Here is a 72,089-nt window from a genome sequence, read left to right as displayed (position 1 = left end):
TTTTGGCAATATTTCTTCATGAAAGTTGGCCTATTTGGTGTCTAGTTTCACCCTCTATTGGCCTCATACCAATTGGGTTCAAAGTTTGGCACTTATGACTTAATTTAGGTACTGCCAACATACACAACCTGCATTTAAACATCACACTTCCAATTTTGACAATCCTCCTCCTTCCAATACTTCAATACTCAATCAATATCACTTCTATAAATATTATATACAATTCTAGCAAACATTTTGGGTAGAACACTCAAGTGCTCAATGCACACAATACACCATTCAAGTTCAACATTCACTTCTACCAAAATTCAACACATCTCAATATCAATATTACACATACACTTCCATATACTCATACCTCAATATCAATTACACATGCTGCCCACAATTTAACACTATCATATTTCATTAATAAACTTCATATTCACACACACAAATTCATGATATTATAGGCTACCAAACATGGCAATTTGCCATAGCATCAAGGTCCCATTTCAAACCCTTAATTCAAGCACTAACATCCACATACTTGGATATTAACTTACTGCATCTTCCATTTGAGTTAATCAACCTTAATTTCCATCCATTAGAGGTAAGAAAAACTCAAAGACAATAAACCTTCATGGCTGCCAAAAATGGACAATTTCATATCTCACTATTTTCTTCATTTCTCTTCACCAAAATAACCTCAACCTAAACACAAGGTTTACTAAAGCAAGGGAGAGGATTTGGACACTTGCACTTTTTGAGCTTCCTTTAAACTTCACCAAATCTTGTTTTTCTTGTTGCCAATATCTTCCCCAAGGTGAGTAGGCAAGCTTTAATGAAAGAACCAAGTGGAAAGGATGGCTTGATCAATGGTGCATGGTGATGGAGGGAGTTCGGCCATGGTGGACTTCCATGGAGATTCAATTCGGCCAAAGCTTTAAAGGTTGAAGATGAAGATGATAATGAGTGCAATCTGCTGTCCCAAAGCTTGTTTTGGTGTCCCAATTTTCAATTAGTGGAGCACTAAGTTCATTTTAATGTTTAATTAGTTAAAGTTTCCTTATTTGCTCATTTATCTCAATTCTTTTACTATTTACATAATGTATCTCATTTTAATTTTTCATGACATTTCAAAAGTGTAATATCATTTATTTTTAATGTACATTGAGGTCAAAAGGTAACTCTTGGTGTCAAATGACCAAAATGCCCCACTTCTGGTTATATTCCTGATTTTTCGGTAATACTGATTTTTGTCTGTTTCTCAATTTTTTGTTTTTCTTTGTACTAATTTATTAATTTTTCTTTGATAATTCTAGTGTCAATTATATTTCAATAGACCTTTACTTACGTGTCGAAATTTAATTCTGAGGGTTCCCCGTGGTCCTGGGGTTGGCAACGGCGTTCGGTCTGATGACCATAATGCCCCACTCGGGTAATATTCACGATTTTTCTGTATCACGATTTTATCTGTTTCTCAATTTTTTGTTTTTCTTTGTACTAATTTATTAATTTTTCTTTGATAATTCTAGTGTCAATTATATTTCAATAGACCTTTACTTACGTTTCGAAATTTAATTCTGAGGGTTCCCCGTGGTCCTGGGGTTGGCAACGGCGTTCCCAGTGCAGTGACCCATCGCTGCGGTGCCGACTCGTTTAACTTAGCTTCATTTTCTCTCTTTCACTTTTCTTTGATTTTTCTTGTATTTTTTTTTATTTATTTCATCATTGTATGTCTGTTCACTATCACCGAAGTGTAGTTCCAGACATCCTGACTTGCCTAGACTGATATTTGGCCATTGGAGCAACAGAACGTACAGGATATGTACAGTGGGGATGTTACAACTCTTCCCCTCTAAATAAAAATTTCGTCCTTGAAATTTACCTGATGTGAAGAGCTGAGGAAACTGTTGTCTCATTGTCTCCTCGCTCTCCCATGTTGCCTCTTTCGTGTTATGGTGCCTCCATAGGATTTTCACTAGTGGAATTGTCTTGTTTCTGAGCTCTTTTACCTCTCGTGCCAAGATTTTAATTGGTTCTTCTTCACATATCAGGTCAGGTTATACCACAATTTCTTCTGCTGAGATGACGTGTGAAGGATCTGATCTGTATCTTCTGAGCATCGAGACATGGAACACATTATGTATCTTGTCCAGCTCAGGTGGTAAGGCTAATCGGTAGGCTACTGGTCCCACACGTTCCATAACTTCATATGGGCCAATGAACCTAGGTCTTAATTTTCCCTTTTTCTTAAATCTCAACACTTTCTTCCACGGTGATACTTTGAGAAATACCTTCTCGTCAACTTCATACTCAATGTCCTTTCTCCTCAAGTCAGCATAAGATTTCTGTCGGTCTGAGGCAACTTTCAAATTGGCCTTTATCAGTTTCACCTTTTCCTCTGTCTGTTTTATCACCCCACTAGCTTATCTTCACCCAATTCAGTCCAACATATAGGTGTTCTGCATTTTCTCCCGTACAATGCTTCATAGGGTGCCATCTATATGCTAGCTTGATAGCTATTATTATATGCAAATTCTGCCAGTGGAAGGTATCTGTCCCAGCTTCCTTCAAACTCAATAACACAACTTCTTAGCATATCTTCGAGGACCTGTCACATATGTTCGGTTATTATTATCATTATCAGTTCAATTATTGTTTACAATAACTCAATGAGTTTCAGAATTTACCTGGATTATTCTTTCTGACTGTCCATCCGTCTGAGGATGAAAAGCAGTACTAAAATGGAGTTGTGTGCCCAAGGACTCTTGTAATTTCTTCCAAAATCTAGATATAAACCTCGGGTCTCTATCAGATATAATGGAAAGTGGAATTCCATGTAGTCTAACTATCTCACTGATATATAATTCTGCTAGCTTTTCTGGTGAGTAGTCAGTTCTGACTGGCAGAAAATGTGCTGATTTGGTCAACCTATCCACAATCACCCATACTACATCATGCTTCTTCTGAGTGAGATGTAGACCACTGACAAAGTCCATAGTGACTCGGTTCCATTTCCATTCAGGTATGTTTATGGCCTGTAACAAACCTGATGGAACTTGATGTTCTGCTTTGACTTGCTGACATGTCAAGCATCTAGTTACATAGTCAACTATGTCCTTCTTCATACCTGGCAACCAGTATCGAAGTTTCAAGTCATGATATATTTTTGTGCTTCCTGAGTGCATAGCATACACACTGTTATGTGCTTCTCTCAGAATACTGGTTTTCAACTCTTTATCATCTAGTACACATACTCTTTCTTTGTAATAGAGGCACCCATTTCCTTTCACTTCATATTCAGTTTCCTTCCCTTCAGTTGTAACACCCCAAAGTTCGGTAGTGCGTTCTACTGCTCCGGTGCCCAGTGCTGTCCGGACAGCTAGGATGCCTAGAACTACACTTCAATATGAGTGAGGAGACATAAAATAATAAAATACAAGAAAAGAAAATACAAGAAAAACAAAGGAAAAATAATAGCAAAGAAATGTGATCAAGTTAAGCGAGCCGGGAAACCTAGCGATGGGTGGCCTTAGGAAGTCACGGCGTGGACCGTTGACTAATACTGATGCGGGGAACCCTGGAAAACATTTTTAGGACTTAAATAGACCCGTGTTGAAGAATAAATATCATTAGAAATATCAAAGAAAAATTAAATAATTAGTACAAAGAAAAGTGAGAAATCGAAAAACAGACAAAACCCGGTAATACCGAAAAATCGGGAGCGTAACCCGAACAGGGGCATTATGGTCATTTGACACCCCGAATTGTCTTTTGACCTAAATTTCCATTAAAAATAAATAGTATTACACTTAGAAAATAAAAGGAAAAATTAATTTAGTGGTACCTAAAGTAAATAGCTAAAATCATGGGTTAAATGTGGAATAAATGAACAATTACCTTATTATATGATTACTTTGAGTGAGTGGGCCACTATAGGATAAATTAAACATAAAATGGGCAGGTGTAGGTTCATTAAACAATCTGCAATTCATCTTCCTCAATTGAAAAGTCCCATTGCCGTGAATGAAACTCTCAAACCTCTCCCATGGCCACCCACCTTCAAACCATTACAACTCCATGATCAAGCCTCCTTTTCCCACACCTATCTTCATGAAAGTTTGTCTACACATCATAAGGAAGAGATTGATACCAAATTTGAGAAGTTTGGTGAAGGTTTAGCAAGTTACAATTAAAGGTAAGTTTGCATTTTTGAGAATTTCTTTGTTAAAGTTTATGTTCATGTTATGGGTGTTGGTTTGGTGAAGGAAAATTTTGAGTTTGAAGGGTTATTCTTGTTTTCATTTTGGACAGCCATGAGTCACGTTTTTGATGAGGTATTTGTGCATATAATTGATGAGAAATAATGTTAATCATGGTGATTTAGTAACTTAGTGAATTATTTCATGTTTATATGGTGAATTATGCACTTTGATGGGAATTGGTATATGGGACGGCAATGTGATGTTGAAGAATGGTTTGTGGCAGCTTGTGGACACTTGAGTAATGGTATATATTGAAGGAAGTGTGGGCAGAATATTGACCTAGAAGGATTGATGATATGTATGTAAATTAACATTGTAAAGTGTATGTAAAGTTTGTAATGTTTAGGTGTGTTTGTAATGGTACTTAGAAATTGTAATTGTGAATGATAATTGGTGTGTTGAGGGTGATTAGAATCTGCCCAAAATAATGCTAATGTAATGTAGAAAATGCTTTTGGTAATGTGCCAAAACAGTTTGGTAGGTAAGTAAACAAATGGCAAAGGTAAGTGTGTGTTTGAAGTTGGGGTGTGAAATGCATATTGAGGGCAGTGTATATTTTAGCCTATAACCTTGAATGTGTAACCTCAATTGGTATGAGACCAATTTGAGGTGAAACTAGGTACAAAATGTGCCAACTTTCATTGAGAAACCATGCCAAAATTCTGCTTGCAAGGTGACCTAAAAAAATGACCAATTCGGATTAGGTACACTTGAGACCTAAAAACTGACCATTTGGGCAGCAGTGAGTATTTAGGCCATAACTCACTCAAACCAGGTCCAATTGACCTGAAATTTTGACCAAAAATAGTTAAGACCCATACCTACAAGTCTTATGAAGACACCAAAGCCCAGAAATGACCATAAGCAAGTCAAACAACTTGCACAAGTTCGGGTCCAAAAACTGGCCGAACCAGAATTGACCAATTTGACCTAAAATTGACCTAAAATGGTACCATTTGACCAGCAAGAGTGTAATGACCATAACTCGGTCTACTTAACTCGGATTGACCTGAAATTTTGCGCCGCGGTCCATAAGACCTAAATCTACATGTTTGTAGTTTCGACTGAGACCCGAAAACCGAGGGAACTAGATCGTCCGGTTAGGTCAAACCAGTGTTCCGGAATCCAGCAATTTGCATTAAAATGCACTAAACAAGGAAATGACTTTGGTAAAACGTACCAAACCTAAAACCCTATCGAATGTGACATATTAACGACACTAAAATCTAATTTACCTAAAATGCAATGAGGGTCGGTATATTAGGTGATTAAGTGAATAATTGAGTTCAGTGCATTATTTACCAAACACCATCGATAGAGACAGTTTAATTTAGTACTGAAACACTTCAAATTGTGTTTCTCAGTTAACAAGGACTCAGCAAAAGGGAAGGAAACACTGAGTCCAGATCAGGGAGACAGTCATCAGAGGTTTGTGCACAACTAGTTTTCAACTGATTTTGCTCTGAATAATATTTCATATGATTAATTGTATGTTATTGTTTTAAGTTGTGTTTGTGCACAACTAGTTTTTAATTGATTTTGTTTTGAATATTTCATATGATTAAATGACATATTTTTCTTATGTATTATGTTTAACAAGCATTGGATTTAATTCAATGATTATTGAAATTGTTATAGTATGTATGAATTTAGCTTTGTGAAATGGTATTTCCACAAATATTAAGCATTGTTATGGATTGAATAAAGTATGTTTTGGAAAAATTGTGATAGAACATGTTTTGAATTGTGATGGTAATTTTCATGGAAAAATGCAATTGTATGATTTGAATTGTGATGAGCATAAAACTTTATTGGATATTGAAATTGACTTTGAATCGAATTGTATTGTGATTTATGCTCACTAAATGGATTGTGATATTGTTTTATATCTCACTATAGATGCTTGACTAGGTTATTACCCGTCTCTCTCATTTGTTGAGAAGACAATGGAGTGAGTTGTGTTTTGATTACCATGGTACGTGCACAGGCTTAGATTTTCCTCTGATTTGAGGTTAGATCTAAGTTTATTTTATCGTTATGGCCCTTACGGAAGATTCATTATTATGATGGTACTGTGCACGATGATTCGACCTCCCCGACCATAGGGAGTTAGAATCAGATTCGACCTCCCCGACCATAGGGAGTTAGAATCACATCGAATATGGCCCTTTCGGATTAGTCTTGCATAGTTAGTGAGATAAAGATTGATTTTTGAGATACAACATGGTTTTGAGATGCATAATGACTTTTGAGATCTGATATGATTTTTGAGATACAAAATGATTTTGAGATACAAAATGGCTTTTGAATGGTAAGGAATGGTGATTTCAATTATGGTTTGTGTGTAATTGATTTTGTTGGAATTACTTAAATGGATAGTCAAGATTTGATAAATTGAATTTTGTGCTCCAAGTTATTTATACAAATGATTTACATTATTGGCAATGAATATTTTGAGTTGTGAAATTTGATCAGTATTCAGATTCTCAAATTATTTACTGTAAAATTTGTCAATGTATATTGTACTATGTTTTAAATCATAGTTGTGCACCACTGAGTTCACCACTCAGCGATAGCTTTGTATGCTGTCGCAGGTAAGCAGAGCATAGAGCAGTGATTAAGTTGCTTTGAGGATACATTCAGATCGACTCGGGTATATCATAGATATACCCATGTACATAGGTTTTGATGTAAGCATGTAATAATATGTATGTAAATTATTGAGCAGTTGTATAGAAACTCTTGTAAAATATTTTGGTATGTAATTAAATGTAAATTATCGTGAATGTAAATCTGAGATTTCATTTACTTAAATAGTTTTGTATTATATTTCTTGTATCTCAGTCTTTGAAAAATCACTATGGATTTGAATTGAGAAAAATGTTGTGTTGAGAAATATATTGGAGTTGAGATTTGCAAATACATATTGAAGTGCTTTTTACAGGTTTTCTGAAGAACTGTTTTATCCAAAATATAGATGGCACTCTGCCAAAATTTTTACAGAAATTCCAAATAAACCAAATGAGTTAGTTGTTTCACTTCAGTTCATCAAAGTCTTTAACACCTGTAAATAGTGCTCACCACTGTAAAAGAAGTAAGAAAAGTTTTTAAAATCCCTTGTAGTGTACTTAATGGGTTATCAGTAGACGGAGTTGGTAATTCATTAGGTATACTACGGGATCATGTTATGCCTTACAGAGGGGTAGGGTGTGACATGTTTTAGTGGTATCAGAGCAATGGTTTTAAAGTGAATTTCGAACTGTGAATTTGAAATCTTTTTGTCGGTAACAACAACTGCTCAAATGTTTGATACATATAGTACATTTACATCATAAATGTGAACTAATGGAGAGGAATCTCCTTGTGTTGATTGTACAGGAATAGAAAATTCTGTGAGAAAAATGGAAGAGAAGAATGAGATAATAGAACAGTCTGTGATGGCAGAAGAACAAGTTGAGGCCCCAGCTCCACAAAATGTCGAAGGCCGGACTGTACCAGTTTTACCAGTACAAATTACTGCACAAATGGCCCAGCAAATGGCCACTTTCTTTCAACAAATGGCTGATAATCACACCAAGCCCAATCTGCACTCCAACCCCCACAAGGGCAGTGTGAAATGGAAAAGAGGGAGAAACCTATGGGTCAGAGCTCGAACAGTAATTTGAGAAAGAGAAAAGAATTTGAGGAACCCCGAGCTCAGGGATACGATAGAGGTGGATCATTAAGACAGAGACCACCAAGGTCCAGTCGTCGAACAACTAGAAGTTCCTACCCTTCCCGCCTATGTGAAACTTGTAGAAAATATCATGGTGGGGTATGCTATAAGACCTCTGGAGCCTGCTACAATTGTGGAAAACTTGGACACTTTGCTAAAAATTGTACTAAACCACCTCGATCTGCTCTCCAGATTTCACAGACCGTCAGTCAGAGTCAAGATAGAAATAGAGTTGGTACTCCTCACCACTATAACACAGTGAATCAACCCGAATATAGTAGCGCACCAGTCCGAGCATCCACTATGTGCCAAGGAGAAAGAGCAGAAACTTCAGATGTAGCTGCTGGTAAGTTCTTAATTTTTGAAAGAAACAATTAGTTATTATTTGATCCCAGCACTACTTAGTTGTGTGTTAGTGTCAGAACTATATGTTCTGTTGTTATTCCTTTACATGGGAATGAAATTTTGATATATTAGTGACTAGTCTTTTAGGATCAAAACTACAATAACAAGTATGATTGACATTAATTTTGGAAGAATTGTTAGCTAAAAGTATTTTCTAACATACCATAAATTATAAAGCTAATTGGCAAGCCTACTTAATGTAAGGCATGAGGACCGAAAAGTAAGTTACAGTATCGCTCTAGATGAGGGCAAAGATATTACTGTTAGTAATTATTAATGGATATTGTAATTAGAATCGGTTTAGGATATTTGTGGATTCGAGTAAGATAAGATGTTAGAAAACCTAGTCCATGAGGTTATAACATAGTGACTATATAATGTTCTCAATGTTGTATTGTAAGCTCTGATTCTGATCGATCTGAGATTATTGTGTAGAGCTACGTACTTCCTCGTGATACAGTAAATTAAGAATATTTGTAAGTAATCTATAAATTAATACAGTTGCACCCGAATAGAGTACTAGTACTGGAAATGAATATGAAAATTTTAGTCAGAAATTTAAGACTTCAGAACTAGTCTATCAAACGACTACACTTATAAGGTAGCTAGAGTCAGTGACTCAGTTACATTAATGTGAATTACCTGTACCCCAGTAATTGCTATAAGCTTAGAGATATCAGTACGACTTATTATCCTCAGATGGATGGACAGTCGAAACAAGTGATTCAGGTAAATTTTAAAAAACTCATTGAGTTCCTGTAAATAATGAAATGAAATGATAATAATAACCTGTAATGCGTGATAAGCCCTCGAGAATATACTGAGAACATCTATCCTTGAATCCGAGGGAGATGGGATAGATACATCCCACTAACAGAATTTGTATATAATAATAAGTGTCGAGCTAGCATACAAATAGCAGCCTATGAAACATAGTAAGAGAATGGATAACTATGGATTTTGTGATGAGATTTCCGAGGACACAGAATAGTCATGATGCGGTATAGGTCATAATTGACAGACTAACCAAGTCTGCTCACTTTTTGCCAGTTCGGATGGACTATAGCCTAAAAAGATTGGCCAGATTGTACATATATGAAATTGTAAAATTGCATGGAGTGCCAGTATCGATTGTGTCTGACAGAGATTCTAGGTTCACTTCTAGATTCTGGGGTAGTCTTCAGAGAGCCCTAAGAACTAGATTGAACTTTAGCACGGCATTCCACCAGAGACAGATGGCCAGTCAAAGAGGGTTATTCAGATATTGGAGGATATGCTACGGGCTTGTGATTGAATTTGAAGGTAGTTGGGATACACACTTGCTTTTGATTGAGTTTGCTTATAACAGCAGCTACCAATCAAGCATAGGGATGCCTCCATATGAAGCTTTGTATGGTAAAAAGTGCAGAACTCCCCTATGTTAGGACGAAGTAGGTGAAAGGAAGATGATTGGGCCAGAAATTGTTCAGCAGACAGAGGAAAAGATCAGAGTGATCAGAGATAGGCTCAAAGCTGCATCGGACCGTCAGAAGTCCTATGTTGATCTGAAGAGAAGAGATATTGAGTATGCAATGGGTGATAAGGTAGTCCTCAAAGTTTCTCCTTGGAAGAGGATTATGAGATTTGGCAGAAAGGGGAAACTGAGTCCTCGTTTCATCGGATCATATGAGGTTTTGGAAAGAGTGGGTCCTTTGGTATATCGGTTGGCATTACCTCCAGAGTTAGCAAGGATACACAATGTCTTCCATGTGTCCATATTAAGGAGGTACAGATCAGACCCATCTCATGTACTATCAGTTGAAGAGATTGAAGTAAATCCAGACCTCTCATATGAGGAAGAACCCATAAAAATTCTGCTTATGAGGTGAAGCGGTGAGGAACAAACAGATACCCTCGGTTAAAGTCTTTGTGGAACCATCATTCAGCCAGAAGCTACTTGGGAACGTTAAGAGGATATGAGGAGACAGCACCCACAGCTGTTCAGAGACTAATGCCAGGTAAAATTTCGAGACGAAATTTATTTAAGGGGGGGAGAATTGTAACACCCCAAAGTTCGGTAGTGCGTTCTACTGCTCCGGTGCCCAGTGCTGTCCGGACAGCTAGGATGCCTAGAACTACACTTCAATATGAGTGAGGAGACATAAAATAATAAAATACAAGAAAAGAAAATACAAGAAAAACAAAGGAAAAATAATAGCAAAGAAATGTGATCAAGTTAAGCGAGGAAACCTAGCGATGGTGATCAGACAGGAAGTCACGGCGTGGACCGTTGACTAGCTCTCGATCATGGGAACCACGGAAAACATTTTTAGGACTTAAATAGACCCGTGTTGAAGAATAAATATCATTAGAAATATCAAAGAAAAATTAAATAATTAGTACAAAGAAAAGTGAGAAATCGAAAAAGCATAAAAACCCTAATACCGAAAAATCGGGAGCGTAACCCGAACAGGGGCATTATGGTCATTTGACACCCCGAATTGTCTTTTGACCTAAATTTCCATTAAAAATAAATAGTATTACACTTAGAAAATAAAAGGAAAAATTAATTTAGTGGTACCTAAAGTAAATAGCTAAAATCATGGGTTAAATGTGGAATAAATGAACAATTACCTTATTATATGATTACTTTGAGTGAGTGGGCCACTATAGGATAAATTAAACATAAAATGGGCAGGTGTAGGTTCATTAAACAATCTGCAATTCATCTTCCTCAATTGAAAAGTCCCATTGCCGTGAATGAAACTCTCAAACCTCTCCCATGGCCACCCACCTTCAAACCATTACAACTCCATGATCAAGCCTCCTTTTCCCACACCTATCTTCATGAAAGTTTGTCTACACATCATAAGGAAGAGATTGATACCAAATTTGAGAAGTTTGGTGAAGGTTTAGCAAGTTACAATTAAAGGTAAGTTTGCATTTTTGAGAATTTCTTTGTTAAAGTTTATGTTCATGTTATGGGTGTTGGTTTGGTGAAGGAAAATTTTGAGTTTGAAGGGTTATTCTTGTTTTCATTTTGGACAGCCATGAGTCACGTTTTTGATGAGGTATTTGTGCATATAATTGATAAGAAATAATGTTAATCATGGTGATTTAGTAACTTAGTGAATTATTTCATGTTTATATGGTGAATTATGCACTTTGATGGGAATTGGTATATGGGACAGCAATGTGATGTTGAAGAATGGTTTGTGGCAGCTTGTGGACACTTGAGTAATGGTATATATTGAAGGAAGTGTGGGCAGAATATTGACCTAGAAGGATTGATGATATGTATGTAAATTAACATTGTAAAGTGTATGTAAAGTTTGTAATGTTTAGGTGTGTTTGTAATGGTACTTAGAAATTGTAATTGTGAATGATAATTGGTGTGTTGAGGGTGATTAGAATCTGCCCAAAATAATGCTAATGTAATGTAGAAAATGCTTTTGGTAATGTGCCAAAACAGTTTGGTAGGTAAGTAAACAAATGGCAAAGGTAAGTGTGTGTTTGAAGTTGGGGTGTGAAATGCATATTGAGGGCAGTGTATATTTTAGCCTATAACCTTGAATGTGTAACCTCAATTGGTATGAGACCAATTTGAGGTGAAACTAGGCACAAAATGTGCCAACTTTCATTGAGAAACCATGCCAAAATTCTGCTTGCAAGGTGACCTAAAAAAATGACCAATTCGGATTAGGTACACTTGAGACCTAAAAACTGACCATTTGGGCAGCAGTGAGTATTTAGGCCATAACTCACTCAAACCAGGTCCAATTGACCTGAAATTTTGACCAAAAATAGTTAAGACCCATACCTACAAGTCTTATGAAGACACCAAAGCCCAGAAATGACCATAAGCAAGTCAAACAACTTGCACAAGTTCGGGTCCAAAAACTGGCCGAACCAGAATTGACCAATTTGACCTAAAATTGACCTAAAATGGTACCATTTGACCAGCAAGAGTGTAATGACCATAACTCGGTCTACTTAACTCGGATTGACCTGAAATTTTGCACCGCGGTCCATAAGACCTAAATCTACAAGTTTTTAGTTTCGACTGAGACCCGAAAACCGAGGGAACTAGATCGTCCGGTTAGGTCAAACCAGTGTTCCGAAATCCAGCAATTTGCATTAAAATGCACTAAACAAGGAAATGACTTTGGTAAAACGTACCAAACCTAAAACCCTATCGAATGTAACATATTAACGACACTAAAACCTAATTTACCTAAAATGCAATGAGGGTCGGTATATTAGGTGATTAAGTGAATAATTGAGTTCAGTGCATTATTTACCAAACACCATCGATAGAGACAGTTTAATTTAGTACTGAAACACTTCAAATTGTGTTTCTCAGTTAACAAGGACTCAAAGAAAAGGGAAGGAAACACCGAGTCGGCATCGTGGAGACAGTCATCAGAGGTTTGTGCACAACTAGTTTTCAACTGATTTTGCTCTGAATAATATTTCATATGATTAATTGTATGTTATTGTTTTAAGTTGTGTTTGTGCACAACTAGTTTTTAATTGATTTTGTTTTGAATATTTCATATGATTAAATGACATATTTTTCTTATGTATTATGTTTAACAAGCATTGGATTTAATTCAATGATTATTGAAATTGTTATAGTATGTATGAATTTAGCTTTGTGAAATGGTATTTCCACAAATATTAAGCATTGTTATGGATTGAATAAAGTATGTTTTGGAAAAATTGTGATAGAACATGTTTTGAATTGTGATGGTAATTTTCATGGAAAAATGCAATTGTATGATTTGAATTGTGATGAGCATAAAACTTTATTGGATATTGAAATTGACTTTGAATCGAATTGTATTGTGATTTATGCTCACTAAATGGATTGTGATATTGTTTTATATCTCACTATAGATGCTTGACTAGGTTATTACCCGTCTCTCATTTGTTGAGAAGACAATGGAGTGAGTTGTGTTTTGATTACCATGGTACGTGCACAGGCTTAGATTTTCCTCTGATTTGAGGTTAGATCTAAGTTTATTTTATCGTTATGGCCCTTACGGAAGATTCATTATTATGATGGTATCAGGCACGATGATTCGACCTCCCGACCATAGGGAGTTAGAATCAGATTCGACCTCCCCGACCATAGGGAGTTAGAATCACATCGAATATGGCCCTTTCGGATTAGTCTTGCATAGTTAGTGAGATAAAGATTGATTTTTGAGATACAACATGGTTTTTGAGATGCATAATGACTTTTGAGATACAGTATGATTTTTGAGATACAAAATGATTTTGAGATACAAAATGGCTTTTGAATGGTAAGGAATGGTGATTTCAATTATGGTTTGTGTGTAATTGATTTTGTTGGAATTACTTAAATGGATAGTCAAGATTTGATAAATTGAATTTTGTGCTCCAAGTTATTTATACAAATGATTTACATTATTGGCAATGAATATTTTGAGTTGTGAAATTTGATCGATTCGATTCTCAAATTATTTATCAGAAATTTGTCAATGTATATTGTACTATGTTTTAAATCATAGTTGTGCACCACTGAGTTCACCACTCAGCGATAGCTTTGTATGCTGTCGCAGGTAAGCAGAGCATAGAGCAGTGATTAAGTTGCTTTGAGGATACATTCAGATCAGCTCCAGGTATATCATAGATATACCCATGTACATAGGTTTTGATGTAAGCATGTAATAATATGTATGTAAATTATTGAGCAGTTGTATAGAAACTCTTGTAAAATATTTTGGTATGTAATTAAATGTAAATTATCGTGAATGTAAATCTGAGATTTCATTTACTTAAATAGTTTTGTATTATATTTCTTGTATCTCAGTCTTTGAAAAATCACTATGGATTTGAATTGAGAAAAATGTTGTGTTGAGAAATATATTGGAGTTGAGATTTGCAAATACATATTGAAGTGCTTTTTACAGGTTTTCTGAAGAACTGTTTTATCCAAAATATAGATGGCACTCTGCCAAAATTTTTACAGAAATTCCAAATAAACCAAATGAGTTAGTTGTTTCACTTCAGTTCATCAAAGTCTTTAACACCTGTAAATAGTGCTCACCACTGTAAAAGAAGTAAGAAAAGTTTTTAAAATCCCTTGTAGTGTACTTAATGGGTTATCAGTAGACGGAGTTGGTAATTCATTAGGTATACTACGGGATCATGTTATGCCTTACAGAGGGGTAGGGTGTGACATCAGTGATTATGCCCATAACAGCCATTAATTTCTCATCTGTCTTCTGCCCATCCTGTATCTGTTGTAACAGATTCAGCTTCACTTGCAACTCAGCCAAAATAACTCCATCATGAGTTAAGGACAGTTGGGCATTTAGAGATCTTAATGCTACAATAGATTTTCTGCTTAAAGCATCAGCGACTAAATTTGCCTTCCCTGGGTGGTAGTCAATCACACAATCATAATCTTTCAGGAATTCAATCCATCGCCTCTGTCTCAAATTAAGTTCCTTCTGGATTGGCAGATACTTCAGACTCTTATGGTCTGTGTATATGTAGCATTTTTCTCCATACAAGTAATGCCTCTATATCTTCAATGCGAAGATAATTGCTGCTAACGCTAAATCGGGAGTAGGGTGATTCTTTTCATGTGGCCTTAACTGCCTGGAAGCATATGCGACCACTTTCCCTTTTTGCATGAGTACACACCCTAACCCATTGTGTGAGGCATCACTGTAGACTATAAAGTCTTTTCCTGACACTAGCTATGTTAACACTGGTGCCTCTGTCAACATAGCCTTTAGCCTCTCAAAACTGGCTTGACACTTGTCATTCAAGTCAAATTTCATATTCTTGTGTAGTAATTTGGCCATTGGAGTAGCTATCAGGGAAAATTCCTTTACAAATCTTCTATAATATCCAGCTAACCCCAAGAAACTTCTGATCTCAGTTGTATTTCTGGGAGGCTTCCATTCCATCACTACTTCAATCTTTTTGGGATCCACTCTAATCCCTTCAGCTGATACTACATGTCTAAGGAATGCAATCTCATTCAACCAGAACTCACACTTGGACAATTTGGCGTATAGTTTTTTCTCTTTCAAAGTCTGCAGAACAATTCTTAAATGTTCATCATGTTCTGCTTTATCCTTGGAATACACCAGGATGTCATCAATGAAGACCACTATGAATCGATCTAAGTATGGATGGAAGATATGGTTCATAAGGTCCATGAATGCTATAGGAGCGTTTGTTAACCCAAATGGCATCACCAGGAATTTATAATGCCCATACCGGGATCTAAATGCAGTCTTAGGTACATCTACATCCTTAACCCTTAGCTGATAATACCCTGATCTGAGATCAATCTTAAAAACCACACTAGCTCCCTTCAACTGATCAAACAGGTCGTCAATTCTAGGCAATGGATACTTGTTCTTCACTGTTACTCTGTTTAACTGCCGGTAGTCAACACATAACCTCAGTGTCCCATCTTTCTTCTTTACAAACAGTATCGGAGCTCCCCACGGTGACACACTAGGGCATATGAACCCCTTGTCTAGTAATTCTTGCAGCTAGATTTTTAACTCTTTCAATTCAGCAAGTGCCATCCTATATGGAGCAATTGAAATCGGAGCTGTACCCGGCATAATCTCAATAGCAAATTCAACTTCCCTTTCTGGTGGCAAACTAGGCAATTCCTCAGGAAATACCTCAGAGAAATCCCTTACTGTGGGTATGTTAGATAAGTTAAGTTTACCCTGCCTAGTATCAACCACGTGTGCCAGATAGGCTTCACACCCTTTTCTCAACCATCTCCTTGCAACTGTAGCTGAGATGACATTGGATAAGAAATCTGTCCTTTCACCCACAACTATTATTTCTTCATTCTCAGCAGTTTTCAGAGAGATTCTCTTCAATTTACAATCTACTATTGCCTGATGATGGGATAACCAGTCCATTCCCAAAATCACATCAAGCTCATAGAAAGGCAGTTCGATTAAGTCTGCTGAGAACTCTTTCCCTTGAATCTTCAATGGAAAGCCCTTATACACCTTGTTTACTACCACACAATGGCCTAGCAGATTTGTGACCAGGATGTCTTGGTCACTTTTCTCTATTGGTATTCCCTTTTTTACGAGCAGCATGATACAAATATATGAATGAGTAGATCCAGGATACACTAATGCATGCACAAAAGTATTATAGAGGAGGAACGTACCCTTGATGACATCTGGAGCATCTTATTCCTCCTGTGCCCTTATAGCATAGGCTCTGGCTGGTTTTCTACCTTCTGCTCTCTCCACATATTACGACATGTGTTTACGTGAAGTATCGGGCCGCCTCACTTACTCGGCTTTCTACCCCTTAGAGCTGGAGAGGCAGGCCTAACAGTTGATACCGGAGTGGATGTAGCAGTTCTGCAGGACAATCTTGGACTAGGTGGTCTGTAGATCCACACCGTAAACAAGCACCTATCATCCTCCAACATTCACCCTTGTGCCATTTTTGGCAATGTGGGCAAGCAATAGATACTGTTGGGGCTGGTCCCCTGAATCCTGTCCCTGGAGAGCTAGCCATTGAAGGTGTGGACTGGCCTCTCCTTGGTGCAAACTGAGATTTAGGCCTCTGTGACTGACCCTGACTTGGTGCTCTACTAAAACTCTGAGTAGGCGAACCTCTGAATTTCTTACTAGGGGCAGAAGATGTACCGGTCTGATCCTGACCTCTTTTCTGCTGTTTGTCTCTTCTATTTTGCTCATTCATTCTAACATTTTCAACCTTTAGTGCGGCTTCCACTAATTTGGCAAACTCTATAATCCCCAAGGCTATAATCATTACTTTAATGTTATCATTGAGTCCTTCCTCAAATCTCTTGCATCTCTCTGCCTCATTAGGGACTATTTCCTGCCCATAACGGCTCAGTCTGATAAATTCTCTTTCATATTCAGCCACTATTAATTGTCTCTGGCGTAGGGTAATAAACTCCCTTCTCTTCTCTTCTCTTCTAGTTATACACTGCCCACATACTTCTTTCTGAACTCAGTGAGAAGGAAATCTCAAGTTATTTGTTCTGATGGCACCTCACTAGTCACTGTATCCCACCATTGGTATGCATCATCTTGTAGTAGTGATACAGCAGCTTCCAAATTCTGCTATGGAGTACAATGAAGTTGTTTCAAGACTCTTCCAGCTCAGACAACCGCCACCGTGATGTGAATCATCTTCCCTTTTGCCCAGAAAATCCACTGCTCCGAACTTCCTGAGTCTCTCCATATGAGATTTTTGATGTGGAGGTGGTGGTAGTGGCATAAATCCTGCTATCTATCTAAAGAACTCAGCCATTTGCTGAAATGTGGCTGGTGCACTTGGTACTGGTGGAGCAGGTTCCCTCCTGTCTCCTGGTTCAGTCATAGATGGAGCATGACTTTCCACTTCCTCATCGATCGCTCTCTGTGATGTGGAGTCCATATTCTGATCAAAATAATAAATCAAAAATCTGCATTATAGTCATCTTAACATTTATAATGCAATGCATGATATGCAAACTATCTAGGTCTAGAAACGCCTAAACCGTGCTCTTATACCACTAAATGTAACATCTACCCGTCTGCAGTACAGTCGAGCAAGGTGTGCTACATGGTGTGCCGGAGCACCTAGTCTGTAATCAACTCATTTTCTTAACTTAATTTGATTTTAAGCAGTCTTTTATGTAATATTTATATCATGCTGATACTATTTTCATACTTTAATAAAATCAGTGTTTCAAAAATGATAATAAAAATTTGGCAAGGTGCCATCTGTATTTCGGATAAACTGTCCTTTCAAACCTGTTAAAAACAGTTCAATATGATAATATCAAAATTGAGACTATTTCATAGTCTCGATTTCTCAGTAAAGTTAATAGACTTTCACAGTCATTAAACAGTTCCATAATACAGTCCATAATAATTTAAATATATCCAGAAAATCTCCATGTTATTTAATATGTACAAAATATTATAAACTTTAAAGCTTTCATAACATTACAAAATACAGGGCTGAATTTTAAAAATACAATAAAAGTATAAAATACAAGATCTACTAAGTCCTACCATGTATGCAATGCAGTGCAGATGACTCTGGACTCCTGTGCAGATCTGATGTTTCACCCGGTTGTAGGTCTGCTGGGCTCCCCAGCTGTGTCTCCAATACCTATGCGTTACAAAAGCAACGCGCTAAGCAATTTTGCTTAGTGGTGCCAAATATAAAGAAATATACACTAAATTAAAGTAAATAAATTTATGACATTGATATTCCTTGCAGTTGTTGTTTATATTTTTATTTGCTACCATTTCAATTTTTGCTAATTTTGGTGGTGCTATATGTCAGAAGACTAGATTTAGCTATTTGAATTTAATAGTGCTTAAATTAACTGCCCGTGTAGCCTATACACTGACCAGACTGGATAAACAGATATACTAACACTGGGTACCTAGTACCTAGAGCCGTCACACCATCGGTCACAAAGTATCTCCCGGTGTGCAAACAGTGTGGCTAAAAAGCCATATAGTCAATCTACCGATAAGCCAAGTATAATAACACAATACGTATAGCCGTAGGCTATTACAGTCACAGTGCGGCATAATATGCCGTAGAAACATAGTATAGCATTAAGCCATTTATAGAACAGCTGTCAGAATCCTATTGATAGGCAAACCTATCCAAAACTAGTCAACTAGGCAAACTAGAGCACATTATAAATTAATTATTTAATTCTTCAATTTTTAGAGTTTACTAGCTATTATGTAATTCATAAGTCAATGCATATGTTAACCTTTTTAAGTACTATGGATAAGTTGTTTCTGGCATCAACATGTCACAAATTGTAATTCAATATGCTGCCAATATTGTGTAATTTACCATTTTTATAAGTTGGCATTCATTACCAAATTGCTTCAAGCATCATTGTATGTAAATGTCAAATTCTCAATTTTTGTGTGCTAGATTGGTCTAGCTTAAAGTCCTATTTCTCTTAGTTTTTAGCTTCTAGTCAAAGAAGCAAAATTGTAGCTCTATGTCTTATTGCACTCGGGAAAAAATTTCAGGTCATTCTGAGTTGTATAGACCAAGATATGGCCAATTTACTAAAGCTGGACATATTGCACCTTTAGTGTAAAATTTGATCAATTTTAGGTCACTTTTAGTTCTGGCAGTTTTGGTACCCGAACTTGTGCAAGCTATTTGACTAGGTTTTGGCCATTTCTGGGCTTTGGTGTCTTCATAAGAATTGTAGCTCTATGTCTAAGCTATCTATGGTAAAAATTACAAGTCAATTGGACCTATTTTGAGTGAGTTATGGTCATCCTAATGATTACTATTTATATGGTCAAAAATCTGGGTTGCAAGGTTGCTATTCCGAATTTGGTCATTTTTAAGGTCAGTTTCTAGGTAGAATTTTAGCAACATTTCTACATGAAAGTTGGCCTATTTGGTGTCTAGTTTCACCCTCCATTGGCCTCATACCAATTGGGTTCACAGTTTGACACTTATGACCTAATTTAGGTACTGCCAACATACACAACTTGCATTTAAACATCACACTTCCAATTTTGACAATCCTCCTCCTTCCAATACTTCAATACTCAATCAATGGCACTTCTATATATATTATATACAATTTCAGCAAATATTTTTGGCAAAACACTCAAGTGCTCAATGCACACAATACACCATTCAAGTTCAACATTCACTTCCACCAAAATTCAATATATCTCAATATCAATATTACACATACACTTCCATATACTCAAACCTCAATATCAATTACAGATGCTGCCCACAATTTAACACTATTATATTTCATTAATAAACTTCATATTCACACACACAAATTCATGATATTATAGGCTGCCAAACATTGCAGTTTGCCATAGTATCAAGGTCCCATTTCAAACCCTTAATTCAAGCACTAACATGCACATACTTGGATATTAACTTACTGCATCTTCCATTTGAGTTAATCAACCTTAATTTCCATCCATTAGAGGTAAGAAAAACTTAAAGACAATAAACCTTCATGGCTGCCAAAAATGGACAATTTCATATCTCACTATTTTCTTCATTTCTCTTCACCAAAATAACCTCAACCTAAACACAAGGTTTACTAAAGCAAGGGAGAGGATTTGGACACTTGCACTTTTGGAGCTTCCTTTAAACTTCACCAAATCTTGTTTTTCTTGTTGCCAATATCTTCCCCAAGGTGAGTAGGCAAGCTTTAATGAAAGAACCAAGTGGAAAGGATGGCTTGATCAATGGTGCATGGTGATGGAGGGAGTTCGGCCATGGTGGACTTCCATGGAGATTCAATTCAGCCAAAGCTTTAAAGGTTGAAGATGAAGATGATAATGAGTGCAATCTGCTGTCCCAAAGCTTGTTTTGGTGTCCCAATTTTCAATTAGTGGAGCACTAAGTTCATTTTAATGTTTAATTTGTTAAAGTTTCCTTATTTGCTCATTTATTTCAATTCTTTTACTATTTACATAATGTATCTCATTTTAATTTTTCATGACATTTCAAAAGTGTAATATCATTTATTTTTAATAGACATTGAGGTTAAAAGGAAACTCTTGGTGTCAAATGACCAAAATGCCCCACTGCGGGTTATATTCTCGATTTTTCGGTAATACCGATTTTTGTCTGTTTCTCGATTTATTGTTTTTCTTTGTACTAATTTATTAATTTTTCTTTGATAATTCTAGGTCAATTATATTTCAATAGACATTTACTTCCATCCTATAATTTAATTCCAAGGGTTCCCCGCGGTCCTGGGGTCGGCAACGGCCTTCCCAGTGCGGTCACCCATCGCTGCGGTGCTGGCTCGTTTAACTTAGCTTTATTTTCTCTCTTTCACTTTTCTTTGATTTTTCTTTTATTTTCTTTTTATTTATTTCATCATTGTATGTCTGTTCACTATCACCGAAGTGTAGTTCCAGCCATCCTGACTTGCCTGGACTGATATTTGGCCACTGGAGCAACAGAACGTACAGAATACGTACAGTGGGGATGTTACACATTGGCCACATTGGCTTTTTGGATGATGATTATTCCCTTTGGTATATTTATGATATATTAACTCAGATTTTGGTCTTTTGTTTCTCTTATTGGACTATTTTTTATCTAGTGATGTTCTTTTGCATTATCATTCATTTAGGACTCATGATATCATATCATTACATCCATTGAGTCAAAACCCTTCTTATGTGCTCTCCTAATTTTACTTATTGAGGCATGAATTATTTTTGAAAGGGGGAGTACACTAAGGGGGAGATTTTTGAAAATACACACTTCACTTGTGCTTAATTTTTCTCATCACTAATTGTTTGTCATCATTAAAAGGGGGAGATTGTTGGACCTAGAGGTCCTAATCCATGTTTTGATAATAATAAACAATTAGTGTGCCACTAATCTACTTTGGAAGTGCTTATGTTAAGATTATAGGTCCCAAATTCAAATTTGTGAAATTGCTTCAAAATCTAGAATTAATGAGAGTAAGAAATTGAAGCAAAGATCATGGGAGACTATACAATGTAATTTTTTATTTTCTTTATACTTCGTGAATCTCAATTAGTTGATTATGTTGGCTCAAGTCTAGGTATTTCCAAAATTCTTAGTGTTCCTGTTTTTACCTATTTCTTTACCAAGGGGGAGAGAAATGAAATTTTCACTTTTAAAAATGTTTTTGATGAAAAATTTATTGAATTAGCTTTTTGACGCTTCAAACAAATCAAAAATCCAATTTTGGGATAAAGAGTTATGCATTTTTTAAGCTTTTGTGTTTTTTTGTCCAGTAGAGACTTTGACAGCCAAAGTCAAGTTTTCAAACATAAGTTTTGGCTCCCCAACTTTTGGCAGCCAAAGGAAGAGATTTCGACAATGAATCTCGCCAGTAACTCGATAAAATGGGGTTCAGGTGGTTAAATGGCTATAATTGCATTTAATGCACCCCCTCCCCGTCTCCCCCCCCCCCCCCCCCTCAATAGTCATTTTCTTGCCAAACTATAAATAGACACCATTTATGACTATAGGAAAGTTATAACAACTGATTATTTGAGAATTTATTGAGTTTCAAAGCTTTCCCTACTTTATCTCTCTGGAACTTGAGCCATTTCAATTAATTTCTTAAGAGCTTATTTTTTAGCTGTATTTATTATGTTCTGAGAGTGAGATTAAAGTTGTTGAGAGTATTTATTGTATCTACAATGTGCTAGAGCATTAAATTGCTCTTGTGAGAAAAGGAATTTGTAAAAGAGTTAAGGGTTTACTCTTGTGATTTCATAAGGGGTTTGTTCTTCACCTAAAGAAGAAATATAGTGGAGTTAACTATCAAGGAGGGCATTGATGAGAGGACGTAGGCTTAGGATAGCCGAACTTCTATAAATCTTTGTGTTCACCATCTTTCCTTTCTCTCTTCCTTGTGCTTGTTTTTCATTAAACTCTCTTAACCTTCAAAATTTTTAATTAGTACCCAAGTCACCCCCCCCCCCCTTTTGGGTTGCTACAAGGGACAACAGGTTGCAAATAACAACCAATAATCAAATCGGTTGCTAAATTAATTAAATTTTTAAAAAAATAACACTTTTGGTAAAAAAAATAACTATTGGTTGCTAGTAGCAACCGAAACATAATCAGTTGTAAAAAATTTAGTATCTTTATTTTTCTAATTTTGTAACCATTTCATATATCAGTTGCTATTTGTAACTAATTTAGCAACCGAAAAGTCAATTGCTAATTTTAAAAAACTATAAAAAAAAATTTCAAATAAGAAATAAAAAATTCAAATAAATAAATTTTTCAAAAATTACTAAAATAATAAATCATTAATGAAAATTAGTACTAAAAATTAATATAAAAATATTATAAAAAATTACTAATAATAACTATTATCAAAAAAATTAAATACACAAACATATTTATAAGACAAATTACTAAAAAAAATTACCATATATATTTATATATTATAACAAAAAAATTTGCTAAAAATTAATACTACAACTAATTTACTAACAAAAAATATATCTATACAAAAATTTTTATTTTATGCCAAAGAAAAATAAATTAAATAAAAAAGACAAGAAAGAAAAAGAAGATGATGAAGAAAAAGGATGAGAAAGAAAAAGATGATGAAGAAAAAGGATGAGAAAGAAAAAGATGATGAAGAAGAAAATATATTAAAAAAATAGATGAAGAAGAAAATAGATGAGAAAAAGAATGATGAAGAAAATGTATTAAAAAATAAAAGATGATAAACAAAAAAGATGAGAATGAAAAAGATAATGAAGAAAATGAGAGGAAAAAAAAAAGAGAGAAAAAGAGAGTAGTGGGGAAAGAAAATGAGTAGTAACTTATATAAGTGAATTAGCAACCGATTGTCAGTTGCTAATTTCTTTCAAAAATTAGGTGGAAATTTTTATAGGAAAAATTTTGTAACCGATTCACAATTGGTTACAAAATTGATTACTAATAGCAATCGATTTCAATCAGTTGTAGAAATTGGTTGCTATTAGAAGTCAATTAGCAAATCAATTGCAAATCAAAAAAAATTGAGCAGAAATTTTTAGAGAAAAAAATTGGTTGTTGTTAGCAACTAATTCGCAAACCGATTGTAAATCAAAAAAAGAAAAAAAAAATTAGGCATCAGTTTTTAGGAGAAAAAATTTAGCAATCGATCTATCATTGGTTGCTATTAGCAACCAATAATAAATTGGTTGCAAATAACAACCAATTTTAGCAACTGATTGTAGTCGGTGGCTAATTTTTGTAACTGAGTGCAAATCCGTTATTAACTCTTAAGCCAATTAAATAATTTTTTAATTTCGCAACCAATTTCCTAAATCAGTTGCTATTAATAATCAATTTAAAATCGATTGCGATTAGTAATAGATTTTATCAATCGTTTTGAAAATCGGTTGCTAGTCGTATATTTAAGATTTTTCTAATATCGATTAGCAACTGATTTAGCAATCAATTACTAATCAGTCACTATTAGCAACCGATGTTAACAATCAATTATAAATCAATTACTAATAATAATCGATTTAGCAATCGATTTTGAATCCGTTGCTAAATTTTTTAAAAATAAATTATTTTACTAAAGAAAACCAAAGTCACGAATCATTTACAAAATTGATTGCTAATAACAACCGATTTTTAGTCAGTTACAATAATCGATTGCAAAACTTATTTTTTTTAATGTTCACTATATCTTTTTTTTGTTTTTCACTACTTTTTCGCCCTGAATGCTACTACAACCCTCAGATTATACTAGCTAGACTAGATAACAACTTATTTCCATATAAATATATGTCGATAGAAGTGACAAATGGATTGGAGTTGGGTCATTTTCGGACTACGGATGATCAAATAAATTATTGAGTCACAATATTAAGAGGGTTTCGATTTAGAAGCAAGTCAATTTATTTCATTTCAAAATATTAATTATTTTAAAATAATATTTATTAATTTATTTTAAAATCATATCAAATCATTAGATTGACTCTATGTTGAACCTCAATTTTATGGGTCATTCAGGGTCAAATTATTCTGATTTTGTGCAAGTTAGAATTACACATCACTTTTCAAGTAGGGGTGTGCATGATGCTTCGGCGTCCCACATCGTTTGTAAAGAGTATGTGTTGAGTTCATATGGGAACAAGAATCCTATCAAAATTGCCAAGATTTTGATAGTGATCCATTCCCGTCGTTGAACCCAATATGTGTGCATTCTTTATCTTCTAGATAAAAAAAGACAAAAGTTCTGTGTGGGTCAAGGCGATGTGGTGCAATGTCCGGTTGGCCCAATGGATTGGCGCTTCAGCATCCTACATCATTTTGTAGAGAGTGCGTGTATAGTATTTACACAGGAACAAGGATCCTTTCAAAATTGCCGTGTGTTCTTTATCTTCTCGACAGAAAAAAGTAGAGGCGTGCGTAATTTAGTTTGATTCTTGGCAAGAACCAAAACCAATAAGAATCAAAACTAAACCTTCCATAATCAAATTTTCAATTCTTAATTCTAATTCAATTTTTTCTATATTTCAATTCTTTGATGTTTTAGTTTCAATTTAATTCAATTTTAGTTGCTTTAATTTCAGTTTGACAGAGACACCCTAAATCAATACAAATCCAATCGGTATGAATCACACACAGACAAACATTAAATCAATAGAAATCCAGTTGGCATGAATCACACATTAAATCAATAGAAATCCAATTGGCATGAATCACACACATTAAATCAATACAAATGAATAACACAAACATTAACGGTTGTTTTGAAATAAATATTTTTTAAAAAAAATTAAAGAATTCTCACACAATCTTGCATGAATTTTATTTCTTTTAAAGTGAATTAATTTTTTTTAAATTAAAAAATTATATTTTTTCATTCCAAATATGAAAATTAAAAAAAAAAAAATAATTACATTTAATTATTACAAAATCATAGTTTCCAATGATAAATTTAATTGGAATGAATCCGATACAAGTCCAATTTAAATTCAATTTAATTTGATATAATTTGATTTCTACAATAAATGCTCTTTTCCAATCACTGTTTTCAATTTGATCGAAGAGAACCAAAAACAGTACAGGCAGAGTTAACGGATCAAACCAAAATTTACCAACTCTAATGTTTCCAAAAATGATTAGAAACTCCAATCTTCAATAGATTGTTCTCACGCTATAATAATATTACATTCGGATAAAGCCAGCATAGTTGTAACTATAATTTCAAAATAAGTTAGCTCAGAGAAACAGGGCTCAAACCCTGGCTGAACTAAAAATCATGTTAGTAACATGTTAAACATGCTACAAGTATATAACATCTTTTTGAGTGTAATGTTTTATATTCCTCCGTATTGTAGCCTTCCCCCTTCCCTTGTGAGTTTGCCAAAATGATTCATTGTCCCACATCACTTGTGAATAGTGTGCTAGCCTATATATCCATACTAGATTAGCTAGCAAGCAATCAACTAATAATATTCAATTAAGACATTCTTTTTACTGCTGTGAAGACTTGATTTGCGTTCATGAGTGCTAAAATTTGATATCAAAAACTCAGCTGACATACATGGATGAAGATTAACGAGAATGTGTGCTAATAAGATGGCACATGCCAAAATCAGATAAATATTAGCACAGAGAGGCATCACTAGGTTCTGACAACTTTAGCATATTCCTACATGCTGATCTTTCTGAGAGTGTTCACATAAGTATAGCTGGAAAATGAAACAAAAAGTTTCCGGAACCTGCAAGATTTGATGTCATTAGACAATTCGAAGGGTTTACTCAATTTCCGTTCATCTGAAATAAATCAACAAAAATAAAAGGGAAATGATAACTCACGCAAATCATAACCCAAAATACACAAACTATGGGAGCCGAGTCATTCCCTACTTGGGACCTGACAACTAGTCTCCCCTAATTACTTTCTATTAATTTGGTATAAGCATACATACCAAACCCATTGGCTTGAGTGTTCTGACATTGCATGGAAACTCTTCTGGGGATGCTCATTTAGCAAGCAATGCATCACTGTTTTAGTGTCTTTGGTAGCTAATAACATAGACAACCAAATATCAACTGGCCCACTATACTTGCGGAAAATGTTGGTACTGACCTGAGAACAAGGAAAGAACCAATACAGTAGTTTTAGAAAGGGCAAATGAAATAGTATGGTCATTCATATAAAGTAAAAAGCTTATAAAGCTTGAACAAAATAAATTTTAATCTCACTCCAAATCTAATGTGTTCATGAACTGAAATCTACATTTTTTGGGGTATAACGCGAAATGTGATACAGTATTGGTTGCAGTCCTGTCCAAACCAAACATTTGATTCCCTTGCAAATTTAAATATCTTAAACACATGAAATCCAATCTAAACCTATTGTGTTAATGTCTCAACATAAACCTATGGGATTACTAAGGGGGTGTTTGGTACGAGATTAACAATGAGTAACTGTTATTCTTGTAACTTTTAACTCTCATTAATGTTGTTTAGATACTTAAAAGAGAACAGATTAACTTTGCACCTCATTAATATTTATACTTTCTTGAAGGGTTAAATGTTAACTTTGAAAGTCTAAATTAATAATTAACCTCCTTAAAGATTAAAATTTACAAGGGTAACATTTAACCCTTGAGTTTTTAACTTTCTACCAAACACACCATAAGTCTAAATGATTCCATTATCAGATTCTCCATGTAGTAAATCCTCAAACCCTAATTATTATTTTCATTTTTCTGCAATTTTCTTTTTTTTTTTTCGGTGGGGGGTGTAAAATTTTGTAAAATACCATGTGGTTGACAATTTTTTTTTAAATAAAATGATGCCATGTGGCTGTTAATTAGTCCACTTACACCATTATGGTAGGCCAATGGGGCAGCCATGTTTAATCTTTTTTTCTTTTTTGCATGTTGAAATTATTTAAACAAATTTTAATTAAAAATGACCATGGGTTAAAAATTTTATTAAAAACTTTCTGTTTAATCACAGATGACTTCCACATCTATCCACCATAAATGGCGTTAAGGGCTAAAAAAGGGTGCTAACCTCATAATGAAAAATAAAAAACAAAAAAATCCTTTAAATGTCAGATGTGCAAAACCAAAGTATATTTTTGAAGTTATCCTTATGTTTTCTGCATGATTTTCTAGGTTTATCAAATGGAAAAATTGCTATTATGACAGAGGTAATGGTGGAGATGAGTTAAAATTTCTTTTGCATTATATGTATTCTAAAGGGTTACTTAATGTTGAGAAGGATTCTTGGAGAGAAGAATTTGTACTCCAGTATTTATTCGCCTTGTACACTCTTCCTATTTATATACAATAGTCCTAGATATAAAAGAAATCGAGATATTCTAGGAAACTAATAAAAAGAGGAAGAAGATAACTACAAGGAAAGAAAAATACAATCCCTTTAATTTAGGGATTTATAATATGGTAGGATTCCAACACGCCCCCTCAAATTGCTTCATGCATGTTACACATGTCCAACTTGCAAACTAGAGTGTGAAATATCTTTTTGTTTAAACCTTTAGTAAACACATAAGCCACTTGTTCTTTGGAAGTCACATAAGAGACACTTAAAGACCCATCTACTATTTTCTCTTTTATGAAGTATCGATCAATCTCTATATGTTTGGTCCGATCATGTTGAACTGTGTTATGAACTATATTGATAACATTTTTGTTGTCGCAAAATAAGGACAAATTGTTTATTTCTGATAATCGTATTTCCTCCATCAATTTTCGCAACCACAATAGCTCACATATATCCTATGCCATAGCTCTATATCCTGCCTCTACACTAGATTATGCTGTTACATAATGCTTTTTACTTCTCCAAGTGACTAAATTGCCATCAACAAAAATGCAATAACCTGATTTTGATCTCTTATTATCAAGAGATCTAGCCCCATTTGCATATGTAAACGCTTTTATTTGGAGATGGCCATGCTTTGAAAAAAGAAGTCATTTTCCAAGTGCAGATTTTAAATACCTCAAAATATGAAAAATAGCTTCTAAGTGAGATTTTCGAGGTCAAGCATATATAGAATAGGCCATGTCTGGTATAGTATGAGAGAGAGAAAATATCTCCTAACTAACCTCTGATATCTTCCTATGTCAACTGCCTCCCCAATTCCAACTTGCAGCTTGTGATTAGCTTCAATATGAGATTCCGCAAGTTTACAGCCCAACATACCTGTCTCATCTAAAAGGTCCAATGTATACTTCCTTTGAGAAATAAAAATCCCTCTGTCTGATTTGGCAACTTCTATTCCAAGAAAGTACCTTAATCTATCCAAGTCTTTAATCTCAAATTCCAGAGCCAAGCACTCCTTTAGATGAGCAATCTCTTCCTTGTCATCTCTTGTCACCACTATATCATCAACATAAATAATGAGCACTGTAATCTCACCTCTATGGTGTTTCATGAATAGGGTATGATCAGCACTGCTTTGATAGAACCCAAAGGAAATCATGGTCTTACTAAATCTGTCAAATCATGCTCTTGGTGACTACTTCAAACCACATAGTGCCTTTTTCAATCTACAGGCTTTTCATTTGGTCCTTTCACCCTCAAACCTTGGAGAGATTTCCATGTGTACTTCTTCTTCCAAATCTCCATGCAAACAAGTATTTCTCACATCAAACCTGCTGTAAGTCCCATTCAAGGTTTGCAGCACATGACAGCAAGATCCTGCACATGACAGCAAGATCCTGATTGTATTCACTTAGCAACAGGTACAAAAGTCTCTTGATAATCCACTCCATATGTTTGAGTAAATCCTCTTGCCACTAACCTGGCCTTATATCTTTCAATTGAACAATCTGCTTTATGTTTTATAGTAAATACCCATTTGCATTGATAGAGTTAGGAATTTATTCAGAGCACAAATGAGAAAGAATGGAAATAAGAACTTTTATTCACTTCTTGAATGAGAACAATTGACAATCAATTCACTCAAGAACAATAAAGGAAATAACAAATGAAGCAATCAAGAACAGAATAAGAATTAACCCAATACACTAGACTAATGTTTCTGCTTTCCCAGGCAACATGCCAGATTCCCATCTAGCTGCACTTTTTTAGTTTGCAGCACTTGTTCTAGTTCTAGCAGCTCTGTGTCAGTGTCTAAGTGTTGTGGTAACTGATTAGCAACCTCATGCTCACCTCTAACCTTCTTTAACAAGGACACATGGAAAACAGGATCAATTCGGACACCATCAGGCAATTGAAGAAGAAATGCCACTGACCCTACCCTTTGTATGATTGTATGGCCCATAGCATCGTGCTGAAAGTTTTTGGTTAACTCTGGCATGAAGAGAGTGCTGGCCGTGAGGTCATAATTTAAGAAATACAAAGTCACCCACATTATAAGAGACATCCTGACGATGTTTATTAGCTACTATTGTCATTCGATTTTGGGCCCTTTGTAAATTAAACTTCAACTGACACAGGATTTCATCTCTATCTTGCAATGCTTGCGCAACCACTTAAACTTTGGTTTCTCCTAGAAAATACTGTTGAATAGTTGGAGGTGTTCATCCACATATCGCCAGAAAAGGCATCATCTTAGCAGCTGTATGATAGCTAGTGTTATACCAGAATTCAGCCCAATGTAACCACTTACGCCAATCTTTTGGCTGGTCTGAAGGAAACTACACAAACATGCTTCAACAGCACAATCCAAAATTTCTGTTTAGCCATTTGTTTTAGGATGATAGGCTGTACTAATCTGTAATTTAGTGCCATGTAGACGAAACAATTCAGACCAAAATTTACTGAGGAACAAAGGGTCTCTGTCACTAACGATGGACCTTAGCATGCCATGAATTTCACAATATTACAAATAAATAGGTCAGCAACGCTTTTCGCAGTAAATGGATGCTTTAAACTCAAGAAGTGCCCATATTTTGATAAACTATCAACTACAACAAAAATGCAATCCATCCCTGTGACTTTGGAAGGCCAATTATAAAATCCATTGAAATATCTTCCCACACCATTTCAGGTATTGGCAATGGCTGCAACAATCCCACTTGAGAAAGGGTCTCATATTTATTTTTTTAACAAATTAAACATGAGGCAACAAAATCAGTAACCGACTTCATCATACCCTACCAATATAGATTTGTTGCTAACCACCTATAGGTTCTGTAAACCCCAGAATGGCCCTCAGATGCAGTAAAGTGAAACTTAGCAATTAATTTTGATACCCAAGGAGAGTGTTTTGGAATTACTAACTGTTCCTTGTAGAATAGGTGATTCTGAATTAAGTTGAAATTGCCATGCGAAGATGGATTTTGCTCCAAATTTTGACATACTTGTTGTGGGAGCATCAATTTCTTCTAGGTCCAACCATTGTGGTCGAGATATTGTATAACAATCCACATCCTCATCCCGACAAGATAGTGCATCCGCTGCTTCATTAGTGCTGCCAGATTTGTACTAAATGTGAAAGTAATAACCAATAGCTTTGCTATCCAATGTTGCTCCGCAGATGTTAAGACCTGCTGATGGAGAATACTGTGCAAGCTCCAATGGTTTGTGAGAACAATAAATTTTTGCCCAATCAAGTATGGCCACCAATGATGAATGGAGAGAACTAAAGCCATCAGTTCCTTTTCGTAGGTGGATTTAGCTTGGGTATGAGTTGATAATGCCTTGCTAAAATATGCGATGGGCCTATGATCCTGCATTAGAATTGTCACAATTCCGGTCCCTGAAGCATCACATTCAATGACAAATGTTTTTGTAAAATCTGAAAGTGTCAGAACAGGCGAAGAGGTAAGAGTAGCCTTGAGTAAAGGCATGTTGAGCTTGAGTGTTCCAAACCAACTTCCCCCGTGTTTCCTTCTTCAGCAATTGTGTTAACAGTTAAGCTAAGGACCCATATCCTTTTATGAATCATCGGTAATATTCGGTGAGGCCAAGGAAACCATGTACTGCTTTCAAGGTTCTTGGCTAAGGCCATTTAACAACTACATTGATTTTGGAAGGATCCATTTGAACTCCGCGGATTGATATTACATACGCAAAGTACTCAATTGTTCTACGGCCCAGTGCACTCTTTTTCTTGTTAACCAAAAACTAATTTTTGTGCAACAACTCCAGAACAACTGTCAAGTGCCATAAATGATTTTCCCACGTCTTGCATTATACCAAAATATCGTCAAAAAATACAAGGACAAATCAACGAATATGGGGCCAAAAGAGATCATTCATAGTCAACTGGAATGTTGCAGGGGCGTTGGTTAGGCCAAATGGCATAACCAAGAACTATAGTGTCCGAAATGAGTTCTAAACGCTATTTTTGGCATATCAGTTGGAGAAACCCGGATTTGGTAGCATCCTAACTTCCAATCAAGTTTTGAAAAATAAATAGCACCAAATAATTCATTTAACAATTCAATAATTACTAGTATCGAACACTTATCTGGCACTGTTGCTTTGTTCAGTACCCTATAATCGATGTAAAATCTCCAACTCCTGTCTTTCTTCTGCACTAAGAGCACTGGACTAGAAAAAGAACTGACACTTGGTTGAATGATTCCCGCCACAAGCATTTCGGATACTAATCTTTCAATTTCATCTTTTTGTTAATGGCCATATCTATATGGATGCACACTCATTGGTGATGTACCTGGATGTAAGGGAATGACATGATCTATGGGTCTATATGGTGGTAAAGAAGTTGCTTCGCCAAACACAGCAATATATTGTTGAAGTAAGGTCTGTAAGTCATGTTGCTGGGGTGGTGATAATTCTGACATATCAGATATCTCCTCACCACTGGTAGAATTGATCCACAGTAATGCATAACAATCAACATCTACTAATTTCTGCAAGGCATCTACAGATGTGAGAGCTTTAGTTAAGGATGGGTTGCCTTGTAAAGTAACAACAGTCCCACGATGTTTGAATGACATTGTGAGCTTGCCCCAATTGTGTTGGACATCCCCTAAGGTTTCAAGCCAGTCGATGCCAAGAATTATATCCATTCCACCTAATAGAAAGAAATAGCAATTAGGATTGATGTGAACATCCTGCAATACTAAAGGTCATGTGCGACAAATACCACTGGATTGCGCTCGATGGCCATCACCAAGGCGTACCCAAAATTGCACTGTAGGTATTACCTATAAATTTAATTGATGCACGATATCCACAGAAATAAAATTGTGGCTTGCACCACTATCAATCATGACCACTACAGGTTTATCATTGATTTTACCCATCAGTTTCATGGTTTTAGGGCTCGAAATACCTCCTACCAAGTCGAATGGAAGATCTAGTTGGGTGAAATGAGCCTCATTTGAAGTCTCCAATTGATCCTCCGTTTCCAATAGCCCATATTCTCCTTCCGACAACTACTCATCATCTCCCAAAATTATGGCTCGTAAGGTTTTATTTGGGCACTCATGAAGGGGACAACAAGGTTGTTTACATTGGTAGCAGAGTCCTTTTGCTCTTAAATCAAGGAACTCTTGATAAGAAGTGTCCTGTTCCCCTGGCTTTGAGAGTAGGTTGTGTAGTTTTAGAAGTCACCATTGGAGGTGTAGGAACAGGTAGGCAAGAAACTGATGGTGCTTGGGTATCACCTTTGGTGCTGTATATGGAGGGCGAGGATGGTGAGGAAAGGACTTGGGCTGGGAAGAATAGGATTTTGGGTGTGATATAAGCTGTGGGCCAGGGCTAATTAGAGAAGCCCATTTATTTTCAGTAGTCATCTTCCCCATTCCATGGGTTGCTATGGAAAATTGCAATTCATGTTTAATTTCTCTAGCCAGCATCATTGTATGTGTAGAAAGAGATGAGTAGAAAGAGATGATTCTCATTGATTTCAATTAATCTGTACATGGGTATATATATACAATTGATTCCTATAATTGTATTCTACTAATTAGGAAGAAATCCTAAATAAAAAATCCTAAATAGGAATACAGAATATAGAATATACAGAGAAATAATATAGTGATTGACTTTCCATAACATAGTGATTGACTTTCCATAACACTCCCCCTCAAGTTGGAGCATAGATGTTAATCATGCCCAACTTGTTACAAATGTAGTCAATCCTAGCTCCATTCAGAGCTTTTGTGAAAATATCTCCTAACTACTCTCCAGTTTTGATGTGTCCTGTTGAGATGATCTGTTGTTGAATCTTTTCATGAATAAAGTGACAATCAATCTCAATATGTTTGGTCCGCTCATGAAACACCGGATTAGAAGCAATATGAAGAGCAGCATGATTATCACACCACAATTTCGCAGGCAGGGAGGTCTTAAAACCTGTCTCATCTAGTAATTGAAGTATCCACATTACCTCACATACTGATTGTGCCATGGCTCTGTATTCGGATTCAGCACTAGATCTAGAAACTACACTCTGCTTCTTGCTTCTCCAAGACACCAAATTTCCTCCAATAAAAACGCAATATCCAGTAGTTGACCTCCTGTCAACCTTAGATCCAGCCCAGTCGGCATCTGAAAAACATTCAACATTCAAATGCCCATGATTACCATATAGCAAACCTCTTCTGGGCGCCCTTGGATAACACAAGATTTGTTCCAAGGCTTCCCAATGAGCAATAGTTGGGGAAGACATAAACTGACTTACCATACTAACGGCATAAGCAATGTCAGGATGAGTGACTGTAAGATAGTTCAATTTTCCTACCAATCTCCTGCATCTCTCTGGATCTTCAAACAACTTACTATCCCCTGCTAACAGTTGTAAAGTTGGAGTCATTGGTGTGCTACAAGGCTTAGCATCTAATTTTCCTGTCTCTGTCAATAGATCGAGGACATATTTTCTTTGAGACAAGAAAATACCCTTCTTACTTCTCATAACTTCTATACCCAAGAAATATTTTAACAATCCCAAGTCTTTGGTCTGAAACTGAGTTTGGAGGAAGGTTTTAAGAGATGAAATACCTGCAGAGTCACTCCCAGTGATGACAATGTCATCCACATAGACTACCGAGAGAATTAGACCAGCCTCAGATTGCATATAAAATACTGAGTGATCACACTTACTCTTTTGCATACCAAATTCATGTACTGCTTCACTGAATCCCCCAAACCATGCCCTAGGACTTTGTTTCAAGCCATAAAGAGACTTCTGAAACCTACAAACTTTATCCAACTCCCCCTGAGCAACAAACCCAGGTGGTTGCTCTATATACACCTCCTCCTGAAGATCACCATAAAGGAAAGCATTCTTGATATCCAATTGATGCAGGGGCCAATCATATGTAGCTGCTAAAGAGATAAACAAGCAAATAGAAGTAAGTTTAGCTACAGGAGAAAAAGTATCAGAGTAATCAACCCCATATGTCTGAGCATATCCTTTTGCTACAAGGCGTGCTTTTAACCTAGCCACAGAACCATCAGGATTTACCTTTACTGTAAATACCCATTTGCAACCAATAGCTTTCTTATCAGTGGGCAAAGGCAATAGTTCCCATTTACCATTAGCATCTAAAGCCTCCATTTCCTCTTTCATAGCATCACACCAGCCAGGATGAGACAGTGCCTCATCAACAGTATTAGGGATAGGAACAGAGTCTAAAGAAGTAACAAAACACCGAGAACAAGAAAACAATTTATTATAAGAAACAAAAGAAGAGATAAGGTGAGTACATGAACGTTTACCTTTACGAAGAGCAATGGGCAAGTCTAGATCAGAATCATAATCAGTATGAGGTACAGGATCTCCCAACGAAGTAGCTGGTGGAGGATCTGAGTCAGGAATCTCCAATCTCCTGGAATAAACATGAATAACGGGAAGTCGAGTAGGTCTAGAGATAGAAGGAACAGGCTGTGGGAGAGGACTAGACATTGGTTGGACAGTATATATTAAGAGATCATCCTCCTCCCCTGACTCTCATACACAGATGATGGAGGGAAAAATGGAGTGAACTCAAAAAATGTGACATCTGCAGAAACAAGATAACTATTAAGAGTAAGAGAGAAACAACGATACCCTTTTTGGAGCCGGGAGTACCCAAGGAAGACACATTTGAGAGATTTTGGATCCAATTTAGTAACCTGTGGACGAACATCACGCACAAAACAGGTACAACCAAAAATACGGGGTTCAATAGGGAACAAAGATTTTGTAGGAAACAAAGCAGTATAAGGAATATCCCCATTAAGGACAGAAGACGGCATACGATTGATCAAAAAACATGCCGTAGAAACTGCATCCGCCCAAAAGTGTTTAGGTACTTTCATCTGAAAAAAAAGAGCACGAGTTACCTCAAGAAGATGACGATTTTTTCTTTCAGCCACGACATTTTGAGATGGGTTATCCACACAGGAAGACTGATTAAGAATGCCATATTATGTCATATAAGGCTGAAATTGTGCTGAAAAGTACTCTTTGGCATTGTCACTTCTTAATATGCGCACAGATATATTAAATTGAGTTTTGACTTCATTACAAAAGGCACAAAAGATAGAAAACAACTCAGAACGATTCTTCATTAAATATAACCAGGTAACACGAGAGTAATCATCAACAAAAGTAACAAGATAACGAAATCCAGTTTTAGATGTAGCAGAACAAGGACCCCAAACATCAGAATGAACTAACTCAAAAGGGGATGAAGCTCGTTTATTGACTCTAGACACAGAAGGCAAACGATGATGTTTTGCAAACTGGCACGACTCACATTCTAGTACTGATAAAGACTGAAATTGAGGACGTAGTTTCTTCATGGTAGACAAAGAAAGATGACCCAATCTACAATGAGCTTCAAGAGGTGTTAAGGTACTGGAGCAAACAAGCGACCGCGGTACATGATTTTCCAGAATATAGAGACCACCTGACTCGCGTCCTCTACCAATAATCTGTTTCGTCGTAAGATCCTGAAACAAACACTGGTCAGGAAAAAAGGAAACAGAACAATTTAAGGTACGAGTAAATTTACTAACAGAAAGTAGATTAAAAGAGAATTTTGGTAGACACAAAACAGAAGACAAAGAAATTGACGCAGTTGGGTTCGCAGTTCCAGAACCCATGACACAAGAAGTAGAACCATCAGCTAAAGTAACAGTAGAGGAAGTGAGATTAAACTGAAAAGCAGATAGAAGACTAGAATTACCTGTCATGTGATCTGTCGCACCACAATCAATAACCCATTTGGATGAAGAAGACACAAGGCATGTAGTGGATTTACCTGACTCGTGATCGCGATGTGAGGAGGCTGGTAGGCTTTAGAGATGTCTGATACTGGGAAAATTGTGCAAAATCCTCTGCAGATACCAAAATAGTTTTCTCAGAGGAAGATACTGTAGAATTCTCTGCTACCATATTTGCCATCTGTGATCGCTGATTTTTCCTCTGAAGTTACGAACAATTATATTTTGTATGACCAGGCTCATGGCAATAATAACAAATGACTCCTCTTGAGTCTTGATTAGAACTAGCCTCTCCATTACGCTGATTACTTCTGTTGCCTGTAATTCCTCCTCTACTTCCTCTTCTATTACCCTGTTGTCCATTTGGATTACGGCTAATAAGAGCACTACTGGCAGGCTGTGAAGATTGAGTACTCTCTGTACGAAGGACCCGTGTGAACGTTTCATGCAAAGAGGAAATCTCAGAACTGGAGAGAATCTGAGATTTAGCAGTCTCATACTCTGAAGGAAGGCCTGCAAGAAAACTCATAACAGCCAGTTGCTCCCGTTGGGCCTGCTGAACTTTCACATCAGGACTAAAAGGCAACAATACATTAAGTTCCTCATATACCCGTTTAAAATCCATAAAATAAGCCGTGAGAGACTTATCCTCTTTTTCAGCACGGTAGAATGCCTTACAAATATCATAAATATGGGAGATATTCCCTTTACCAAAATACAGAAAATCTAAGTAATCCATCAATTCCTTAACAAATTCACAGTGATTAATTAAACTAATTACCCCACTATGAATCGAGTTCCGAAGCTACAAAAATAACCGAGCATCCTCCCTTAGCCAAGTTTGTTGTGTATCATCAGTGGGTGGATCTTTAGTAAGGTGATCATCCTTATCAATGCTACGCAAATAGACCCTAACAGTCTTACTCCACTCCAGGTAATTCGAACCATTAAGTTTGTGTTCCGTGATCTTAGTCATCACCGGAATCACATCAGAAATAACATTCTTATTGTCTGCCAATTGTTGAGACAAAGAAAACTAACCGAAATGCTAATCCAAAGTGCTTATAGCAACAAAATAACCCAAAATCACAAATCAAGCAATTACCGAAATAAAATCTAAGAGCCAAACCTTAGAAGTCCTTTAATGGTATACTGGATCAGGCAACAGCACACAGTGGTGGAATGAGGGGTTTGAGGCGATGCCGGCGATGTTGATCCGGGTTGAAACGGCCGGTCAGCGGCCAAGGTCTCTCCTGAGCTGAGTAGTGAGAACAAATAGTCACCCTAGATTGATGAACTGCTCTAATACCATGTAGAAAGAGATGAGTAGAAAGAGATGATTCTCATTTATTTCAATTAATCTGTACATGGGTATATATATACAATCGATTCCTATAATTGTGTTCTGCTAATTAGGAAGAAATCCTAAATAAGAAATCCTAAATAGGAATACAGAATACAGAATATACAGAGAAATAATATAGTGATTGACTTTCCATAACATAGTGATTGACTTTCCATAACAGTATGAAAAATGTGTGTGGAGTCATGGGATTGTATCCGAACTCAAATTTCATCATGCAAGCCACTCAAGAAATAACCCAAGTATTGTTGATCGGATAACCCTGGTACCTATGCAGCCTGAGTAACAAATAAATCAATAAATTCATCAAGAGAGGATACCTGACGCAGAGCAGCCAAGCGCTCACAAGAATTTGCTTTCATGTCGCCTCCATAACGATGCATGAGTTCCAAAGTGAATTGATCCCATGTCATAGAAGGTGACCATTGTCACAACCAATGTAGCATTGTCCCTTCCATACAAACCATGGCTATGGGTATCTTGGTATTGTTGCGGGCTTGATTTATTGTGAAATGTTGTCCTACACGTGCAATCCATCCGATTGGGTCTGTACCAACAAAACTGGGCAACTCCATATTTTTAGCAGCTAAGGAAAGATCATAAGCAGGTTGTTGAAATGGTAATGGCTGATAAGTGGAAGATTCCCTTTGGAGGGTGGAATTCAGCTGACTACTAGAGATATGGGTCCCATCATCCATTGTATTTTTTCCCTTGACTAGAGAGTTTAGTAAACCATCAATACTGTCTAATTTTTATAGTTGTTGTTTTGCTTGTGCCCATTCGTCACATAGACCAATGATGCGACAATCTGTTTGTTCTTTGGCATCTCTTAGTTGAACCAGAGCACCTCCACAACTGCCAAATTCCTCTCTATCTATTCCACTCTAGGAATTTGTTCAGAACACAAATGAGATAAAATGGAAATAAGAACTTTTATTCACTTCAAGAATGAGAACAATTGATAATCAATTCACTCAAGAACAATAAAGGAAATAACAAATGGAGCAATCAAGAACAGAATAAGAATTAACCCAATACACTAGACTAATGTTTCTTCTTTCCCAGGCAACATGCTAGAATTTCATAATACAAAAAAAAAAAAAAAAAAAATCCCCTTTCCCTTATCCTCTGTTACATTTATAACTCAACTAATATTATCCTCAACAAACTGAAGATAATTCTCTTTAATCAGCAGATTGCTCCTCCCTTGAATTTATCCTTATCTGATATTTTTGTTGGAGTTTATCTGTCACATCATTCCCTTTTTTTATAGTAGACTTTGAGTTCTCCTAAACTATGCATCCACCAGTTTCTTCCCCAGAGGAAGAGTAAAAAGATCTCATGTCTCATTTTTTGCCAAAGCCTTTATCTCTTCTACCATAGCTGCCTTCCATTTTGGATAAAAGTATGCTTCTTTCTAATCCTGTGGGATAGAAACAGAAGAAATAGGCAAGACAAAAGATCTATAGGAAGGAGATAAAGAATCATAGGCAATAAATCTAGATATAGGATGTTTAGTGCAAGCCCTAATTCATTTTCTAAGAGCAATGGGTAAATCAACATTATCAACAGAAGTATTAGGAGTATCAGAAGAAGGAAACTCACTACATAATTCTTCTTGCTCAGAATGTTCAGGAGCTAAATCCAAAGGTTCTAACTGATTAGTCATATCATGCTCAATGTTTATATCCGTCATGCTCTGACAAGTGTAGGTTCTTAAATCCAATTTATTCAATCTTGCTGTGGTTTGAGGTTGGGGTTGACGAAATGATAGTGAAGGTTGGTCCTTATCCTCAGTATCCTTATTCTCAATGCTATGATTAGGTTCAAAAAACATCTCCCCCTGGAAAGGTAAATTAGTCGCCTCTTCCTTATGCTCCCCTTGAAGAGGTTGCGAGAAATAAGGTTCATATTCTCCAGAGGTAATATCCATACCTACAAAGTATTTTCTAGAGGGAGTATGATAACACTTGTAAACCTTTTAAGTGCTAGAATAACCCACAAACACACGATTTTTAGCCCTGGTGATGTAGAACAGCTAAGAACAAAGAACAAAACAAAGACCAATCCTTGAAAAAATGAACTAATTCTCAATAATTTTATTAATCTCAATAATAATCATAATCCAAAGCTACTCTACTAACAAGAGAAACCCTGAGTCTTATTTATAGAATTAGGAATCTCAATCACATATTAGGAATACTAAATTAAACCAAAATAAATTAGGAAATAATAAAATTTCTAAATAAGAGACTAATAAGATAAAAATTCCTAAATAATAAAACTCTTAAATTTTCTAATTTTACAATAAGAATGATTCCTAAATTCTATTTTTCCATACTGTATTATTTTCCCTTGGTTGGAGAAAACTCGACCTCAAGTTCTGAAGTGTTGAAAGATCAAGAACTAAGTAAGGAGAACACACAGTATGATCATCTTGGACGGTAGCAATAAGAACAACTTGAAGAAGTTTGTGCTCGCTTTTGTATTCTTAGAAACATCTGGGCAGATAAAATAAATTAGAACAACAGTTGAAATGCCCTTTAACTTAATGGGATCTTCAATTTTTATTGATGTCTTCATAGAATCTTATTCATTCCCAATATATCTTCCTAAAGCTTTGGTTGTGCAGTTTTATCAATTTCTTGCTCTGGAAAAGGCTCTTCAACATGTGAATGCTCAAGACTTGAATCGTTGGATTCTTCAATCTCATACTCTTCAACCTTTGTTTCTCTAGGTTGCTCCTTTTGTTCCTCATTCTCATCTTTAAGTTGCTCTTCGAATTTTTCTTCTTGTTCATCTTCAACATCAAGCTTCTTTCCTTGATTTACAATTTGAATTTCTTCTTTAAGTTTTTGCACAACTACCAATAACTTATTAAGTTTTATTTTTGATAACTCATCAACTTGTACTTCTACTTTTAATAACTTATCAAGTTGTGCTTTTAATTTTTTCACACCTGAAATCACCAGTTCTTGCCTGTATTCTTTAAGCTCTCTTTCCTTAAATTGTAAGAATTGTTGTAAATCTTCATATTCTCTTTCCTTCTCTAGTAAACTTTGTCTAACTTCTCGATATTCACCATGTAAGAAAGAACATCTTTCATGATCACGTCTCTAACTATAATTATCCACTGATATAGAGATAGTAATTGACCCTTATGAAATCCAATATCATAATTAATTTCTTCGAGAAAATTTTTATACTCCTCTTCTAGCCTCTCAATACAAGTTCCTATGGCATTTGAAGTAAGAAATCATACCTTACATGAAGAAAAGAAAAAAAAAAAAAAAAAACTCAAAATTCAGCTTTTAACAGTTTTTTCTGCTAAAAACAAGGGTGAGCTTGTTGGGCTGTGGAAGCTGATCCGAATACTCGATCCGTCAAGTTAAGGCTCTAGGGGCATCGGACTGAAGTTCCGATGATGCGAAGAGATAGATCGGCTGACGACAAGTTGCTGGGTTCTTCTGGTCTTTGACCTTTTTGTTTTTTTTAATTGTAGGCAACAAGGAAAAATTTCGAAGGACAAAAACACCTGTGGGAATCTAAGAAATGGGAAGAATTGAATAGGAAGTCTAGTAATTTTGGAGAAGGCGATGGAAATTTGACTCAATTTTAAGCTCTGATACCAAATTGATGTAGAACAGCTAAGAATAAAAAACAAACAAGGATCAATCCTTGAAAAAGAGAACTAATTCCCAATAATTTTATTAATCTCAATAATAATCATAATTCAAAACTTGTCTAATAATAATAGAAACCCTAGGTCTTATTTATAGAATTAGGAATCCCAATGACATTAGGATTTTAGAATCGTAATTCAATCATAATTAAGAATACTAAATTAAATTAAAATAAATTAGAAAATAATAAAATTTGTAAAAAAGAGACCTAATAAGATAAAAATTCCTAAATAATAAAACTCTTAAATTTTCTAATTTTACAATGAGAATAATTCCTAAATTCTATTTTCCCATACTGCATTACCTAGGTTCTAATTTCCTAACATGTGATCTATGAACAAAGCAAACACACTCCAAACCTTTGGAAGAATAGTATAGGAATTCTTACCCTTAAGAACTTCCAGAGGACTTTTAAAGTAGTGTGAAGAGGCATTCGATTAATGAGATATGCTGCAAAAAAGAAGAGCATCCACCAAATATGATGTGGGAAGGTTCATTGTAAACATAAGTGATTGAGCCATTTCAAGTAAATGCCTATTTTTCCCTTCAGTTACCCCATTTTGTGCACTTGTATTCACACAACTAGTTTGATGTAGGATCCCATGAGACTCTAAATAAGATTGGAAAACTTTGTTCATATACTTTGTCCCATTGTCAATTCTTAGAATTTTGACCTATGCATTAAATTGGATGAAAATCATTTTATGAAACAGCTAAAAACAAGAAAAAACTTCATATTTAGCTCTCATCAAATAAACTTAAGTTGACCTAATGCAACAGTCAATAAAAGTGGCAAACCATCTATAACCAGATAAAGATACTGTTGAAACAGGACCCCATATATCAGAATGGATAGTTATAAAATGAACCAAAGCTTTATTATTTATTGAAAGATAAGAATGCCTTGTCTGTTTGGCAAGTTCACAAGCCTCACAAACTAACCATTCTCATTTGCATTGTCTAAACAAAATCTAAGGTTAAAAAAGAAGAATGTCCTAATCTCCTATGCCATTGAATGATCTCCTTATCAGCTCTTATTGAATTTCCTACCAAAACTTTGGGGTTTAAGAAACCATTACTGTCATCTAGCAAATACAAGCCATCTTACAATCTACTACTGCCAATCATTTTCCCTGTTTTCAGTTCTTAAAACACACAACAGGTAGGAAAAAATTCAATTTTACAATTAAGGGCTTTAGTAATAGAGCTAACAAATAAAAGGTTAATAGGAAAACCAGACACATGCAAAACTGATGTAAGCTTTACAGGAATGCATTCGACAGAACCTATTCCAGAAATATTGGCTAAGGATCCGTCCACTATGCGGACTTTTTCTTTTCCTGAACATGAGGAATAAGTTGTAAATTTATTTAAAGAGCCTATCATGTGCTTGTTTGCTTCAGAATCTATAACCCAAAGAGATTTTTCAAGATTAGCAAGAAAAGCATTACCTGATTTAGCAAAATTAGAAAAGGCAACTGTGGCAGTTTGAGATTCCAGCTATGATAGCAAATGCCTCAAGGACTGTACTTCTTCATTGGAGGAGATCCCAATGGTGGCAGCACGAGCTTTGTTTTCGAAAAAATCCACTGTCTCAGAAACATTTGTTTGTGGTGTTGCTGAGCTCATACATTTACCTCCATACCCTTTGGATAAGCGACCATGTAGCTTCCAGCATTGTTCCTTTGTATGCTTTGATTTTCCACAGTAATTATTGTGTAAATGATCCTTATCCGATAGACCATTAAGAGGGACGTGATTGTTCTCGGGAGGAACCAACTACTAACTTTGCCTTATTAGTAGGTAAAGAATGGATCATGACACTTCTACTTTCCTCCTACTATACATATGAATAAGTTTGCCTTAGGGAAGACATGGGGTCCTTGCCAAGCACTTAGACCCCAATCTAATTATACTCTATGTCTAACCCAACAAGGAAGTCATAGATCCATTCTTTTTCAATCAATTTTTGGAATTTAACAGCATCAACAGTATAGGTGGCTTGAAAGTCTTGGCAATAGTCTAATTCCTGCCACAAACCACTCAATTCAGCAAAGTGCTGAGCAATGGTCATCTCTCCTTGCTTCGTACTATGAACTTCGTTTTGAAGCTCATAGATTTGTGCATCATTGCCCATTTGAGAATAAGTTTGGACCATTTGAGAATAAGTTTGGAAGACTGCATTCCAAAAAGCAGCCGCACTGTTCAATAGCAAATAACCACGGGCTATCTGAGATTGCATTAAATTTATAAGCCAAGACATCACAAGGGAATTCTCTGATTCCCATTGACTATAAGTGGTACTCTTAGCTTTTCGGTTTTGTTTTATCCCCGGTGACATATCCTTGCAGTTCTCTAGCCTGAATAAACAATAAACAAGATCTTGACCATACAAAATAATTAGTACTGTCAAGCTTTACAGAACTGATTTGTAAAAGAGGACTGTTAGTCATAATACCCATCTTAGTTTCTAACATTTCATTTTTTTTTTTCTCGACCATTAAAAAAAAAAAAAAGAATAGTAGAACAACAACACCAGACAAAAAAACACAACAGTACAGGTTCAAACAAATAGGTCCAAGTATCAATGTGCAAATCAGGCAAGAGGAAAAAGTTGGGCAGAGGTGCAACAATTAGGGGAGAACACCAGAAGAAGACTCAGCAGGAAAAAGTCATCGAAAGAACGCTCACGCGCCAGAGTGTAGAAAATTGGTGAGATCTTATGTCGGCATGTAAGTCCACGCCCTTCAATAGATGGTGACAAGTCTTTAGTGATAGACCGATCGGCGAGTGGGCTTCCTCTTAAGGTAGGCAGTGACGCTTCATTCTCCTTCTATAGGTCACTAGAAGCTTACCCACTTAGAAACTCTACTTCCTCTTTAAAAAAAAATTATGCCACTAAAGGTGGTTGTCCTCTGATACCATGTTGAGAAGAATTCTTGGAGAGAAGAATTTGTATTTCAGTATGTATTTGTACACTCTTGCTATTTATATACAATAGTCCTAGATACAAAAGAAATCTAGATATTCTAGGAAACTAATAAAAAGAGGAAGAAGATAACGACAAGGAAAAAAAAATACAATCCCTTTAATTTAGAGATTTACAATACAGTAGGATTCTAACAATTACAATTAAAATTTTGGATAATTAGATGGAAACCACATGTCAAAACTGATATTATGACAAGCAATGTACCAATTTCAGTTTGCAAAGAAAAATACCAATCTAGAAATTTTGGGATTATTGAAAAATGCACATGATGCCAGACCCTAACAATCCATGAACAGCCTTTTACCAATTCATCAACTAACATAAAAGTGTACCCACAAAATAAAGGAATTTTGAGGGAAGAGGAAGAATAGAAGCCATCAGAGTCATATATATATATATATATATATATATATAATCATTAATCACAACAATGGATGTACTGAAACATATAATATAAACAAACAACATAATTGGCTTGAAAATAAAATATTCAAGGAAAATGGCAAGGAAAAGAAAGCTGAAGAGTAAGAACCACTTACAAGTTCCCAGGCTTCAATACTTCGTGGATTTTCATGTAAAAGCTTGCTGTTTATACAACACAAAATTGAAAAGGGGGGAAAATCCAATAAATCCCAGAACAAAATTACATTATAATCAAAGAGACATAATGATAGCTTTAAAAGCCCAATGGTCCCAACAGAAATGGTCCATTCACAAGAACAAAGAGGATTTGAGTAATCCACAAATTTGTTGAACTCCCACTTGGTTACTTATTATTGAATTTGACAAAGATGCCTCATTATGTTGTAAAGATTTATAAATAAGATATCAATTGTTTGCTTATTGCCACAAGGACAAAAATGAAATTCTTACTACCTTTGCCAACAACATTTTGAAAGAATTGAAGAACTCTCTCAAAATTAATAATGACATTCAAAATGCAATAAGAAAAAGTTCAAGGAGATAGTTTTCTTTGTCTTGAAGTACCTAGAAAGGAAAAGTTTTGTCCAGTATTCACGGCTGTTTTTGGGGGGCTAATTCTCCTTAAACATTCTCCATTACATTATAAAATATATATATATATATATATAGAAGAAAACTTGAGTGTTTCTGAATATAGTTACACCAAGGATACAAGGCAGATAAGGCATTCTTAAAATTACTGAAACATAGTAAGGGCATCCTAGTCAACATTAAAAGATAAAAGCATTGGGAGTTCCCAAAAATATTTGTAGAGTACCAAAATTGCCAACCAATAATAAAAAACCATAGATCCGATCTGTCTGCAACAGTTAAATTAATGCAGTCATAATAGTATTGTATTGAAATAATGAAAATATGCATTTCACATACTAACTATTAGCCCACTAAAAATTAAGCAACCAATCTTTCAGTAGGGCCCTTTCCGCTCCAGTTGAATTAAAAAGCAAGCAACAATAAGGCAAGGGTTAGTTTGACAATAATTAGGCCCAATTCAGTCCCAGAATGCCAATTGACCACATTACGACAAGCAAGTAGCAATAATCAAGCAAATTATTAACTCAATATCATTTATTACAGCAAAATAGCAATTTTGATGTACCCCTTAACTTCTTTACTCGTAAGAGCAATATCCGGTAGTCAAACCACTGAAATAAAAATTTCTACTAATCATACAACATGACAGAAAAACACACATAAAATTCAACAACACATACAACAAAGAACAAAAAAAAATAAACAAGTTAACAAACAACATAATAAAAATAAACATTGATAAAAAAAACATAACTTAAAATATAAAAATTAAAGGTCAAAGACATATAAAAGAATAAAAAAATTAATAAGAAATAAAAAAAAATGAAACTGAAAAAATCATAAAAAGAAAAAATAAAAGTAATAAACTTAAAAATATAAATATATAAACAATACAAAAAAATCTATTTATATAAAACATATCAATTAAAATAATTATAAATGAAAAACACACACAAAAACAACAATCATAACTGAAAAAAAAACAAATAAAAAAAAATAAAAAAAATAAAAAAAACAAAATATTAAAAATATAAAAAATATTCAAAAAATATAATAAAAATTTATTATTAAAAAAAAAATTTAAATATAAAAATAATACTAAAAATTATAACTTTAAAAATATACCTAAAAAAAATTAAATAAATATAAATTAAAAACTAAACCTAATAAAAAATAGAAATATCTTATCAATATCAATTCTTGAATACCATCAACTATTAACATCATCTTCTCTTTAAAAAACATCCCAAAAAAATTTAGCCATCATCCAAAAAGAAAATAAAAAAAAAATCTTAAAAAATTTTGAAGAAAGAAAGATTATAAATTTATCATGAAATTTACATTAAGATTCATGATTCAAATTTTAACATTTTACAAACAAAATAAAATAAAAATAATAAAAAAAATAAAATAAAAATAAAACTAATTAAAATTAATAACTAACTAATAAGCTAATGCACTAATAAATATATTTAATTAATTTTACAATTTTAATTAATTGCAATAAATTAACAAATAATAAACTCTTTATTCACTAATTATGCATTCCACACACTATTTAAAGTAACCAAACTGCACTTACTTAAAACTTTTCAACTAGTGACAAAACAACTTAACTAACAAATCAAAACAGACTCACAACAATTACATACAATTTTCAATTTTTTTCTTAATTAAATCTCTTACAATTTCTATGTGCTTAAGATTCTCATCAATTTATCTATATAACTGAACTATCTAAGCTTATCAATCAACAACACAAAAACAAAATTTCACAAACAAAAAACAAATAACAATTCATCAACAATTCACATACTTCTTGAACCATAACTATTGCCATCAAATGAGCCTTTGAACCATTTTAACATCTATCAATACTTCACTTATCTTGCCTAGCTATAAACTATCTACTTTATATCAAGTATCATAATCATGACTATCTTATATCATCAGATCATCAAAGAGACTATCATCAGAATCTATCAGCTATAATCAATGATTCCTAATCAATAAGAAAAGTCGAATCAATAGATTTTAGTGATGAAGTATTTATGAATTTATGTAGAAAAGAGCAGAAAAGATCATCTGGAAATATATTCACTCGCTCATCAGACATATATATCATGAACTCTATGTCCTAGTGACCAATAGCTTTCATATACCTCTAAAAATCCTATAAAAAAATAACCCATTTTGCAACCAATGATTAAAAAACTCTATTTGCCTCATTTCTCAACTTCAGATTTCGCTTGATTTTCCATTCACTCTTTGATTCTTTTTTCAATAGACATTCTTTTTTTGAGAAATTCAGATTCCCTTTTCATTTCTCTTTATCTTGATTCTTCTTTAATCTTCAAGATTTTATTCCCAATTCTTTCTTTTAATTTTTTAAACTCTCATAAAAAAACTTTCTTTTTCCCTATATTTTTTTTTATTTCAAACAATATTTTAAACACCCCTTTAAGTGATATATGATTGCCAGGTAACATCCTCAAGACATGGCCATGATCACAAAATCAAATCGCATTCAGATCTGACATTGATCATCATCAAACTGAAAGCTGACTATTTGCCTCATCAACATGCCCCAAGGTTTCTTTCAAACTCCAAAACAAATTTTCTTTTTCTCAATTCCTTCCTCTCCTTCTAGTTTTCCACTTCTTCCAAGTCATCATTTAAACATCACTTTTCAATCAAAAACATTTCAACAAATTCATCACACTCAAGATCTTCAAGATTCATAAAGATTTTTGCACACATTAATCATTCAAAGGTCTTCAGCATAAGCTTCTCTCATGGATGTTACCTTATTGACAATTATTAATGTTTCTCCTCTTCAAACCTCTCTATCTTCTTTCAATGCTCCCTTCCTCTTCTCTTGCTCTGCTACCTCTCACACTTACACTTCTTACTCAACTTTTCCCTCCAATCTCTCTCAGCATCATCCCATTCTTTTTTCCATCGTTTTCATTCTCTCCGCTCCATTCAGCTCAGCCAGTTTTATTCTCCCTCCAAATAGAGACAGAGGAAACAGATAAAGAGAAAGGCTTAGAGGATGGAGATAGAGAATTATAGGAGATGAAATTAGAAATGGGATGTTTAGTAAGTCCTAACACCTTTCTGAGAGCAATAGGAATATCAAGATCATTATTTAAAAAAGAAGAACATACCGAGAATCAAAATTAGACTCAAGAGCCAAAGGAGACTCATCACATACCTCAAGATGTCCAGAATTGAATCCGCAGATTTAGATTCCTCTTGGATGGCTATATTTGTCTTGTTTCTATTTATTTCTTTCTTCTTTCTGCCTTTCTTCTCGGGCCTTTCTTCTTTTCTCGAGATCTGACTCTGACTCTCCAGTTTCATTATTATAGGCTCTAAACCCATCTCTCCTCCTAAATTGAAGGTTGGGAGAAGATGAGGATGAAGGAAAATACACCTCTTCCTATATGCTCCAAGAGATGGATGGAAATAAGATTCAAATTCCTTGAAGGTAACTACCATACACAAAATATTTTCGTGAAGGAGGATGATAACACCTATATCCCTTTCAATGCTAGAATAAACAAAAACACATTTCTGGCTTAGGTTAGGTCTAATTTTTCACTATTGCTTATGAACAAAGCAAACACAACCAAATACCTTGAGGAGGAACGATATGAATTTACCCCAAAAAACCTCAAAAGGACTAGGACTCTTAAACTCCAATGTCTAAAGAGGCATCCTGCTAATAAGATATGCAAAAAAAAATAGCATCCCCAAAGAAGGTTTTAGAACATTCATGTAAATATGTTTACCTAGCAACCTCAAGTAAGTCTATTTTTTCTCTCATTTTGTGAACTTGTGAACTAGTATTAACACAAGTCTAATAAAGTAAAATCTCATGCCTTCAAATCAAAGACTCCATTCATATATTCTGTACCATTATCAGTTCTTAATATTTTAACATGAGCATCAAACTGTGTATTAATCATTTTATGGAACTGCTGAAAATAAGAGAAAACTTCATTTTTCCCTTTCTTCAAATATACCCAAGTTAACCTACTACAACAATCAATAAAGGTCACAAACCATCTGTAACCCGATAAAGACACAGTTTGAGTAGGCCCCCATACATCAGAATGGATAGTCATAAAAAGAATTGAAGCTTTATTATTTATTGCAGGATAAGATTGTCTAGTAAGTTTAGCAAACTCACAAGCATCACATACTAACAATTCAGTTTTGCATTGTTTAAACAAAAAAGGATAAAGTTTTTCTAACTAGTAAATTAAGGATGTCCTAGTTTCCTATGCCACATGATAATTTGTTCCTCAGCACTCATAGATTCCCCCAACATGGCCTGGCTAACATAATCATTCAAGAGATACAAATTTATCTTGCCTACCATGCCAATAATCGCTCTTCTTCTGTCACAATTCCTGAAATACACAGTGAGTTGGGAAAAATTCAATTTTGCAATTTAGAGCTTTTGTGATTGAACTGACAAATAAGAGGTTAATAGGAAAGTTAGGTACATGTAAAACAGAACTAAAACTTATATTAGGGGTGCATTTAACAGAACCTATTCCAGAAACACTAGATAAGGATCCATCTGCAGTGCGGACTTTTTCTTTTCCTGAACATGGAGAATAGGATATGAATTTATTTAAAGAGCTTGTCATATGCTTGTTTGCTCCAGAATCTATAACCCAAAAAGAATTATTAAGATTGACAAGAAAAGCATTACCTAAGTTGACGAGTTATGATAGCAAACATCTTAGAGTCTGTACCTCTTCATTGAAAAACATCTTAGTGGTGGTGGTAGTATCTTTAAACAGATTCACAGCCTAAGATACATTAGCTTGTGGTCTAGTAAGACCCATCCTTTTTCCTCCACGCCCTTTAGTGGGGCGTCCATGCAATTTCCAACAGTGTTCCTTAGTATGCCGGTTTTTTCCACAATAGTCACAATATAGTTGATCCTTATCTGATGAATCATGTGATTCTTCACGTGAGGAATTAGCAACTAGCCCTGCCTTATCAACAGACATAGAATGAATCATGGCACTCCTTCTGCTCTCTTCCTACTTAACATAAGAGTATGTCTGTCTTAAGGTAGGTAAAGGATCATTCCCAAACACTTGGACCCTAATTTGACCATATTCCATATTCAACCCAGCAAGAAAATCATAGATCCGCTCTTTCTCAATCAACTTCTGAAATTTAACAGCATCTTCAGAACATGAGGCCTGAAAGTCTTGGTAAAAGTCCAGTTCCTACCATAGACCACTCAATTCTGCGTAATATTGAGCAATAGTTAGCTCACCCCGTTTCATACCATGAACCTTGTTTCGAAGCTCATACACTTGTGCATCGTTTCCAACTTGAGAATAGGTCTAAGAAACTGCACTTCAAATGGTAGCTGCACTATTAAACAGTAAATATCCACTAGTTATATGTGGTTGCATGGAATTGATAAGCCATGACATGATAAGAGAATTTTTTGACTCCCATTGACTGTAGGTAGAAGTAGACTTTTCTGGTTTTTACTTATCTCCAATAAGATAACCCTGTAACCCTCTAGCTTGAATAAAAAGGAGACACGATCTAGACCATACAAGGTAATTTGTCCCGTCAAGCTTTGCGGGGCTAATAATTAATGAGGGATTTTCAGTTGTAGTAGTCATTTTCCCTTCAACTACTGAATTTTTTGCATCAGACATAATTCAGAGAACTGATTAAAAGAAACAGTAAGCAAAAGATAAATATCCAAAAACAAAATTGCAAACCAAGAGATAGAAATGGGCTGGGGCAGAGGCGCGATAGACTAGGGATGTCGTCGGAAAAAAAGTGCGGCCAGAAAAACTGACCAAGAATAGGCTCACTCCCCGGCGCATGTACACAAGGTGGAAACCTTCTGTCGACACATGGGATCATGCACCTCACCGGATGGCAGCGAGAATCCAGGCGAGGACCGGCGATGAGGTTTTCTTCCTTCCTAAAGGGGCGGTGACAACTACCTCCCTCAACAGACCCACTTTCAGGCTTACCTACACAAACCCTAACTATTTCTCATTGTTTTCTCTCTACAAAAAACAATTGCCAGATAAAATGGCTAAGGCTCTGATACCATGTTGAGATTAGAGAGAATTGAAGAATTTCTTGATGCTTTTCACAGTGTTACAATGATTCAAATTTATACACAAAGGCTATAGCCTTAATAGAAAAAAAAAATAAAAGCTAATAAATACAAATATCCCTAATATCACTAATTTACATTCTAATTTACAGCTAATGCACTAATTAAGGGATTTTAACACATTCTAATTTACGGCTAATACACTAATTAAGGAATTCCAACAATCATGTCAAACAAAAGATGGCGTGTGATGATGTTACAATTAAAATCTAATGACCAAAACAATCAAACTCTTGCACACATTTACAATTTTTTTTACCAATCCTTCTTATTTGGCATGTTATGCTAAATCAAGAAATTGGTCGCAATTTTAGTCAACTGGACAACATTGGAAACAATACATATAGTAGCAAAGCCAAAAATTGACATTGTTTTTTTTTTTGGGGAGAGGGGGGGGGGGGGCGCGGCGAAAATCTTATAATTTTGTTCTTCTAAAAATTAAGTAGTCACTCTCAATTAGAGTTAAAATAGGTATTTCCTTATCATATCAAGAGCTAGTTAGATTAAGTATTCATAAGTCCGTCACAAGGAATTTACTTCCTGAAAATTCTTCTTTGCAATAATAGAAAGAAAGGAATTTTGAACAAAAAAAAAGAAGGTAGGGAATCCAGAAATGCCAGCTCCTAAAACTAAGAAAGAAGTTAGAGGCTTCTTAGGCAAGTTGTAGTATATCAGCCGATTCATAGCAAAGCTCACCACCACATGTGAGCCCATCTTCAAGTTATTAAGAAAGGACCAGCCTGCGGCTTGGAGTGACAAGTGCCAAGGATTATTTTGAGAATCCCTTTTCGTAAAACACATCAATAACTTTTTTTTTTTTTTTTGCTCATGATATTAATTTCCTAATTTTAGTAACTCAAAATTTTATTAGTTCACAATTTAAACATACACATAATTACATAAGTGAAACTTTAAAATTTTATGAAAAGTTTTACAAATTCACATTTTGCACATACATACAATTAAAAAAATAACACAAAAGTAGTTAAAAATTAATAAAAAATTTTCACAAAAATTCCATCTGCCTATACTAAATATCAAAATTTAATAAATATCCTATAAAATGAAATTATCAATTTTAATTGTAGAATAGAATGAAAATGAAAACGTAGAATGAAACTATTAATTTGGATGGGATGGTTATTTTGATAGGCTGAAATGTTTATTTAATTATGAATTTGAACTATAAAATAGGCCAAAATTAGATTTTTGAAGAGTAATTGTTCTTGAAAATTAAAAAAGAAAAAATTTAGCCTAGGCTAGGGGGCAACATCAATCCATTTAGGAAGTCAACATTAATTCATATAAATAGATCCTTAAAGAAATTTTTTGGGTTAGGGGGGCCATGCCAACCCCACACACCCACCCCCCCCCCCCCAAACAAAAAAAAAAAAATCCGCCATTGAGTACATATATTTTATTGATGACGAATAAAATATTTTTTTAATATAATTTTTTCCCTTAAATTTTTTCATTTCCCATGCCCTCAACCTCCCTGTTAAAAAACAAAAAATACTCTATCTCCATGCCCCTACCGGAACAGAAAAGCACAATATTGGCCTCAAAGCTGCTGAACAAACCTTGAGCAATTCAAAATCCTTAAATTAAACCAAACCCTCTTTCTCGTTTTTCAATTTTTTCAAGCTCGCCAAAATTGTTAAAGAAAAAAAATTATCATATCATGATAAAGTTTACAAAATTAGAAAGACTGGTTGAAATTGCAGACATGGGCAAAGTTGCATGTGTGTGTGCGTGCACACGCATCATTAGGTCTTACAATTAAAATGAATGCATTTTCCAAGAGACTAGCTTAAGTTGAACCTGTAACTCTGGATGGTCCAAAACATTCACTTGTTGAACTGGAACCTGTGTATGCAAAATCAAGGGTTACGTGATGAAAAAGGTGGTGTACATAAACAGCTTTCAAAATTGCAGTTTACACTTCTTTTACTACTTTTCTTATAGTTTTACAATGAAACAAACCTAAACTTTGAAATCCAATCCTTCACGCGTTTGATATAACATTGGATGTCAGATTTGACATATAATCATAACGATAATTCAGATTCCAGATTATAGTCTGCTGAACTCAAATCAAAAATTTTTTTGTTCCACATTTTTAATCACCTTGAGAACAGCACAAGCTTTATAGAGTTCATGTTTTCTAGCATTTCCCATACCATCTGCATTACCTGCATAACAAATTAAATGAAAAAACCTGAATTAAATAACAAAAAAAGAAAAGAAAAAATCGCAATGCAAGATAAGTGCAGAGATGGGAATGATAAGCTACATATGTGGAAATATAATAAAGAATTAAATAATGAATGAGTGCATTTGTGCATTTCTAGCCAGGAAGAGATGGCACCCATTGAAGATAATAAATTTAGTGAGAGATGCTTGAAATAGTTTGGCCACATCCAGCATAGATCAGCATATGCACAACTGGCACAGGAAAGAAAGATTATATCCAAGTTGCGTGAGTGAATAACGAAGAGCTAGACCAAGGATGAATAGGGTAAAATTAGTTAAAAATAATGTAAAACCTCCACACCTCTCCAAAAATGAAGCTATTAACTGTATAAAAAGAAAGAAAAAGATCCACATAACTAAACCCAACGACACTAGTGTTGATGCTGATTTGAGTTGTGTTGTAGACATTGTGGAGCATAAGCCACATGGCACTCTTGAAAAAAAAATGAAACCATATTCAAAGATATTGTTATGGAAAGTCAATCATTATATTATTTCTGTGTATATTCTGTATTCTGTATTCCTATTTAGGATTTCTTATTTAGGATTTCTTCCTAATTAGTATAACACAATTATAGGAATCAATTGTATATAAATACCCATGTACAGATTAATTGAAATCAATGAGAATCATCTCTTTCTACATCTCTTTCTACATGGTATCAGAGCAGGCCATCTAGGGTGACTATTTGTTCTCACCACCCAGCTCATGAGAGACCTTGGCGCCGACCTACGCTTCGATTCCGATCAACATTGCCGCGTCGCCTCAATCCCCTCATTCCACCACTGTGTCTTTGTTCGATCCAAGACACCATTAAAGGACTTCGAGGTTTGGCTCTCGATCCTATTTCGTATTTACTTGATTTGTGATTTTGGATTATTTTGTTGTCACAAGACTTTGGATTAGCGTTTTGGTTAGTTTCTTTGTCTCAACAAATGGCAGACAATAAGAATGTTATTTCTGATGTGATTCCGATGATGACTAAGATCACGGAACACAAACTTAATGGTTCAAATTACAGGAGTGGAGTAAGATCATAGGGTCTATTTGCGTAGCATTGATAAGGATGATCACCTTACTAAAGATCCACTCATCGATGATACACAACAAACTTGGCTAAGGGAGGACGCTCGGTTGTTTTTGCGGCTTGAACTCGATTCACGGTGAGGTAATTAGTTTAATTAATCACCGTGAATTTGTTAAAGAATTGATGGATTACTTAGATTTTCTCAGATTCGTAAAGGGAATATCTCCGTATTTATGAAGTTTGTAAGGCATTCTACCGTCGAGAAAGAGAATAAGTCTCTCACGGCTTATTTTATGGATTTTAAGCGGGTATATGAGGAACTTAATGTATTGTTGCCTTTTAGTTCGATGTGAAAGTTCAAAGAGCCCAACGGAGCAATCGGTCATATGAGTTTTCTTGCGTGCCTTCCTTGAGTATGAGATCGCTAAATCTCGATTCTTTCCAGCTCGAGATTTCCTCTTTGCATGAAACATTCACACGGGTCCTTCAGATGCAGAGTACCCAATCTTCACACTGCCAAGAGTGCTCTTATTAGCAGTAATCCAAATGGACAACAGTGGTAATAGAAGAGGAAGTAGAGGAGGAATTACAGCAAATGTATAATCAGAATGGAGAGGCTAGTTCTAATCAGACTCAAGAGGAGTCATTTGTTATTATTGTCATGAGCACAGCCATACAAAATATAATTGTCCATGACTTCAGAGGAAAAATCGCGATCACAGATGGCAAATATGGCAGCAGAGGATTCTACGGTATCTTCCTCCGAGAAAACTGCTTTGGTATCTCAGAAGATTTTGCACGCTTTTCCCAAAGATCGTGCATCTCTAAAGCCTACCGTTCCCTATCATCGCGATCACGAGTCGAGTAAATCCACTACATGCCTTGTGTCTTCCTCATCCAAATGGGTTATTGATTACGTGCAACAGATCACATGACAGTAATTCTAGTCTTCTATCCGCTAGTCTAATCCCACTTCCTCTCATTACTTTAGTGATGGTTCTACTTCTTGTGTCATGGGTTCTGAATCGCGAATCCGACTTCACAATTTCTTTGTCATCTGCTTTGTGTCTACCAAATTTCTCTTTTAATCTACTGCATTAGTAAACTTACTGCACTTAAATTGTTCTATTTCCTTTTTCCGATCGGTGTTTGTTTGTGATCTTACGACGGCTGATTATTGGTAGAGGACGTGAGTCGTGGTCTCTACATTCTCGAAAATCATGTACCGCGATCGCTTGTTTGCTCGATCGTAACACCTCTTGAAGCTCATTGTAGATTGGGTCATCCTTCTTTGTCTACCATGAAGAAGTTGTGTCCTCGACTTTTATCAAGCACTAGAATGTGAGTCGTGTCGGTTTGCAAAACATCATCGTTTGCCATCTGAGTCTAGAGTCAATAAACAGGCTTCATCCCCTTTTGAGTTAGTTCCTTATGATGTTTGGGGTCCTTGTTCTGTTAGTTCTAAATCTGGATTTCGTTATTTTGTTAATTTTGTTGATGATTACTCGTGTTACTTGGTTATATTTAATGAAGAATCGCTCGAGTTGTTTTCTATCTTTTGTGCCTTTTGTAATGAAATCAAAACTCAATTTAATATTTCGGCGCATATTAAGAAGTGACAATGCTAAAGAATATTTTTCAGACAATTTCGTCTTACATGACACAAAATGGCATTCTTCATCGATCTTCTGTGGATACCCCATCCCAAAATGGCGTGGCGAAAGAAAAATCGGCATCTTCTTGAGGTAACTCGTGCTCTTCTTTTGGATGAAAGTTCCTAAACACTTTTGGGCGGATGCGCTTACGGCATGTTTTTTGATCAATCGTATGCCGTCTTCTGTCCTTAATGGAGATATTCCTTATACCGCTTTGTTCCCTACAAAATCTTTGTTTCCTGTTGAACCCCGTATTTTTGGTTGTACTTGTTTTGTACGTGATGTTCGTCCGCAGGTTACTAAATTGGATCCAAAGTCTCTCAAATGTGTCTTCCTTGGGTACTCCCGGATTCAAAAAGGGTACCGCTGTTTCTCTCCTACTCTTAATCGTTATCTTGTTTCTGCAGATGTCACATTTTTTGAGTCCACTCCATTTTTTTCTCAATCATCTGTGTATGAGAGTCAGGGGGAGGAGGATGATATCTTAATATACTGCCCAATCAATGTCTAGTCCTCTCTCACAGCCTGTTTCTTCTGTCTCTAGACCTACTCGGCCTCCCGTTGTTCATGTTTATTCCAGGAGATTGGAGATTACTGACTCAGATCCTCCACTAGCTACTTCGTTGGGAGATCCTGTACCTCATCACCGATCATGATTCTGATCTAGATTTACCCATTGCTCTTCGTAAAGGTAAACGTTCATGTACTTACCCTATCTCTTCTTTTGTTTCTTATAATCAATTGTCTTCTTGTTCTCGGTGTTTTGTTACTTCTTTAGACTCTGTTCCTATCCCTAATACCGTTGGTGAGGCCTTTGTCTCATCCCGGGCCGTGTCCGCTATGAAAGAAGAAATGGAGGCTTTAGATGCTAATGGTACATGGGAACTGTTGCCTTTGCCCACTGGTAAGAAAGCTATTGGTTGCAAATGGGTATTTACAGTAAAGGTAAATCCTGATGGTTCTGTGGCTAGGTTAAAAGCACGCCTTGTAGCAAAAGGATATGCTCAGACATATGGGGTTGATTACTCTGACACTTTTTCTCCTGTAGCTAAACTTACTTTTGTTCGCTTGTTTATCTCTTTAGCAGCTACATATGATTGGCCCCTGCACCAATTGGATATCAAGAATGCTTTCCTTCATGGTGATCTTCAGGAGGAGGTGTATATGGAGTAACCACCTGGGTTTGTTGCTCAGGGGGAGTTGGGTAAAGTTTGTAGGCTTCGGAAGTCTCTTTATGGCTTGAAACAAAGTCCTAGGGCCTGGTTTGGGAGATTCAAAGAAACAAAGACAGAATTTGGTATGCAAAAGAGTAAGTGTGATCACTCAAGATTTTATAAGCAACTGAGGTCGGGTCTAATTCTCACGGTAGTCTATGTGGATGACATTATCATCACTGGAAGTGACTCTGCAGGTATTTCATCTCTTAAAACCTTCCTCCAAACCCAGTTTCAGACCAAAGACTTGGGATTATTAAAGTATTTTTTGGGTATTGAAGTTATGAGAAGTAAGAAGGGTATTTTCTTGTCTCAAAGAAAATATGTCATCGATCTATTGACAGAGACAGAAAATTAGGTGCTAAGCCTTGTAGTGCACCAATGACTCCAAATTTACAAATCATAGGTGGGATAGTGAGTTGTTTGAAGATCCAGAGATACAGAGATTGGTAGGAAAATTGAACTACCTTATCATCACTCGTCCCGACATTGCTTATGCCGTTAGTGTGGTAAGTCGGTTTATGTCTTCCCAACCGTTGCTCATTGGGAAGCCTTGGGACAAATCTTGTGCTATCCAAGGAGCTCAGGAAGAGGTTTGTTATATGGTAATCATGGGCATTTGAATGTTGAATGTTTTTCGATGCCGACTGGCTGGATCTAAGGTTGATAGGAGGTCAACCATCGGATATTGCGCTTTTTGTTGGAGGAAATTTGGTGTCTTGGAAAAGCAAGAAGCGAGTGTAGTTTCTCGATCTAGTCTGAATCCGAATACAGAGCCATGGCACAATCGGTATGTGAGGTAATGTGGATATTTCAATTACTAGATGAGACAGTTTTAAGACCCCAACTCGCGAAATTGTGGTGTGATAATCAAGTCGCTCTCCATATTGCTTCTAATCGGTATTTCATGAGCGGACCAAACATATTGAGATTGATTGTCACTTTGTTCGTGAAAAGATTCAACAACAGATCATCTCAACAGACATATCAAAGCGAGAGCGCTTAGAGATATTTTCACAAAAGCTACGAATGGAGCTAGGATTGACTACATTTGTAACAAGTTGGGCATGATTAACATCTATGCTCCAACTTGAGGGGAGTGTTATAGAAAGTCAATCATTATATTATTTCGTGTATATTCTCAGATTCGTATTCCTATTTAGGATTTCTTATTTAGGATTTCTTCCTAATTAGTATAACACAATTATAGGAATCAATTGTATATAAATACCCATGTACAGATTAATTGAAATCAATGAGAATCATCTCTTTCTACATCTCTTTCTATAGATATTATAGAATGCACTTCTAAAATCTTCACATGATCAAGCACTACATAGATTAGCTAGCAGATTTACGTTTCACAGAGAAGAAACTACAAGCATTACATAGATTGCAACTGATATTGCATCAACAGCATGCTTTGCAAGCCAAATACATACAGTAATCTCCTCCACCTACTAATACAACCAGCTTATCCAATACAGATAGCAGCCTAAGATCCTAATAATTCCTACATAGATGACATCTTCATTCACAAAATCAACTTGCCCAGATTAGCGAGACTTGTTTGATTTCAAGAGTGTTGTACATGATCCACTTAAAATCAAAACAGATTGAAGGATGCTTGACTGATAAGATTGGCAACTCAATTAAACTGTAGATTATATGAAATACACAAACAAGCATATTTCACAATGCTGAACTGTACTGAGCCTATATCACACATCAGTAGAAAGGAATTACCAATCGACAAGCATAGAATGTGAAGATTATGCCCTCTCGAAATCAGATAGCTAATTGTTGGAGAAAAGAACCTGTAGAAAAGTAACATAAGGTTACAATATAACGTGTCTATATATATATTCTACTTTAGACAGCTAATAAAATATATACATTAATTGAAAGATTCTCTTAATCCAGGACAAAGGCCCTCAGAGTGGGGTTGGAGTTGGTCTTGGGCTTGATTGTCATCAGCCAAAAAAAAAATCATCAAGCACCCAACATTAATGACAGCGGCCACAAGGATGATACATGAAAATCTATCTATCAATCAATAGCACAAAGCATTAACAACAAATTAAACGGTGATAACATGCAATCCAAAAGAAAACCAGCAACAAGCACAAGTGAAAACGAAGACAACTGCAACAGCATAATCAAAGATTAAAAAAGGCTTACATGGATTCATCATCAGGGTGAGCAACAACCAGCAGGACATTTTTCTTGCAAAAAGCTCCACCTAATTCAAATGATAAAAAAGAAACGAAATTTCAACTGATTGTTATACAATGCAAATTCAAAAAAATGTAATATAAGAATGCTATGAAAAATATTCACCATTGCTCAAAAGAAAAGTCCTGGAAGGTAACCTCGATGTATGGATAATTTTGCATAAGGATGCAATCCAGAGTACAATTAGTGACAGGACAACCACTAGCCAGCTCATCTACCAAGCAATTGCGTGATACAAAGTCTTTTTTCTCTTTATTCAGCAATTTCTTATCTCTTTAATTGAATGGCCAACCTGGAGCAGAAAAAGAAAAGCTCAACTCAACAAGGGTAAACCAAATATATAACATGTAAATCCACTTCCTCCAGTACAATCTATTTTAGGCCAAAAGGCAAGAATTAAAATGAAAAGGTTTTTCTCTTGTTTCTTCATTCTTGTTCCTGGGAATCCAAAATGGGTAAGCCAAAATTAATAAACCTAAGGTACTAATAGCAGCAGTCATAGTAAGAGCAATTTATTAATCCATTTTCTAGTTAGCACTTTATCAAACATCTGAACTTCAAAACCTGATTGAATGACTATGCTAGCTACATACGCATCTGGTACTCCAATTTAAAAAAAAAAAAAAAAAAAAAAAAGAATTTGTATGGAAGATATTGAAAACCATAGAATTTCAGATTATCAAAAGAAAAAGACAGCAGGCATCTTTAGGGATTCAAACAAACCGAGCTTTGACTAGCTTAGGCTCAGCTCGTTGGTAGTTTCTAAAACTCGAACTCGGCTCATTTAAAATTTATTAAATTCAAGGTCGATTAGAGCTCAGCTCATTTTAAGTTCGTCTATAATATTAACAAGCCAAACTCGAGTTCAGCTCGTTTATTAGCTCAGGCTCAATAAGCTCATTTAAACAAGCATGAGTTCAAGTTCGAGCTTGACTTTTACAGTACCTATCTTCCAATCACATCATTATAAGATTCCTTAGTCATAAAAAAAATTTTAAAAAAATAACAGGGAAAAAAATCAGTTTACAACACATTACAACTAAATTAAAAAGAAGAAAAAACATATTACAACACCATAAATCAAATAAAACTAAATAGTTCCATCAAAGACACAAATTCAGATTAATTTATATGGTGTTTTAAATAGCTCTTAGTTACACGAGCACAGAGGACTTTTTTCCCCTGAATTATATGTTGGAAGTGCTCCTGAATGACCCAAGAGATATGCTGGTGGTAAAATGCATCAACTGCAGCACCAATGAAAGGTCCAACCCAGAAAATTCACTGAAAAAAAGATTAATTTTTCCTAAGTAAGCTAATTTCATGGGGTTAAGCATAGCAAATGTCTTCATCAAGTAACTAGTACAGTTGCATTTTAGGAAAAGAATATAATTACTTGATATACCAGCAGTGCAGTAAACAAGAACGAAGATCATGCCAGTAAAGGCCCAAGCAATAGCAAGAATCCCAACACCACCAAATGCATCAGCGTTCTTGGCAGGGTCAGTTTGGCTCTTATAACCAATCACAGTCAAAAACGGTGATGTATAAAAACAAGAGGGTAGCTATAAACTCAGCAATTATAGCTCCATAAAACGACCACATCTTCTATGCTTTTTAAATAGCTCTTAGTTCAACAAAAACCCCATTAATTTCAGATTATATCTGTAACTAATTTTTTGGGGTAATTGACAATGATTGCACCGCATAGTAATTACTTTAAAATTAGGCCCACTCATCTCTGGATCACTTGTAATCCTCCAAATCAAAATTAATCCATGTATTACAGTACATATAAGAATTAGAAGTAATCCAAGATTTTCTAACCCCATATTCCTTTGGCTTTAAATGTTTAATAATACAAGATTTTTTTTTCCAATTCCTCACTACAAATAAAAATTTCTAACCATATATTCCTTCGCTTCAATTGTTCAGTCCCAGTAATGTGCAAAATGCATGAAAAAAAAAAGCCAGTAACAGGATAAAGTGACCTTAGTGAGCAGAAAATAAGTCTGCAACGAATGAGTTACTGGAAATCTGCTCAGAATGATTCTGTGTTGAGACCGATGGAACCGAAGAAAAGGAAACGAGGTGAAGTTCTCCTCCCAACAGAAATGGCCAAGAGAAACGGCCGAAGAGCTTTTGGAGCAGAAATTGAGAACCTGAGGAATGAGGGAAGTTTTATGGGTAACTTTTTTTTCAATTCAAAACTACGTAGTTTTGACTCTTTTTTTAAAACCCCCAATGTAGTTTTAACTTTTGATTGAGTTAATTTTTTTTTTTTTGGAAGACACACACGAGAATATAAAATTTATTATACCAACATAATTTAAATTCAAAACTACAGATTTTTGCAATCACAATTTAAATTTTATTTAATTATAATTATAATTATAATTGATTACAATTTATTAATTTTATATTATCAAATATATTAACTTATTCATTGATATAATATAATATAATTTAAGTGTTATTATATTTAATTAAAAAAAATTTATATAACATAAATATAAGATATTATATGATTTAAATATGTAAATGTAATTATAATTAACTTAGTTACTCACGCATGCGCATATATTCTTTTAATTAAATAAAGTATTATTATTATTATTTAAATTTAATATATAAACAATTTAATTTTTATAGGATAAGTGAACACAAAGAAATTTATCTCAAGGTTAAAAAGAAAGGGAGAGAGACTTATAAATGGATTAGACAGTGAATGATAATAATGCTTGGATGGCTTGATGTTAAACTCAAATTTTAATAAGGAAGAGAGGGAAACAGAAATCTAATCTAGTGTAACATATTCATATGAGAGCTAAACACTCAAAAATGGTTAACAAAAATCGATACTTGGTATTCATCTACAATTGACATATAGCATAATTAAAAATAATAATTTTATTTAAAAATATAAAATTTATAAATATTAAAATATTTAAAATTTCATTTTAATTTTTTTTTATAAATTTAGTTATAAAAATGTAATTTCAATTTATATATATAATAAATTAATAATTTATTTAGTAATAGTACATATAAGATATAATTAATATGAATAAAAATTTTAATTTTAAAAAAGAATATGCATAAAAATTATATTTTTATTAAATATTTCAAAAGTTCCCGAATTTTATTTTTTTAATATATATAAGCTAAAGACTATAAAACTATTAAATAAAATTTGATACTTGTATGTACCATTATTTGACATATGAAATAATTAAAAAAATTAATTTTTAAAAAAAAATCATTTTAATTTATCTTTTCCTAATTATAAATTCAATCATTTATATTAGATAATGCTTAACTTAATAATTATATTTTAAACTATATAATTATTAAAATTTGAAATCCAATACAAAATATAAGATAATATATTTAATATAAATGTAATTTCAGTTTATTTTATACACATATATATATTGTCACTATTTCCAAACCCATAACCAAGACCAAAATCAAGATCCAACATGCAAACAAAATAAAATAAAATATTATAAATTTATTTGGGCTAAAGCAACCTGATAACTATCAAAAAAACTAAAATTAGGGAAATCCAACTCAACGCTGATACCCATCATACACAAATCACTTAATCTCCATTAATTAATATAATACATAAATAAATTTGTGCCACAATGGAGTTTTAATAGTTAAATAAATAGATAAATAAATAAAAACTATAAAAACTACTAACTAAGAAGCACTACAACCTGTAGAGAAAATGCAATTTAGACTCGAAAATGAACTTGCTCCTCTTGCAAGCTGGGAAAAATATTTGAACAGGAATAAGCATTCAACTTAGAGAGTTTACATATTTATTATACATGTAATTTTTATAACTACCTACAACTAGTACAATCGTATCATGAAATACACATCCAACACATATAACAAATAATTCACCCAATGTTCACACGAGAAACTAATTTATTGTTACTAATGCACCCAGTGTATCACATCAAAATATAAATATGGGAGTTGATCTTCTGTACAACTCTCTCAATCCAAATCTTGCTAGTGAGCTCAACTTAAACCGAACTTTTGCTTAAATCTAAGTGCAGGAGCTAGCGAGATCAACTCAAAGCCGCGCCTGTAATACCCCCATACAAAATAGTCAATACATTCTATTATTCCGGTGACTAGTGTCTGTCCGGACAGTCAGGGTGTCTAAAATTATATCTATGTCATCTAAAAAATCCATAAATAAAAATTAATAAAAATCACATGAAAGTGAAATGGAAACAAAGGAAACAAAGCATAATCGATTAAATGAGTCGAAATCCCAGTAATGGATGATCGAACCAGGAAGTGACTGCGAGCTCAGTTACTACCCTAATTTCGTGTGGGACCCTATGACACCCCAGGCCTAGGGATAATTGCGAAACTATTGGAAACTAGAAAACCATAGAAAAGAATAGAGAACAAGTTCAAATAATTGAATTAGAGTTCAGGAAGTAACCTAATGCTATTAGAAAAATCGATCAGACCCGATAAGTGGCATTTTGATCAATTCACCCTTAGAGGTGACTTTTAACCTAGATGTCCATTAAAATGTGTAAAATTAAAATATTAAAAAATAAATTAAAAGTGAAGAGGAATAGTGAAAGAAGAGAAAAAGAAAAGAAAATTTTTAATTTTTAAAGTGCTTTATGACATAAGCATTACCTAAGCATCACATAATCAAATTTATAATTTTAAATTACATAGATGTGAGGATAATTATACATAAATAGAGACAAAAAAAAATTAAAAAGAAATAATTTAGCTTGTTCTTTTTCATGTAGCCGTCCCTCTCTCTCTCAATTCCTCTCCAAAAATCCTCCATTAATGGCCAAACCAAGCTTTCTAATCCCTAGTGTTACCTCATAAAATCTATAGTTACCTTACTAAAAACTTGATAACTAAGCTTGAGAAAAAGATTAGGAGTAAAAGAAACTAAAGATAGTGAAGATTAGAAGAGTGAGGAAAGGCTCCATCAGAGGTAAGTGATTCCAAGCTTTTCTTTTTATATAATTGGTTGAAATTAAGTTGAATAAATGGAAATTAATGAAGAAATGAAAGAAATTTTGCATAAACCCTAAATTTAATTTTTGGCCAGCCATGAGATTTAAGGGTTTTGATGTGTTCAATTTAAATTGAACATGAAATTGAGCTCAAAGAAACTTGTATGTATGATTGATGGAGTGAATTGCATGAATTGTGATATTGGAGAATTAGGGTTTATGGTGGTTAAAGTTTTAGAAGAAATTGGAGATTTTTTAGAATTGTTGACCAATTGATGTTGTGATCTTAATTATGGTCATTTAGTGTGTTTATAATTGTGAATTGATAAAAGGAATTGAGATAAGTTGTGAATGTTGAGTTGCTGAATTCTGGACCAATTAGTCCAGAAAGTTTAAATGGCCATATGTAGAGTTGTATTGCTCCAATTGGTGTGAAGCCAATTGGAGATAAAACTAGGGTCATAATGCCTCATTTTTTTATGAAGAAACCTTGCCCAAAAACTGACCCCAAATTGACCTAAAATTAGCTTGAATCCGGAATTGATGTCCTGATTCTGAACAGAATTGACTAAATGAGTAGTACATGTTCAAATGGTCATAACTTTGTGTAGAGAGGTCAAAATGACCTGATTCTTGAACCCATGGAAAGCTTAGACATAGTAGAATAACTTTTATAAAGAACAAAAATCTAAATTCTGATCATAACCTAATCAAATTGTTAACCAAAGTTAGTTCATCAAAACTACCAGAACTACAATTTGTCCAAAAATTTTGGACATGGACTAATCTAGCTAGTTATAGTAAAAATGCCATAACATGAGCTACAAAACTCCAAATGGAATGATTCAAAAACGGAATTAAATTAAAGACATTAAGGAACAACTTTGGTGAAGAAAATTTAGCTAAATTTTCATTGTAGATTAGTCCAATGGATTAATAAACATTGGTGACAAAAACTAAAATTTTGAAATTTCTCCTAGGAAGACTTGAATTGTAATTGGCAACCAATGCCAATAAGTTTGTAATCCAAAATATGGTATTAGCATGAAATTAAAAATTGTATACCTATTATTTATGAAATAGTCAAAAATTGGTGTGAATAGTAATATAAATAGTGACCACAATAACATCAAATACAAAGAACCCAACCTTATGAGACTTTATAAGTAAATTAAGTATGCAAAATTTAATTGTTCGATTAATTATTAAAAATGATTTGGATAGGTATTGAAACACTTTAATTATGTGTTTCAGTTGGAAAGTAGCCATCCAATAAAGGAGAAAAAGTTGGATTAAATCAAGACTAATTAAAGAGGTTTGTGCACAACAACTATTTTCTTTTTATTTTTCAATTTTAATTTTGTATTGAATGAGTTGTGGAAATGGTTTATGATTTTTATTACATTGATTATCTTGATTGAAAAATTATGTATTGCTAGCCCATTTTTGGGTAATTGTTTGAACGAAATATGGTTGTGAATGACAAATGCATTTGATGAATGGAAAATTTTTAAAATGGTTTGAAACCACAGTTGACATGACTATGTATTTGGAATCTCTCACTAGTTTGCCTAGTGGGACGAATTGGATTTATATTCTCTCTCTAGCTGAAGTGTTGAGGCGTGTGTCAGTTGAGGAAGAATTAAATGAGTACTCATATATTTGTGCTAGCTAACCTTTGAATTCCCCATTAGCCTTTGGTTATTGGGACGAATTAGATAATCGTGTCATTATCTAAATTGTGTGACTTTCAGAAATTGTTGTTCTTATGATTATTGGAATAAAAATTCGTTTTTATTAAGTGATTCTCTGGCTTCAAAATAAAGTATGATTTTATACGTGTTGACATTTAAATTGATTTAGTTTAAAAAATTATGATTTATATTGATGTGTTAATTTTTTTTAAAGTTGTACGTCACTGAGTTTTTGGCTTAGCAATAGCTTGTTTATGCTATCGCAGGTAAAGAGGCAGATAAAGTAGCAGAGTAAGCTACTTGTGACATAGAGTGAATATTATTTTGGAGCCGTTACCGTGTATATAGATTACACCATTATAAATTTACTTTTGATGTAAATATATCTGTGTATATGTATATAAAAGACTTGAGTAGTTGTATAAAAATTTTGGAATTTTATTTTTGATTAGTGTAAATTTTTGTAATGTAAACCTGTTATTTCTATTAATGAAATGTTTAAGCTTTTTTTTGAATTTTTCAATTAATGAATTGCTACCTTTGATTGTGTTGAATTTATTGGAGTTGTGGTTAAGACGTCTATTGGGAGTGTTTTTAACAGGTTTTGAAGAACTGTTTTTTTAATTTTTAGATAGAACTCTGCCAAAATTTTTGTAAAAAAATTTTTTTGAAATTCTGAAAAAATCAAATTTATAGTTATAACATGAACTCCATTTAAAAGCTCTTTAACAGTTATTTATCATTTCTCTATACTTTAAAATGTATGGAAATTGTTTAAAATCCTTTGTAATATATTTAATGAATTATCGGTAGGCGAAATTTGGTAATTCATTGGATATGTTACGGGATCATATCATGCCTTAGGTAGGGATAAGGTGTGACAGCGCCTCACTTCGACTTTCCATATCCATAAGGACCAGGTTTCAGTAAGACTAGCTCAAACTGTGACTACCTGTCCAATTCATATCCATATATACCTTATATAAATAACACACCTAGCTCCAAATTATTCTCAGGGTGGCAATCACAAATAAGTAATAATAATTAAATATGCAACAATCAAAATACTCCTAATATATTAACTATTTATGTGTATAATTTAAAAATTCATAAAATATATGAACATGCTAGATATATAATTAATATTGAAATTGTAAAAATAATCAATATCTAATTCACAGACTAGTCGACTCGATTACAGCTGGTCTGGCTAGAGACAAGAAAGGCTAGCTGGCACCAATCCTTATATAAACACACTGACTTCTATCAATTTACTAATATAATTAATTAATTAATTTAATTTAATTAAAGAAGCAAGATTAATTTCTAAGGTCTTGCAAAAATTTTGGCAGAGTCTCTTTTATAACTGGACCTAACACCCCTGTAAGAAAATATAACAACAGCAACACATAAGGCCTCAGGCTCACAATAATAATTATGATGCCCATCAAAGGCCTATAAGAAACCTAATCTAAGTTCAATCATCCAAACTCCAGCTCAAGTCTCTAACTCTTCTACAATCCAAATAATTATTTCTAGCACTTCAAAAATTATAAAAATATTCCTTGAGGTCCTTTACATTGTCTTTGTCACACCCTATTGCTCTGTAAGGCATAACATTATCCTATAGTACACCAAACGAATTACCGTACTTCACCTATCGGTAACCCATTAAATATACTACAAGGGATTTTAAAACAATTTTTATACATTTTTAAGTTGGTGGGTAAATTTTTTTCACAAATATTAAAACTTTTAATTGATATTAAGTCATAAATTAAATTTTTATATATTTAAAACTACCGCAATTTTTACAAAAATTTCGGCAGAGTACCGGTTGTATTTTGATAAAACAGTTCTTCAAAACCTGAAAAGAAAAACACTTCCAATATTTTTACTCAACCATAACTCCAATACAAATCCATTTCATCTCACAATCTCATACAAGAAGCTCAACTCAAAATCAACTGCAATTTGAAGCATCTCATTTCAAAAAAAGAATAATTTCTCATTCACAAAATACAAAAATTTAATTATTTACATTGATTACAAAACTTATAAATAACTTTGAATATTATAATAATTTGCATTTTAATTACATACCCAAAATAATATTACAAAAGTTCTTGTATAACTACTCAACCAATTTACATACATATAATTACATGCATACATCAAAATCTAATGTACAAGGGTATACCTCTAATATACCCGAAGTTAATCCCAATGACTCTTCAAGGCGCAGCTATCGGAAATCTCACTCGGCTGCTCTATCTTTACTTTCATCTGCGACAGCATACAAAATTATCGCTGAGTGGTCAACTTAGTGGTGCACAACCATGATTTAAAACATAATATACAATACCTTACCAAAATTTTAGCAAAGAATTTGGAAATCTTGAAATTCAATCAAAATTTCAAAAATCAAAATATTCATTGCCAATAAAATAAATCATTTGTTAAAATGACTCTGCTCAAGAATTTCAATTTATCAAATCATAACTGAATATTTAAAGTAATTTCAATAATTTATGGAAACAAATCTTAATTTCAATAAAATCAATTATGCATAAATCCCATTTGAAATCATAATTCTTACTGTTCAAAACCCATTCTTTATCTCACTAACTATGTAAGACTAATCCGTAAAAGCCATCTTCGGGGCGATTCTAACTCCCTATGGTCGGGGAGGTCGAATCAAGATTTTAACTCCCTATGGTCGGGGAGGTCGAATTATCGTATGCAGTATACACTACAATAATGCAACTTTCGAAATGGCCAATAAAAAACTTAGATCTGACCTCTAATAAGAGGAGATTCTAAGCCTGTGCACATACCATGGCATTCAAAACAAAACAAAGCTAACTCCATTGTCTCCTCAATAAATGAGAGAGACGGGTAATAACCTAGTTAAGCATCTATAGTGAAATATAAAATAATATCATAAATCTCTTTATCCTTTTTGTGAGCATAAATCATAACACAATTCAATTCAATGTCAATTCCAATATCCAAAAATTTTTATGCTCATCACAATTCAAAACAAATTTTATCCATTCCCATGTCAAGTATGTTTCAATAAAATTTTTTCCAAAGCTAACTTTATTCAATTCATGACAAAATAAAATCATAACTAATTTCATTTTCTGAAACTAAACTCATTCATACTATAATAAATTTCAATAATTGTTGAGATAAATTAAATATTTGATAAACATAATACAATAAGAAATGAAATCATTTAGTCAAAAGACATCTGAAGAAACATAACCAATAAAAACACTAGTTGTGCACAAACCGCTTTGTTGACTAGCTTACTCCAAATTTCGATTTTTTCTTGAAGATCCCTTTCCAGTCTCTTTTTCAACTGAAACACACAATTTACAGTGTTTCAGTATCATAACTTATAATAAATCCAATAAATAATTCATGTCTACTGAATTCTAGCCCTAATATGCTTAAATTAACGTTTTTTGAAATTTTCATTTCGGGATTACTATTTATGATGCTATTCAAGTCAAAATATTGACTTTCTCATGCTTAATAGGTATGTGAATTTCAATTACACTCACATACCACATTTTAAGTGTCAAATTTGTTAGACTTGGTTGCCATTTCAATTTCTAACTATCCTAAGAGAAATTGCCATTTTTCAGTTTTGATCCCCTGTTTTGCATTGTTCCATTTGTCTGGTTACTGTAGAAATTTGGCTAAGTGTCATTCATCAAAGTTGTTCCTTATTGTCTTATCTTTAATTCCCTTTTTGAATCACTCCATTTGGAGTTTTTTAGGCCAAGATATGATTATTTTACTAAAGCTGGCCAGATTGGTGTTATCCAGAATTTCTGGGCTCATTTAGTTTCTAGCAGTTTTAGACAACTAAATTTGGGTGGCAATTTCATTTGGTTATGGGCAGAATTTGGGTTGGTGTTCTTCATGAAAGTTGTAGTGTTATGTTATACCTTTCCAATTCCATAAAAATCAGGTCATTGGGACCTGCCTAGGCCAAGTTATAGCCAAATGAACAAATTCATTTGGTTATTTTTGTACAGTGGCAGTGCACATTACCCGAATTTGACCTAATTGTTCACTATCTAAATGTCATTTTCTTGGCATGGTTTCTAAATGAAAATTGTGTCTTTATGTGTTTAATTTCAATCCCAATTGGTCTCACACTAGTTGAGTTGGTAAAATTTTAGTTTTGGTCCCTGAAATGAACCTAGGTCAGGCTGTTCAGCAGTGACCCCTCACCAATCCGAATTTGACTTAACTTCTCACCATTCAACACATTCTAAATTACACCATTTAACCATTTTAAACCTCACTTAAGTCAAAGTAAACCAATTTACCAAATTCTCAATTTTTCCTCCCAAACCCAAAGGGTCAAGAACCCTAATTTTTCTACTTTATTAAATTCTTGCCATTAAAGTATATAAACACTATCTAAACACTAAATTAAGCTTAACTACACTTTTAATTCCCTCAAAATCCATCAAACCCTACCCCTTCTAATGTTGGCTGAAATTCCATTAGTCCCTTAATCCAACATTTTTGTTTGATTTTTACACAATTCGTAAGTTAATTCAATTATATGTGCATAAATTTAAAGAGAGAAATTGAAATTCACTACTAACCTCTTTCTTCAATTTCTCAAGCTCTAATTTCTTCAATTTCTTCTTCCTTTTCCTTCTTCAATCTTCTTTTCAAGTTGCAAGGGCAAGGTTTAATTAAGTGAGTTG

The 72,089-nt window shown here is 34.4% G+C and overlaps 1 protein-coding gene across 1 annotated transcript; it reads right to left on the bottom strand.

The window, feature by feature from the left end:
• Positions 1 to 25,955: 25,955 nt before the first annotated feature.
• On the bottom strand, positions 25,956 to 62,822 carry LOC131180112 (uncharacterized). The gene is made up of 11 exons (XM_058147730.1): positions 62,630 to 62,822; positions 60,744 to 60,930; positions 60,585 to 60,645; positions 60,150 to 60,220; positions 54,381 to 54,445; positions 54,042 to 54,119; positions 51,196 to 51,330; positions 50,911 to 51,090; positions 45,595 to 45,825; positions 26,817 to 26,977; positions 25,956 to 26,606 (listed from the first exon to the last, which is right to left on the bottom strand). The coding sequence occupies exons 2-11, from the start codon at positions 60,850 to 60,852 to the stop codon at positions 26,537 to 26,539; spliced, it is 1,161 nt and encodes a 386-aa protein (XP_058003713.1). The 5' UTR covers positions 60,853 to 60,930; positions 62,630 to 62,822; the 3' UTR covers positions 25,956 to 26,536.
• Between the last annotated feature and the right edge of the window lie 9,267 nt (positions 62,823 to 72,089).

This window comes from Hevea brasiliensis, chromosome 5 (genome assembly GCF_030052815.1).
Source record: "Hevea brasiliensis isolate MT/VB/25A 57/8 chromosome 5, ASM3005281v1, whole genome shotgun sequence".
Taxonomy (NCBI): Eukaryota; Viridiplantae; Streptophyta; class Magnoliopsida; order Malpighiales; family Euphorbiaceae; genus Hevea; species Hevea brasiliensis.
This window is presented reverse-complemented; position numbering and strand designations above follow the sequence as displayed.

Excerpts from the sequence above, each read along its gene's own strand:
- LOC131180112 (XM_058147730.1), bottom strand. The coding sequence starts at position 60,852 with ATGAGCTGGCTAGTGGTTGTCCTGTCACTAATTGTACTCTGGATTGCA. Across the intron at positions 60,646-60,743 it reads GACTTTTCTTTTGAGCAATG|GTGGAGCTTTTTGCAAGAAA; the intron begins GTGAATATTTTT and ends CATTTGAATTAG. Across the intron at positions 26,978-45,594 it reads GTATTGAAGCCTGGGAACTT|GTCAGTACCAACATTTTCCG; the intron begins GTAAGTGGTTCT and ends CCTTGTTCTCAG.